Consider the following 72,089-nt stretch of genomic DNA (forward strand, 5'->3'; position numbering starts at 1 on the left):
TTCACTGTCATTCCCAGTTCTGCCATTAGAATTCTATTTGTTCTTCTCTTGCTCAGCACCCTGTCTTGAACGCCACCCGACCCACCACTAATTTGCTTAACAGATAGCAGCGTAAGCACCCAATGTGTTCTATAAGGTATGTGCTATAACTCAAGTCTGCGTTTTTTCTCAGTAAATAGTGTCTTATTCTTCCTGTGGTAGACCTTACGCAACTTGAGGACAGACATTGCGGTTATCTTTGGAACCCTAAGACTAACAGATGGTAACCCGCACATAGTAGGCTCTGTGGTATTATTTGGAATAACTGAACCAGTGCTGTCCTTGCTACTCTAAGAAGTACCAGGTTGTTGCAGGATAGCAGAGCAGGCCCTCATATTTAACAAAGGAATGAATCAGTAGGTAGATATTTGCCCATTCCCAGTTAGAAGAGCATAAAGAATTTTGTAATATTAGAAACTAATGAAAGTAATTATTAATATTGTTAATCGTGACTCTGGCCAAACTAGAGTCATTTAGGAATGAGAATGTCCTTATTATTAAAAATTTATATTTTAGTATTTACAGAGAAATTTCATGAAGCATGTGGAATTTATGTTAAAGTTTTTATTTTATTTTATTTTTTAGTTCTCGGCGGACACAACATCTTTGTTGGCATGTGGTGCTGAGGATCGAACCCGGGTCGCACGCATGCCAGGCGAGCGCGCCACCGCTCGAGCCACATCCCCAGCCCTATGTTAAAGTTTTTTACTACCATTGACAAAATAGATGAAGCAAACATAATCTTTGTTAGTAGAGTTGTATGCATATTCTAGTCTAGTCAAACACTTAAAATGTAATCAACAAATGACAGGAACAGATTAAGAACACAGAAATTAATTTGTTGCCTTTAAGAGAACCAATAACAAATAATCAACTAAAAGGAAAATACCACAGTAACCAGAAAATACAATATGGTACAATTTAAAAGTAACTGAAAATGATTCACCCGAGGATAATCAAAAGACAATATTCTAAACTACTTTTGGGAGGCAGGAAGATAATCTCTTATTGAGAAATAAAATATTCACATTTAAGAAAATAAATTTCAAATACTACATGAGACAAAAATGTGATTAATTATTTATTTCTATTTAAGGAAAATAAATTTTTCTTTACATAGCTTGTTTTCTTTGTTTACATGTGAAACCAAAATGTTCACTGACATAAATAAATATAAATAAATTAATCTTATATTACAAAAGAATAAGATTTACAATTCACTATAAACAACTTATTTCAGAAATAATAGAATCTTATGTCAATGAGATCTCCAGAGTATTTTTAAAGATATTAAATCAAAGAAGACAATTTTCACAATTCTCTTTTACTGGGGAAAACAAAACAAAACAAAATATTTGTCCTCAGGACAAAATTACAGTTTAATCATTTCACAAGTAATAGACTAAGTAGAGATGAAAATTCCGGACAGATCAGATCATTTTAGAATGTGATTCATCTCTTTTTGGCAATTCTGTTTAGAAGACACTAGATTCTGTTGTTTGTTTTTTGCTAGCCAATTAATATTTTTCACTTTTTACTTTTCATTAAATTAAAATAACACATCTAGTGAAAAAAAACCAGTTATTTCCTTTTTTCAAGTTCCCAGTCTAAATAGGAACAAACCTCTACATGTCCCTACACTTTTAGGAGTGATCACCCTCCATTCTGGGGGTTGTTCTATTCTCAAGAGGCCTTAGGTATACTGGGAACGTAATTCCAGATACACTCTTTTGTCCTTGCTTTGTTAACATTCCCAATACACCTTCAACCCAAGAATAACATGTAAAACATAGAGAACTACTGCATTTATTGTATCCACTTCTCCAGAACGTTCTAACAAACTACAAGTGTTTTGTGTACATGAGTACACTTTCTTCTTAACTCTTCTTTGGCTAAGTCAGATAGCCAATGGTTCCTAGCGTCACAAGCAAAACTGTCAAAGTTATACATGTGTGCCCTGAAAGTAAAAAAAAAAAAAAAAAAAAAAAAATTACAATCAAAATGGTTCATTCACTACTAATAAACCTTAAGGTTTAGTTTCTACGTAATAAAGCAGCAAAGAGTTGGTTAACTGGGGGTACAAAACAAATGCAAAATTAGTAAGTTAAAAAGCACGAATAACTTCTGCAGGCATAATTTAATAGCTATAGCAACAATTAAAATATGACAATTTTTAGTTTCTTAGATTAATAGTAGCCAAGCTAGAGTCATTTAAGATACATTTATACCAAAAATTAATGATTATCTCCTACAGACAACCTGTGAAGTAGAGAAAAGATTTGTTAGAATTAGACACAGAAAATTTCACAGGTACATTTACATCAAGTAATTTTTGTGTAAAGACAAATGGTGTCTTTTAAGATCCATATGCATGACTCGTAAAAAAATATCTTAACACATAAGTTTTTTTAAACACTAAAAGCCACTAAGCAACAGGAGAAACAAACATGGAACAGGCCAATCATCTCATGATGCAAATTGTCATAATGAAAACATTGTTATTAAGCCTTAATGTATCATTGTTCCCTTCCCAGGTATTTGTGGCATCATAGCATCTAATCAGTACAATAAACAGAGTGCGACTCAGGATGAGATGATGAGCATACTGCTGATGCAAGAATGGATGATGTGCGTCACAGTAAGGACAGAGTTAGTGTTAGTCATTTGTTCAACAAAGAAAACCAATTCTAGCAATAATAAAGACTTAAGACTCTATTATAGAGACTTAAGACTCTATTATCCTTTAAGAGTCTACAGAAACCCTAAGCCCACTGTCTTGAAGACACAGAAATGTGCTTTTATTAAATTATATATATATATACCTTTTATAATTTATCAGAATGTCTGACTTCTGAGGTATCATCAGTCTCACTTAAATTATGAAACATAACATTGACTGCTTTGTTGTTCTCATGTGTGTTATAAGAGCTGGATAGTAAAGAAGGAAAAAACTAATTGAATTATATAATGTAAATTTCAATCAAAGAACAAAATCAGGCGTTTGCTTACTCTCCCATCCCGACACTAAAATTTATTGTAAAAACCCAACACTTTTAAAGAAGTAAATAAACCCTCTGGTAGACAGACATAAAAATGATTAGATACAGTTACATTATCACTTTCACATTAGTTATCTGTATCCTCTGTCCTAATGAAGTTCAAATTTTTAATTAAATAAATATGAAATCTGGAGAATAACCCGCATGTATAAAGTCAGTTCTTACCCTTGACAGCTTACACTTTCAAAATAAGGTGAGTGGATTATTTTTTAAGTGTACATAAGAAAGGTCAAGTGCTATGGGGTTTGTATGACATTCCCTCTGTTTCAGAAATTAAGCAATTATGTTTACTGCAAAAATCCCCAAATATAATTCAATACAAATACTGCTTCTATATTCCAGCATTTTTCATCCTAGTAAAATATCATGGCAAATTGCTTTACCAAAGTATGTAAAGATGCTGATGAAAGCTGGTAAACTCATCCCTTGCCGCCCTCTCCTGACCCATGGAGCACCGAGGCACTAACTTTGGTAAACTGATAATGCTTTATAAATTGATAATTTATAACGTGATAAATTTATAACACTCTAAAAATAGAGCTGGAACAAATAAATACATAAGATTGGTGAATTGACTGAATTTCTTCCAAAGTAGTTGTGTTCAGGCATCTATTCTAACTTCACTCACTCTACATGCCTAAGAATCAATCTGCTGGTTTTTGCTAGGCTCTAATCATATTCTTAAAAGTTAGAAAAAGATATATCTTAATACACTTGCTATGGTAGTACCTAGACTTCTTAATTGACACTAAGCAAGTATCTGTAAAAGCTGTTAACCATCCTTGACCCTAGGACCTGCCAGCCAAATATTTTTACCAAAAGGTTGAAATACTTATTTAAAGAATGTTCATATACTTTATACTTAGATACTATTGTTAATTTAAGGAGAAAGGAAAAAGTCATAGAGGATAAAAATTAGATAGCCCACATCAACCAAAAAGGAAATTTAGTAAGAAAATTAAAATGTACTTGTTATATTAATTAATGAAAAAAGAAAGGACAGGCATTCAAGCAACTGAGAACTCAGGTCTATATGAATTTCACAATTAGATTTCTGAACAGTTAAATTCCTAAAACAAAACAGGTACATTTAAATCACTCTGTCTACAGGATACATCAGAGCCAACCATGACATTTACAGTTAAAATGTAGATTCAATGCAGATTGGATGTTTTGAATAATACTGATTTTTTTGTGTCCTGTTGCTGTTTTAACATCTGAGTGTGTATCATGTGCCAAGCAACTTGTTCTACCCTCTACAGGTGACAACTTAAGTAATCCTTTTTACAATCCCATGAGGTAGGTATGATACTTGGCACATGAAAAATTGAGGCACAGAGAGGTTAAGTTGCTCACAGTCACAGAGATCATAAGTGACAGACCAAGTGAGCAGTCACACCCAGGGCCTGCATTCTTAATTGCTGGGTTGATTTGGGTTAGATTGGTACCTAATATACACAGTACAGAAAAACGCCTCATCACAGGCAATTTAAGAATGTGAGAAGTTGAAATTTTCCTAGATTTTTTTCCTTCTGTATAATACACAGATATTATAAATTATACTGAAAAGAAAAACAGTCCATTGATTTAAGACATCACAAAGTAAGACACTGGCTTTCCATCATTTTCCTATGTAATATGGTTTCTGTCCTAGAATATACTGAAGGGGGAAAAAGACACAAAATCTATTCTCCAGGACAGTAATTACAGACAGAAGGAATGAAGAGGCTACATGTCCAAAACTACAATAAAGCTAAGCAAGTTATCCACTGATACAGTATTAAGTTTTACTGAAAAACAATAACCAAGAAAAGATTTTTTTAAAATTATCAGAATTTCTGCTCACCCTGATTTTCCATAGTCCCAGAAAATTTTGACTAGAATTAGGATACCAATTATTATAGCAGCAGCAACAAATCCTTGAGGGGAAAAAAATTGGTAACACAATTAATAACAACAATGGCATATTCATTGGAGCTTCACAATGACACACAGTAGTTATAAGACAAGTTAAAGAAAAAAAGGGAGACATGACTTGCATTTGGTATATGGATTCCTATGTCACAATTCAACAATAAACACAGCATGTTATTTCTCCTGTCTTCTTTGAAAGAGAAAGAAATAAAGTATCACAGTGCTCAAATACAATTTTTTTTAACAGGTTTTAGAGGATTCTAAAGTGTTTAACACAACCATGCTTACTTTTAAATGTTTGATCATCAGTAGTTCAAATATAAACTGAATAATGAGTTAGAAGGCACTTTGGAGTTCACTCTCATTTTGTAGGTTAATATATATTGATACCCAGAAAAGTCAAAGTTACATTAAATTTTCACATTTATAAATTTTCTCAACATTACTGCCTCTGAGCAACACGAAATGGACCCTTTATGTGTCTTGACATGATTGTTAGATTTGGTCTCTGTGGTTCTTCAAATTTTTCAGATAAAAGAAATTCACACAGTTCCTTTTCCAGATGACAAAAATCACAAAAAACTTTATTAATTATATTATCTGACTTCTTATATATTATCTGACTTTTTAACTCTGAGTAACGGATGGATAATTATTGTAGTGGAACTGAAGTATGTCAGGTGAAGAAACATGCAATAAGACAGTGGTAACTCTTGAATCAGCAAATTATTCATTTGAAATAACTTCATAAGATGTTAGAGTCTTGCAAGTACACTTAGATTTTGGCTACATTTGAATATTGGGAATACATGCCATAGTCAAGTAGATATGTAAAGGATAAGTAAATACGTATATGATAAAGTATATAGAAAAATATGTATTTCACCAAGTATTCTCTTTTTCTTTAATATTCTTTCAATTGAGCATAAAGAATTTATGAATGTCACAATATGGTATTTCCACAATGAGAGGAGAAAATATAACAATATTAGTAAAAAAGTCAAGGCTACCTTGTCTAATTTGAGTTGTGCAGGTTCTTGTCCTATTACTAGGAAGAAATGCTATCCTTCACTGGACAGTTTCCTTTTATCTCTGTGACTTTGGACAAGTTATAAATTATGTGAAACTACAGTTTTATCAGCTGAAAAATATAAAAATGCTACATTATAAAACTACTCTAAGAAGAAAATTAACACATATAAAAATCTCAGTACAGTACTGGCTACATAGCAAACATGCAAATATTACTTGAATTAAAAACTGCTCTTATTCTTCAGTGTGGCCAGAGGGAATGATAAAATTATCATGAATCATAAAATTCATAGTGTTATGATTTCTTGAAACTATATTCATTTAACTTTTGGCACTGTGCTTAGAGTTTCAAATCCATTATCACATCAAGCTTCAAAGACTTTTTTATAGAAACCATAATTTCTCTCTCATAAATGAGAAAATTGGAACTGAGAGATTAATTACTTGCTTTGAATATTTACTAAATTTAAAAAAGAGAGATTCAGACCAAGGTCTGACTGAATCCAAAGCACAAAGCACAAACTCTTTTTCTTTTTTCTATATAATATTGTCTTCAAACACAAAAACTAGTAAAACTATATGGGGGTGATATCCCAAGTAGGTTAAAAAAAAACCTTACTGTTTTTATCTGTATAAAGTATAGTTATATAGAAAAGTACATAAATAGATTTAATGAACAGTATTAAAATCTCATGGAAGATGATGATGTGGGTGTGCGTCTAAGCAGGTCCTTGGTAGAGAAAAGGAAAGAATAAATACATATTGAGAGATCCAGTAGAAGAATATTTTTAAAATTCATAGTTCCAGTGTCATTTACAAGGCAATTAGGAAATACTATGAAGATTCATTAGTGCAATTAAATAGAAAACAAAAATCAACTATTTCCCAAGTTCTATCATCTGCATCATTTACTTACACTGCAGCATAATCAAAAGCAATTTCTTTGCAACACAGTTTACTTATCTTTAAAATGATTCACAACATTAATCTGAGAAATCAAATAATTATTAGGATTATGTCTTCCAAGATATCGATCTCTCTCTCTCTCTCTCTCTCTCTCTCTCTCTCTCACACACACACACACACACACACACAAATGCTGCTATATGTCTGGGTCAAGAAAGAAGGAGCTCCTTTTTATTTTTTAACACAAGCTGGAATTCCAACCAACCTTGAATAGAGTTTCCTGGGAAATAAATCAGATTATAGACCTTGAGAACTTCAGAGAAAAAAAATAAGCTCTTCAAACTTTTACTGAATGCCCTTGGTCAAGTAAAAAAAAAAAAAAAGTCATCTATAAAACTCATCATTTTTTTGTGAACAGTGAATCATTAAATCATGAGATTGTTTTTTCATTTAGAAAACATTTATTTCTATTTCAAATATAGAATAAACAAAGAATTCCAACTGTTGGAATCTTTCAAGATAAATCGGTTAGCTTTTTAAATCTTCCAGCATTTGCAGTATAAAATAACAATACTAGTAATAACAAAATATCTGTTTTCAGGTTTATTGTCCCTTGATAATTCATGCATATATAAGACAGGGAACTTTGCTAAAAAGCACATAATATAAAAATAAATACTTTTTTAAAAATAAAAGTGTATTGTCAATTGAACATTCTTATCAGTATATAAATCTAGTTGTATTGTTTCTTAACATTTCTCTTACCATCTTTATAGTTTATTGATTTTTTTGTTAATGTATAACATCAAATATGTCTATACAAAGAAAATACTGTACCAAATGCCAGAATAAACTGCAACGCAGATGTTTTTGGCCTCATGTCTGCACAGCAACAGAACAGTTTTTAAAAGAACTTTGCTTCAAATGACAGAGAAGAGGAAAAGACAAATATGTTATCAAAGGTAGCACTTTTTGTCTCATCTGGAATAGGACAGAGATCTAGAAATGGTAAAAAAAAGTAATTTATGATCAATTGTCAAACACTTGAGGATACAAACTGATTTATAATTGTTTCCTTTCCATCTTGTAAGTTCCTAGAATGAGGCTCTGAGACAGTGGGCACGTAATACTACTTGATTGATTGGCCTTGTGATCTGAAGTTGTCTTAAAATTACCTTGGAACAAGAGCATGACTTGGAATACACAGGAACGTATCGAGTACCTAATGGTGTCCACACAACATGTTGATAAAATGCATTTACCCATTTTCTCTTAGGTACCCCTAAACACTGCATTTTGATAGTTTTTCTAAGACAGTTAAAAGGTAATATTCTCTTCCAGGAATATGGGTTGTACATCCCATAGTGTTGGCAATTTCTTTTAACTGTCTGGGAGCCAAACTTACCACATATAAGACTGACAGCACCTGAAAAGAAAGAAGAAAAAAATTTACAAAATTTAAATTTTTAAATTTTATCTGATTTGCTAGAGATTTAATATCTATACATAGCTATTAATAAAATATACTTGAAAGCTCAAAAGCAACTTCAATTTTTATAAGTAAAATAATTATAAATTATACATTATTTACTTAATCAAGTAACATAAATACCAGCACCTATATCTGTTTAACATTCAACACTATAAACATAAGTTATGATAGCTATTGAATACTAAAACAAACATCATCTAAATTTGGTTCTCTAACTTGGTGGCAAGAAACAAGTTTGAAAAGATCAAATAGTAAATAACAACTGAACCCATCTTACCATCAAGAAACTATGAGAAACCTAACTTCCTTTCAGCAGATTCTAACAAAACTCGTCATCTTATTATTTACATTTATCAATGATTATGAATGAGTCAAAAGCATTATTATGAAAAAGCCTGGCTACAATAAATTGGAAACTATTCAATCTTGCAATCTCGGTCAGCTTCACATTTCATCATAGTGCATCAGATCACATTTGAGAACAGCACCAACTGACCTGAAGGAGAAGTTTCTTTTCTTTCCGTTACTCTTGTTGTATGAAAACTCGTGGTTGCTTTGGGAACAGATGGGCGCTGTGTTGCTGTAATACGAGCAGAGGTGAATCTTTTTGTACTTTTGAGACCCTGGGTCACTGGGACATGTAAAGTAGTGGACTTTCGTGTTGCTGGAAAACGCTGTGTAAATGAAGCTTTTGTGGTGGAGACTTTTTGAGTGGTTGTTGTGATCTGTGTAGCAAAAGCATTAGCCATGAGGAGAGTCTGGGCAGCTGGTGAGGTCTTTGTAGGCAGAGTATTTGATATAGTGAATGTCTGAGCTGTTGCTGGGGTCTTTGTGGTTGAATTATTTGCTGTGGTAGGTTTCTGAGAAGTTAATGGGGCTTCTGAGACTGGGATATTTACTGTAGTGGGCTTCTGATGTGTTGGGAATCTTGTATCTGGAACATTTACTGTGGTGGGTTTCTGAGGAGTTGGTGGGACTTCTGTATCTGGAGCATTTACTGTGGTGGGCTTCTGAGGAGTTGGTGGGGTTCTTGTATCTGGAGCATTTACTGTGGTGGGCTTCTGAGGAGCTGGTGGGGCTCTTGTATCTGGAGCATTTACTGTGGTGGGCTTCTGAGGTGTTGGGGCTTTTGTATCTGGAACAGTTACGGTGGTAGGCTTCTGAGATGTTGGTGGAGTTCTTGTAGTTGGAATATTTACTGTGGTGGGTTTCTGCGGTGTTGATAGGGCTCTTGTACCTGGTACATTGACTGTGGTGGGCTTCTGAGGTGTTGGTAGGGCTCTTGTACCTGGTGCATTGACTGTGGTGGGCTTCTGAGGTGTTGGTAGGGCTCTTGTACCTGGTGCATTGATTGTGGTGGGCTTCTGAGGTGTTGGTGGGGCTCTTGTAGCTGGAATATTTACTGTGGTGGTTTTTTGAGGTGTTGGTGAGGACTTTGTACCTGGTACACTGGTTGTGGTGGGCTTCTGATGTGTTGGTGGGGCTCTTGTAGCTGGAATATTTACTGTGGTGGGTTTCTGCGGTGTTGGTGGGGCTCTTGTACCTGGTACACTGACTGTGGTGGGCTTCTGAGCTGTCGGTGAAGGCTTGGAACCTGAGGATTTTCCTGTGGAGGAAAAATGTTAAGAAAAAAAATTAGCGAAATATTGCTTTTCCAGTGAAACTTTCTCAGCCACTGCTTGTTCTGTAGGCTTTCTGTCCCCACCAAAAACCTAGACTGACTTTTGGGGGAATCTAGTCTTACTGTATATGGCAAGGAGTTAAAATAATAAATTGTTTTTGCTTCTGATATTAATTACACCTATAGGTGACTAAAACAGATTTATATTAAGGTCATATTGAGGGTCTCAAACTTTTCCGTGTGGGGAAAGAAGAAAAAGGAAACCAAATTTTGAGTCGGTGGTGATTTCATTCTCAGTTCTCTTTATTTTCTCTCCAAAACTGTCTTCCTTCCCGTGTGCCAGGACCAAGGAACAACATGATGCTATCACTGAACTGCTGTAGACAGTCATAGCACTGTTGCTTTTTCCAGTGCGTTCAGGACATGTCAGTTATCCTGGAAACCTATTTCACTTCTTTTTAAAGTAATTCATAGGTCTGAGTAAAAATAATTCCCTTTCCTCTTGTACCAGTTACCAACTCTATGTATCTGTTTAGTTCCTCTTCAGATTTCAGGCCAAAGAACAATTATTACAAAACTTCCATTAAAGACATATTCTTAGAACCACAAATAACAAAATGGCAATGTCTGGGTAGCTTATACAGACTTGCTGTGCAGACAGTGCCAGAGGCTTGTTCTACCACATGCCAAGGGTCTAATCCCTTGTTCTCTAATCCCTCTAAGCTTTGCTTTTCTCCTCTGTAAACTGAGGAGAAAAACAGAACAAATTGATGCTAATTATTTCTGATTTGATCATTGCACAGTTGTACATGTATTGAAACATCACATTGTACTCCATGTAATTGTACATTATGTCAATTTTTAAAAATCAATTAATAAAAATTAAGACAAAAACAAAAAACCTAATGTAGATTGCATGACATCATTGTAAAAATGAATGGAAATGACTTGGTAAATTGCTTCACACAGCTGTGTCCCCAAAGAAACAGGTTGTATCAGCCAGTACCACAGCCACCCCCCATCACACACCCAGTATTCTGGGTACTCAGATGATATGTTATTTTTTTGTTGTTGTTTGTTTCCTTTACCTATATCACAGGATGATATAAGGGACAAGTCAATAAAATACTTAGCAAGGAACACAGCACTTAGCAGCACTCAAATAATGTCATCATCGTTGGAGTAAATAAGGTTTTTATATGGACTTTTCATTTTAAAACCCTTGTGTATAAAAAGTACTCTTTGTTCCACTGAATTTTTATTTTTGATTCAGAGGACTTATATACTACCAAAGGAGTTATATTTCCTGAAAATTTATTTATTTTTTTGTTATTGATGTGTAATTTAATTCCACTGTGTTCATGAATGCATGCTCTGAATAACTTCAATCTTCTGAAATCCATTTAATTCCAAGCCTCGCTATATGGTCAATTTTGGTGTAGGTCTCATGTGCACTTGAAAAAAATGGGCCATCTGTCATTGAGGATCCCATATCCTTACACATAAATTTAAGCTCAACTATTGCTCAGATCTTCCATATTCTTAATGATTTTTAATGTTCATTCTATTAGCTACTGAAATAGTATGTAGAATTTTCCAACTGTGATTGTGGATTTGTCTATTTTTTTCCTGTCCATTCTTGTCCTTATCAATTGAAACTATTTTTCAGATGCATACATATTTTAGATTGTGAATTGCAGATTTCCCAAATTGATTCCTTTATTATGAACTGTCCTATCTTCAGGTACTCATTGATATTAACAGAGCTGCACCATTTTTGTTAATGTTTGTATTGTACATTTCCCATTGTTTTCAATCAATTTATTGTCTTATCATTCAACTATGTCTCCTGTAAACAGTAAATAGTTAGGTTATTTTGAGTCTGACAATCTTAGTGAAATTATAATTAATACAATTACTAATGAATTTAGGTTTCAACCACTATCTATTTTACATTTGTTTCCTTTCCTCTCATTTTCTTCAGGATTAAATAATATCCTTCCTTTATGCTTGTGATGTACACATTCTTTTAGAATTCTTTGGTGGCAACTCTAGCAATTAGCATTAGACTATAAGCCAACTAGGCAAATTAATTACGTTTCCCACTTTTTTCAGTACATCTAGAATTTTGGAGCATTTACACTGAATTTACTTCCTCTTCCTTATTTCTGTCAGAGGTTCTATTTCTATTATATTCTACATATAATTCAAATCCCACAAGACACAGTATTTTACTCCCTCATGAAGTCAGTGTTCATTACCCATTGTCAGTGTTCTTCATTTCTTCTTGCATGTTCATGTATGACATGGGATTATTTTCATCCTACTTAAAAATTTCCTTTAGTTTTCATAAGGTCTGGTATGCCGTTGACAAGTTCCCTCAGTTTTTGTCTGAATATATCTTGTTTGTAGTTTTGAAAGATAAATTCACTGGGTACAGAACTCTAGGTGAACAGTCATTTTCTTATAGTATTTTACAGTTTTCTTTTCATTGTCTTTTGGGCTGCATTCTTTTTGCTGAGAAGTGAGTAATCAGTGCCTGGTGTATTTCATTAGTTATAGAAAATTCTCAGTCATTATCTTCTTCAATGTCTTGCCTTCATCCCTTCCCTTCTCTTCCAACTTCCTCTCCTTCCCCTCTTCATTCTTTTTCTCTTTCTACCTCTCTCCTCTCTTTCTAACCTCAGTTAGAATTTTAACATATTTCAAATGTCTCTTAAGCTTTTATATTTTATATTCTTTTTGCCTGTGTGTATAGAAGTCACAGTCCCCTCTGACAATTGGATGAAAAAACTGTCCCACAGAAAAGTGAAAATATGCAATATATATACGATTTTACATTTATTTCTTAAGAGAGTTCATAGAATCTTTATAGCCCACATATAGGCCTAAGGATAAGAATAAACAAAAATATAACTATTGTGAACTGATTACCTGTGCACTGAGGTGGCGGGTCACTCCATTCTCCTTCATTTTCTTTGACAGTACAATAAATGGAGCTCTTTCCAACCAGGGTGAATCCTTTATTACATCCATATGTTATAGACTGTCTATATACGTAAACTTCGTGTTCCTCTTGAATATAGCCATTGTCAATTTGGATTGGTTCTGGACAGTAAATTTCTTAAAAAGAATTACAAATTTTTTTAAAAAATATATAACTAGCAAGGTACTTTTACAAATAAAAACTAAAACATGATTTTTTAAAAATCAAAATATATCATTTTCTCAGTTTGTAAAAGGACCATCTTTAAAATTAAAAGATCTAGAAGAAGCACCCAGCTTGTACCTTTTAAGTACAGGTTAAGTACATTTAATTGTCCCCCCCTCACCACCTTGCCAAGCTGCATATTATGCCGAGAATGGAAATTGCCCGCAGCCCCCACACTAGGGACCCAGAAGATGAGCAGGATTTACAAACCAGACTTACAACAATAGTTCTTGGCTTCTGTTCACTATACAAATTCTATACTATTTTGGCTTTGGATCAAACTGTGAATAAATTCATTTCTTTTTGCTTCATCATCATTCTCTCTTTTGACTACACATGTGGATAATATGGGCAGGAGATCAAAGGTAATCTATTGAAATCCCCATAGTCAAGTCTCTGGCTGCCTCCACCCCCCACAAGTTCAGCATTATCAACAAAAGATGCTCGTACATGTCTATTAAGTAATGGGTAGAATATCTGGAGCTCTTAATGCAAATATTATAGAACATGAATGTTAATCTTGAGATCAATTTATACAAATAATTAGATTTAGGACACATGTAAACCAAAAATTCCAGTAATGTTTGTATGTGCCACACATCAAACCAAAGCTTGAAAAAGTCAATGCTACAGGATGTTAGAGTCAAAAAATAGGGCAGTCGGAAATGACTTTAGGGAGGAAATGGAACTTGAGTTTAATCCTAAAATGTACCCTTCTTCCAAGACAGGAAAGACAGCATAGCTCTTCATTCCAGGGGAATGGCAATAAATGAAAGGAGTTGAGAATTCAGAAATATATACAGATCATTTTGAATAGAGTAAAAAATCTTAAGTGTCAGGACTATATTTTCACTTCTAGTGCAAAAATTTTTAGTATGTAGTAACTCGCAGAGACTCAAGATAAATCTTATTGAGCAGCTGAATTTGTAAAACAAATACAAGCAGAATTGCTCTAATTATGTTGTAAAAAGAGGCCTCTTCTTGCTGGCGAGGTGGCACAGGCCTATAATCCAGGTAGCAAAGGCCTGTAATCCGAGTGGTTTGGGAGGCTGAGGCAGGATGATCACAAGTTCAAACCCAAACTCAGCAAAAGGAAGGAGCTAGGCAACTCAGTGAGACCCTGTCTCTAAATAAAATACAAAATAGGGCTGGGGATGTGATTCAGTGCTAGAGTGCCCTTAAGTTCACATCCTGATATCCCCCACCCCCCCATCAAAAGAAGAGGCCTCTTCCTGGCAGCTACCCTGATTAAAAAGTTCAATGGTTCCATATATTTTTAGAGCATGAAGTTTTTTTTAAGCAGGAAAGCAATATAATTACATATGTGCAACAAATTAAATTATACGGGGTGGACTTAAGTATCCATAGAATACTGAAAAATTTATAAAGATCTTTAAGGCTATTAAGCAAAGCAAGAACAAGCTGTTTTTTAAAAAAAAAATTTAGACACAATATCTTTATTATTATTATTATTTTTAATCTAGTGCTAAGGATCAAACCCAGTGCTTCATACGTGCAAGGTAAGCACTCTACCACTGAGCTACAGCCCTAGCCCAAGAACAAGCTATTTTGATTGACACCAAATTAGGGTGCACAGGAGAGAGTCAAAGGGATAACTTCAAAATAAAATGTAAGGGTTATCACAGAAGTATGCAGGCGGTATGGAAAGAGTGAAGAAAAGTTGTTCATCAGCCTAGGAAGTCTTCCTGAAGGACTCTACAGGACAGACCTTGATTAGGAAAACAGCAGCCAAGCACAAGAGGGGCTGAAGGACATTCCAGGTGGAAGCAGCAACTTAAGGAATAAGTAGAGGCACAAAGAACTGTAAGGTATATGGAAAAGTACAAGCAGTTTGCATGGGTTGAGCATAAAATATGAGGATGAAGCATGAGTGTGGAGAAGTAGACCACGCCATACTAAGGAGTTCGGACTTTGTAAATGATGAGGTATACCAATAAGTTTAAGAAAGAGATGTATTTGTGTTCCCAATAGGTCACTCTGGTTAGACTATGGATAAAATGTTACAGGGGTACAGGAACGGAGGTGGGAGGCCATTACTATCGGTATCATCAATGGAACTTGGTCAACTGAGAGTTCTGCCCCAGGCTTCACACTTTGAAGGCTCTGTGCTAGCTCTATGGTGAATGCCTCTCTCCCACCAGTAGGGATATTTGTAGGACTGAGAAGATATGCTCAATGAAAGCCCATCACACCACTTCTTCCTCCATTCTAGAACATGATTCAGGAACTAGTACCCAGAATTCCCTATGCCAATATCCCTTCCAGGTTTCCTTCAGGGATCTCCATTTATAGTCTAGCCTGGGACTGCCCTCACTGCAATACTCCAGGCAAGGAATAATAAACTGTTAGAAGTGATAGAGATGGAGTTGAAACACAGGTTTGAAAAGTGTATAGAAGAAGTAAAGCAAGATGACCTAGTGATTACATGTGGGGAGTTGAGAGAGGGATCTGGGAAGATAGTCATTGCATGGGAAGGGCTGAGTGCATGCTAGCACATACCAGTAGTCAACTGAAACCGATTTTTAAAAAGAAAACACTGGCAGAGAGGGAAAAGAGATCCTTCTGTCAGTGAGGCTTCATTCAAAAATAAAATCGCATGTATAATTAAGGATAATTCTTCAAAGTGTTCATTGCTCTTCATTCTTCATATCTCCATATCAATATCCACCCAGGTACACCAATGTAAACTGATGTGTCTATAGACCAGGGCTGCATACTTGATGGGAAGCAGCTCCTTGTTTAAGAAGTTAATTTCCACTCAATATTTTTTAGTATTGTCAAAACAAAAAAGTAAACTATGTGCTAAATCAGTACTAGATCTTAAAAGCAGGGCCTCATAGGTAGAGAGTTGAGGTAAGGGTCATAGTGAACATGACTTGGATATGTTACTGGATTGCTTTCCTGAAGGATGTGGACACCAGAGTAGCTATCTTGGAGAGATGGAGAAGAGACAAGAAGGAAAGTACAGACATCAGGATATCTACAATAGAGACAAGGCATCAAACAGAGAGAATGGGACTGTGCCCACACATGGCAGCATGAAGAGAAAACAGGCTTGTGGTGCAAAAGCTCTTCTATGCTAGAATATATGCTTGGTGGCTACATTTCTGTGAAACTCATGATATTTGTTGCTTTTGAAAAATACTGGCCTCGGATTGGGAGACTGCTCATCCAGGCTCCGGGACTCCTTGCCTGGGTCAGCTCCTTCTTCCTTTCCATTTTAAATTTAGTGTTGTTTATAGTATCTTTACCAGACCAAGAAAATAGGAAGTATGGCAATGGGTAGTAATGATTAAAATTTTTAAATAATTCTAAGGAGAAAAAAGTAGTAGACCTTGAAATGAGAGCACATGGTGGGTAAGACTGAAATGGGTTCCTTGATGTTAAGGATTCCTTTTATTTGTTTGACTACACATCACTTACCATAGAGTGTTCAGTCAATTAATACTTGATAAATTATATTCAATATACTCAATTCCTGTTCTTAATAACTATTATACAAAAAAATGAACTAAATAATAATTTTGCAAAAGAATTTTCAGAAGTCATTTGCAGAAGAGTAAGTTAGGTGTAGAAACAGAGAAGGGTGGGAAGAATAAAGATTACGTTTAAAAGAATTGCACGCTATTGGTGTAACTGTGTTGTAGAGAGCTTGCCTAGCATGTGCAAGGCCTTTGGTTACATACCAAGTACTGAAAAATAAATAAATAAATAAATTGCAAATAATTTACTTCTCTCATTATTCAGAATGTGTGTCTCTACTGGCAAAGTATTTGCCTGGATAGATCCACTTTTTGGGGGGAATAGGATGGGTATCAGGGATTGAACTCAGGGGCACTCAACCACTGAGCTAACTCCCTACCCCCATTTTGTATTTTATTTTGAGACAGGCTCACTGAGTTGCTTAGCGCCTTGCTTTTTGCTGAGGCTGGCTTTGAACTTGTGATCCTCCTGAGCTGCTGGGACTATAGGCATGTGCCACTGCACCCAGCTATATCCACTGTTGATATTATTTCTGTGCCCCATCTTCACTCTGAGAAAGTAAGATTCTCAAGTGCAAAAACTACATTTGTTTTATTATAAAACCTACCTTCTTTAATGATTAAAACATAGAATACATTAAAATACTTCTAGGTAATTATTAGCTGATAATTATAACCCTAAGAGTACATGTAGGCAACACTGAGTCTTAGAAAAATTACAGATCTGAAGAGAGGGTTAAATGCATTCTACTGCCACTTGCTTTAGAATATGGGGTCAAGGCACACATACTCTGATTGACAGTATTTCTTTCCATAAAATTGCAGGGGGAAAATCTACTATCTTACTTGACTCTCAGAAGGAATGGTTACATAATAAATGATCAAGTACAATGCAAACCTAAGTTTATTTTAATTCCCATTCTATAGTTAAGAATACTGAGACTCAGGGAAGCTTGATAGTTTATTCCCACAGCTAACAAAGTAAGAAATATCACTAGAGAAGGTCTTTCAATTAGCAATGATACCCACTGAAAGATAAGGATACCAGAAATATACATTGTAGAAAATTCTTAACGAGCAGAAGTAATTTATCATTATTATTCAACTCTAAAAACAGACTGCTTAGATTTTTTAAAAAGATTTACCTACGCACTCTGGCAATGGTTCACTCCATTTAAGAGTTCTGTCAAAAAGAGTACAGTAACTAGAAGATGCGCCAACTAATCTATACCTAGAACAAAATGGGGAGAAAAAAATTAAGATATATCCACACATACTTAGCTTTTCTCAGATTCTCTAGAATATCATTTTAAAATTATTTATTACACCAGTAGATGGAGACAAAACAATAGTTGATAAAAGTCCATAGGGAAGTTTAAAGGAAAAGAAAAAACTAAGTTATAAGATATCACTTATAAGATATCCAAAGGGTAAAAAAAAGTGTAGGACACATAGAACATTTTTTATTTGCAAGGGGCATATATTAGAAAACACAAAATGTAGAAAACATTTTTAAATGACATAGATGACTAAACATTTTATATTTCTAAGTTCCAAAAGATCAATACAGATTTCATGAACTAATGGAAGCATTTATTGTTAAAGGGTTCAAAGTACTTCTGAGATTTTAATGACCCAACTAACATCTGTATTTAATAGACAAATAAAACTGCTATTTTTTTATTTTATAAAGACTCTTTATTTTATAAAGTGCAGTGGTTCAGGCCTGTAATACCAGCAGCTCAGGAGGCTGAGGCAGGAGGATTACAAGTTCTAAGCCAGCCTCAGCATGGTGAGGCATTAAGCAACTCAGTGAGACCCTGTCTCTAAAGAAAATTACAAAATAGGGCTGGGGATAAGGCTCAGTGGTAGAGTGCCCCTGAGTTCAATTCTCAGTACTTAAAAAAAACCCAAAAAAACAAAAACAACAACTATAGGTAGCAAGGGGGGGGGGGGGAGGGATAGAGTGTGCACATAAGAGGGAGCATAATTCAATCTGAAAATAGTAAATAAGAAAATGAATGTAAAGTTTTCAGCTGCATTCAAGGCATTGATGGTACTCAATGAGTACATTCCTTTTCCCTCCATAGAGAAAGGTAAAAGAATTTACATTAGAAGGATATTTTCAAACTAGGGATAAATGTTTTTAGCCTACGATATTTCATAAATTGGTTGCATATGGAAAAACTCAGGTGCTAATTCCTTATTAAGATCAATTAAAAAATAGCTTCATATTTAATACATGAAGGATTGCTACTTCTGACTTCTTTAAGTATTATCCACATATCTCAATTATTTTCCTTTAGCAATCACATTTAAAATTTTATTTTAAATCACATATGTAATGAAATCTAAGAATTCAGAGAAGTTTGTGGTATAAAATTTCCTTTCTTGACCTCTTTTACTAAGTTTAACTGTAATGAGCTTATAACAAAGAATCTTTGAGGACAGAGGTTGTTTTGGTTGCCACCAGTCTGTGAACAATGGTCACAAATCTAGCGATTTCCATGTCAAGTATTAATTTGTTCTTTATTTGTTAAGCATAGAGTTTCAGCATAACAAAACTTACCCTGTGTTACATGAGAAGAAGATGGGTGAACCATAAAATAGGCCAGTTGTGATATTGATATCACCATTTCGTAGTTCTCCAGGATTAGGACATGATTTTTCTAAAATAAATACAATTTTTTTTCCATTAAATTATCCAGACACACACAATAAAAAATAACCATGTGGTGGATATGTTAATTAGATTGATTGTGGTCATCATTTCATAACACATATGTATATTAAAACATCATACTGTATCCTTTGAATACATACAATTTTTATGTGTTAATTTTACTGTAGTAAAAGGTATAAAATATAAAACTAGAATTTTTTAAAATGATCAGGCACAAAATTTATCATCCAAACCACTGCTATATCTAATCCTTAGAGTTCCTGAATTCTACCTTCATTTTTTTGATAAGTTTCAAAAAAGCAACATATCTAGAAGCTCACAATAAAGAAGTGTGAAATTTGTGAGTGAATAAGTACTCCTAACACATAAATATTTAGTTTGTTTAATTTAAAATAAATGACTCTCATAGTTTTAAGAATTATTCTAAATAATAACATGTACCCAGAGTTCTAACACAAATGAAGAGCTATTTCCCCCAACACCAGATAAGTGAGAACACTTTTAAAAATTATACTCACTTTTACAAAATTCAGCTGCTTTGGACCATGTTAAATTCTGAAGGCAAGTTAGTTTTACAGACTGAGAAGGGTCCCTTATGTATCCAGGTCGGCACTCATATTCCACAGTGGAACCAACTGGGAAATAATTCTGCATATTATAATCCTTTTTGAGGGATGCAAAAAGTAGCCTGGTTGGAACATCACAGCTACCTAAAAGTATTAACAAAAGCAACAACAAGAAAGTCATATCACCTTATTTTATAATCTATGTTTAATTATTTGAGGAAATTCCTCCCCTTTCCTTTACTTCTTTATACGTACATGGTATTTGACAAAATGTCACTATAGCATTTGTGGTGTACCAAGGGTGTTTGCATAAATACATTCATTTCCTAGTTACCAGAGGCCTTTGAAATAGATCTAATATATAAATATCACTATCACCACTTTTCATAAATATAACCCATTTAAGTTTCCTGGCACAGTACTAAGACTCAATAATTATGTTACCCTGCTATGGCCCTGAGGAATTACACAGCACCACGACATGAGGTACGGGGATACATAACAAATATTCCAGACCCCTGGCTTAATGTTCTGAACAACAATAATAGCTAATATTCGTTGAACACTTAGTTTTGCACATATAAATTTGTTGAATTCTACAACAACCCCTGGGAACAAGGATCTGATGAGCCAATTGTGTACATTATGCACAAACTGTAAACAGCTGGGCAAATGTGAGCCTATAGAGAGGCTTGGTGTACAGGAAGGGACACTGGATTAGTAGTCCAAAATTCCAAGCTTGACTTTGGCTCTTTTGCATTAGAGATGCTGACTTGAGGAGGTTATTTACCTTGTGGGAGCTTGTGTTCTCAAGTGTGAGAGAGGAATAAGGGTCCCTGCTGAAGTCATGGGGATGTCTGGAGGATTAGGTGAAGCAATAGGTGTGAAGGGGTTATAAACTAAACACAAAGCACATGCAAAGGATTGGAAGCTTCATCCCACTACCTTCTATCAGGAGTAGACAGAAATATAAAGTTAGAGCCTATTTCACACATGGTTTCAAAGACTATTTGTGGCAGTTTCTGTATTTATTATAGTTTCCATTGGTCCAAGTTTTTGAAAAGCAGGAATTAAGGTGTTTGGTTTTTTTTAATCTTTGCTTGTATACAGTCATGCCCTCCATAATGATTTTTTAGTCAAGCATGGACTGCATATGTAATGGTGGTCCCATAAGATTATAATAGAGCCCCAAACTTCCTATCACTTAGTGATGTCATAGTCATCATAATGTAATATCATTCAGCATGTGTTTGCAGGGACGCGTTGGAAACAAATATCCTGTGTTGTCAGTCACATAAATTTATAGCAAATGTAATTATGCATAGTACATAAAACTTGATACTGATGAATGACTGTTGTTAGTTTATGTATTACTACATTATATTTTTATTTTCAAGTATACTCTTTCTACTTTTCTTTTTTATCACAGGATATAATAGCTCCATGCCTGTGACTGCCCCTGAAGACCTTCCACTGGAACAGGATATGAAGTAAAGATAGTGATATTGATAATTCAGACCCTGTATAGGCCTGGGCTAATATATGTGTTTGTGTCTTAGTTTTTAACATAAAAAGTTTTAAAAAGTAAAAAATTTAATAATCTTAAAAATAGAAAAAGGATAATAAGGAAAAGTAATTTTGTACAGCTGTACAAGATGTTTGTGCTTTAAGCTAAGTGCTATTATAAAAGCGTCAAAGTTAAAAAAAAAAAAAATCAAGCTGGACATAGTGGCACATGCCTGTAGTCCCAGCTACTAAAGCGTCTGAGACAAGGATCATCTGAGATCAGGAGTCTGGGGGTTAGCCTAGGCAACACATAGAGATCCTGATGTTAAAAAAATTAAAAAGTTTATAAAGAAGTTACAGTAAGCCAAGGTAAATTGATTATTGAAGGTTTTTTAAATAAATTGATCATAGTCTTAAGTGTACAGAATTTAAAAAGTCTTCAGTAGTGGGATAAAAATGTCCTAAGACTAACATTCACTCACTATTCACTCACTAACTCACCCAGAGCAACTTCCTGTCCTGCAAGTTCCATTCATGGTAAGAACCCTACACAGGTGCACCAATTTTAATTTTTACTGCAATGTTTTCTATGTTAGGATATGTCTAGACACACACAAACACTGTACTACAGTTCCCTACAGTATTCAGTATAGTAACATGCCGTACAGGTTTGTGCCTAGGACTAACAGGCTACACTACATAGCCCAGGTGTGTAGTAGGCTGTATTATTAAGGTTTGTTTAAGTTCAGTCCATGTTGTTCAGATAACAAAATCGCCCAAAGACACATTTCTCAGAACATAACTCCATCATTAAGGGACACATGACTATCTCAAGGCTAATACAGGGTTATGTATGTAATAGATTTGGAAATAAATTTAGAGAGTTTAAAATGTCACTTCAGAGCTATACTTGCTAAGTCCTACTTAACAAAATGAAATTTAAGAAAACAGACCACCTAGGTACGCATCTCAAGGTAACTGCCAAATATATTCACATATAATTTACTCCCTAAACAGTACCTATTGTTTACTTTCTCTATTAGCCCATTTGGGAGGTGCAGTGTTAGGGAAAAAAAAAAAAAAAAAACTCTTAATGAAGAAGCAGGGAAGTAATGCCTTCAATTAGCTGGTGTGTGAAATGCCAACACAGTATACACTGGGGTTTAATAATGCTAGAAAACTATCAATTACCAGTCACTCCAAAGAGATATAATAGTACACTGAACAAGACACATTCCATTCCCATAACTTTTCTAAAATGAAATGAAGAACTTACGATTACAGAATTCTATAAACTCTGACCATTGATTGTTGGAAAGACAGACCACTGAGTCTCGCGTCCCAGGAATTTTGACAAAGCCTTCGTTGCATTTATATGTTATTGTGGTTTTCTCAGGAAAACTGGTACTCCCTCCAAGAATTGGCTGGGCATTAGGCACTTCTGGCGGAAGGCCGCAGTCACCTAGAGAGGAAGAAGCAGACCTGAAGGAAATACTCCTTTTCAGTTCCCAGCAATATTCTTTTCCAAGAGTTCCTTCGAATAGGGGAAGTGTCCATGGCTTCTGAGAAACCTCTACTTCTGCCCAAAGCTGAACTGGCATACCAAGAACTTGGTAGGTCTAACGTCTTGTCAATTAATTCAAGACTAAAGTTGAGAGCAAATAACCCCTCCTTCTTACTTAAAAAAAAAAAGTGGTTTGGAATTTACTGTGAGTCCACGTTGGTGCTGCTGCCAGGCACACCCAGCAAGAGACACAAATACACAGGGCTGTGTCACAGGCGTAAGTGGACAGCTCCTTGGCCTCCCACCCTTAAAGAGCGGACTTGCTGGGGGGGTTGAAAATGCATGCTCTGAAAGTCCTTTCAGTAGCCCCAGGTTTGGCTGCTCCTGAAAGCCAGCTAGTACTTCCTCAACCCTTCACACCTGTCCCCAAAGCCAAGCCAGCCGGGAGCCGGCACCGCGGAGACGCTCTTCCCACCCGGGGATCAAGTCAGCAGGAGCCCTGAGTCTGAAGTCTGAGTCTCAAGGTGGAGGGTGACCGAACAATGAGTACACAAGGACCACAGCCTCCCTTCCGGGTCCGCAGCCCCTCGGCGCAGTCACCGGGACAGACCTAAGCGCTCCCCCATACCCGACAAGCTTAGCCTGCTCCGGCGGCTCCCGGGCCCCACTCACCCCGGACACCGGGAGGAGTCGGCAGCAGCAGGGGCAGCAGGGACAGCAGGCGCAGCACTGCGGGCAGCACGCTCGGCCGCGCTGGGCTCATGGCGCGCGGGACAGACGCCCGGTGCCGCGACTCCGCTGCGTCCGCAACCAGGAAGCCGCGTCGGCGCGAAAGTCAGGAGCCGCAGCGCGGAACGCGGCGCCCTGAGGAGTTAATTTAACACCTTGGGCGGAGCTCGGGCTCCATGACGCCAGCGGGTGAGGCGTCCCGGACGGCGACTGGGGCTGGGCGCGGCCGTGTCACCGCCCCCAAGGGGCGTAGGCGCGCGGCGGTTCCGGCGCAGGGCGGAGCTGTGGGGCCCGGACGCGAGGCCTCTCTTTCCGCTGCTGGGTGGGGCCCGCTTTGGGCTGCCACCCAGTAAATATCAGCTTCCCCAGTAAACAGAAAACCTGGGGCGACCCGGGAGAGGGGAGGGGTCCCCGTGGCGCAGGCTTCGCCCCCCTGAAATCTGAATTAATTTAAGTGGACCTTCGGCGCGCCTGAGTGCTGTCCAGCCGGGCGGTAGGTGCGGTGGAATTCAGAGGCCTTGGCAGCGGAGAAACAGTGCACGCCCAGGGCTTTGGTAGCTTCGTCTGGGAGATCTGTCAAATGCCAGCGTCAGGGTGGGAAAAATAAGGATGGGTGTCGCCACCTAGGACACCCCATGATCTGAAAACCTCAAGTAGGAAATGACCCAAGAAAATGAGTCTAGAGAGCAATATGACAGGCAGTGATCCTTGTTTCTACCGTATTTGGGTGGAAATCACTTTCTTTGTCCTGGTTCTCTTTGTTTACCAAGGACACCTCTTGAATTCCACTTTGGGATGATTCTAGTCTGAGTGTAGAGTGAAATTCACCACCCTGTGTGTGTTTGGCGTGGAGTGGGGAGAGATTATAAGCAGTAACCAGAAGGCTAAATGGTGAGATGGTGGGTTTTAAGAGGAAATTTTGTTACGTAACTTTTAAAACAGCCAATAATTTGCAGTGCTGGCTACACATGCGATTCATATGAGATTTTTAAAGATCCAGAGGGCCAAGCACCCCAGACAAGTCAAACCAGAATGGGGAGATGGTTATTAGGATTATTTTGACTGTTCCACTTGCAACCACTTTGAGATACTATAGAACCTCAGATCTGTATGATACCAAAGTAAAGATCCAGCCCAGCACGTTGCTTGCCAAAAACAGTAAGGTGCATTGATGGAAAGGTGGGTTAATTATTTTCTTGGAGAAGAACCTTGAGAACATGTTTCCTTTAATAATTTATCTAGGTATAGTTAGCTTAGATTCACTAGACTCTAAAATACCTCACCTGAAATCTCTCACTTGGAAGTGTGCCTTGGTCCCGGGACCAGTTGTGAGGGTTTTTATTACATTCTATTATGATGTTTTTTTCTGGAGTGATTTCTGATAGCTCTTTGTTGGTTTGGATATGAGGTATCTCCCCAAAGCACCTGTGTTCATACAGGAATGTTTGGAAGTGAAATGATTGTATTCTGAGAGCCATAAACTAATCAGTCCATCCTACTTTGAATGAACTAACTGGGTGGTAACTGTTGGCAGGTGGGGCATGACTGGCCCTAGAAGGGTTGATTCGTCTTGCCTGTAGCCCCTTCTCCCCTCTCTTGGGTTCCTAGCTGCCTTGAGGTCAGCAGCTTCCTTCTGCTACTTCCTTCCCAGAACAGTGGAATGGCTGACCATGGACATTATCTCTGAAATCATGAGTCAAAATAAACTTTTCCTGTTCTAAGTTGTTCTTGTCAGGTATTTTGGTCATGAAAAGCTGACTAATACAGTTAGTATGAACTTTAGAGGGAGGAGAAAACGGTTTTTCATAATAGTATTTTCTCTGACTTATGCATACTTAGTAAACCAAATCCTGTGTTCCCCAATGCAGGAAGCAGTCCTACAGAAATTCCCTAAAAGGGAGTTCCTAGAGGCTTTTCCTGAAAGTACCAGTATTTGAACATTCTGGAGTTTAGAAGTCAGGGAAGGGGAGGGGCTTTTAAATCAGCTAGTGTGACCCTCATAATTGCAGTTAAAATACATTACTATTACTCCCATATTTGATATAAAGCACAGTATATTAGAACACAGCAGTGGTTTAGAAGTGGTACCAGTCTTCATTTATTCCCTGCATCTTTGTGCCTGCTTGAGAAAGGTAAGGCAGCATCATGGAAAGAGCAAAAGGTCAAGGCCATTTAAGAAGCTGACAGGAGAATTAACACTGAGGCCTGATAAAGCTCTCTAAGTGTTTATCAAGTGAATGCCATGGTCTTTTATCCAGATAAAACAAAGAGCTCAGCAAAGTGTCAGAAAACAAAAAGAACAAACAACATCATCTCTGTTACCCTGCTTAGCTGGACCAAATGCTCTAAGCATTCACCTTCCAAAATACTCAAAATACTTTTTTTTTTAAAGAAAAGGAACTTTTACGAGAAATAATGTGGTGAACTCTTAAGTAACACAGCTGCTCAAATAATTACAACATTCTGAGAGGAAAGGAAAGAAAACTGAAATAAGTGATACATTTACTAAATTTAGAAATAGATCTATGCTAAAATCTAAGCATTATTAAGAAGAGCCAAATCTGCAAATTTATAACTTACTTAATATTATTTTAAATTGTAGCCTCAATTTCCTGTGTACTAAACACTTCATACACACATCATTTCACCAACACTGCTTTATGAAGTGGAGATAACTGTCCACATTTTGCAAATGAGGAAACAGTTCACTTTTTGCAGATGAGAAAACGGACTGAAAAACTGTTGTTTTCACCAAAATCTGTGCAGTGACCAGGCCCAAATCCAAACCTAATTTGATCTACAACCTAGACTTCTGCTGTGTTCTTTGTATTGGAATCAGCAAAGATTTCTTCTATGTATAAGACATTGAGTTCACTATTTGGGGAGGTGATTTGAAAACCCAGGGGTTTCTGGTGTGCACAGTGGTTTCTAGCCTTTGTATTCCATTTACCAAAAGCCAGTGATGTGTTCTGACTGTACACTGTCTCCTCAGCATCTCATTTTGACATTGATGAAAAAGGTTTGGGGATTAAAACCTTATTGAGCTCTCCAATTCCAAAATGGTAAGTTTATGTAATTAGGTCAAAAAGACAGAAAAATAGAAAGTTGGTCTGTGGTTTTTGGCAGGAGCAAGGAAGCACTGCTCTTACCCTTATCTCAGTGACTTAATCAAAGACTAAAGTCTAATCAGTGGAGTGGTCAGTGTTCAGAAGCACACTAGAAAAGTGTCCAAAATGTGTGTTAAGAACTCATAGTCTAGAAGGGAGGTTGTATGTGATACATGCTATGAAAATTCCATCCCAAGGTGATGTGGAATTCAGAAAGGAAAGAAAAGAGCAGGATAATTGGGGTGGGAGAGGCTAAAGGCCTGCTGATTCAGCCACAGGTGGCAAATGTGGCTAAGGCAAAGAGTATGGAAAAGGGATAAGAATGGTATGAGCAAAGGTTTGTGACCAGGAAACGGCTAGGTAATTTCCAAGAAGAGTAGGGAATTTAGGGAGAACAGAGGGCACTGAATTGGAGCAATGGAGGAGGCTGAAAAACAGGCCAGACAGAAATTTGAGAGAACCTTAAATACAAAGCCTCCAACACTGTTGGAGATTTCCAGTGGGGAAGCACAGATTAATGTGGAAGTTGTTTATAAGACACTGGAAAGGTAGTGACTCTGGTATCAAGAACCAATTTAGTTAACTATAGCATAGATAGGTGATTAAGATGAGAGAACAGAAGTGTGTTTAATTTCAGTTTTTAAAATAACAAATCTGTGGGGTGGGGGTGTAGCTTAGTGGTATGGCACTTGCCTAACATACTCAAGACTTTGGGTTTGATCGCTAGCATTGCAAAAAAGAAAATTAATAATAATAATAATAAATCAATATGAAGGAAACAGTCCTGCTACTCCTAAAACAAGGAAACAAACAAGCACTGACAAAATTATTATAAACCATTGGATTTCCATTCCTGGTCTGACTGAAGGAAGTCTCAGAGAAAGAACTGAATTAGATAAGGAACAGAATTTGGTGACTGCCTTGATAAGCAACTAGAAAAACAAGCCTAAGGATGACTTGGGGGTTTGGAGTCTGTGGGATGAGGGACCATGTTTAAAAGAACTGTCCATTCCAAGCGTCAGGTGATAATTTAGGGAAGAAATAACAAATTTGGCTTTACTCTGGCTGAGGGTAAAGGGATTGGGCAAGGTGTCTGTGTGAAGATGCACTGTAGGATTTTGAAGTGGCTAAGGGGTGGTAACCCCGGGGAGAAAGTAGTACACAGAAACCCAGAGGCCAGAGGCTGGGGGAAGCCCCACCTTAAAGTGTCTAAATGGTAAAGGGGAAGTGGAAGGTAGTTAAAAGTGAAGAACATAATGCAGTTTCCTGTAAGCCAAGGTACAAAACTATGAGCCACATACCCTCGCTATAGGAGTGGCCTGTGGTGTTTGGGGAAGTGAAGGAGCTAGCCCCAAACGATAGGGCTCTGATGGGCAGAGCTGGGGCTTAGGACCTCAAGGGCTCTATTGGGCCAGCCACTGTGCCTCACTCTTCTGGGAAATCTCCCTGCTCCTCACACCATACCCATGCTATCAGCACACACTATGTGTCAGTTCCTCGAGTCTCAGGGACGATTTCATATTTGAATTCATAACTCAGCCTAGAATTATTTTCCACTTAAAATGGCCAAGGAAAAACAAAAACTTCATAGTGAGATATTTTTGTCATACAGGCAGTTCTGCTTTACAGAATATGTGAAGTGTTATTTAAAAAAATAAAATAAATGAAAACAAGTGAACAGACCCCCATGTCTTAAAAGGAGTCTTATTTTCCAGGAGTGCAGTACCTTAAGGGCTACAGCAGACAGCTTTTGTTGTTGCTCTCATGAAGTGCAGGTTCAGCATTATTTAGTAAAAGTGGCCTGTGCCATGTGACCTTTCCACCTGACTGGGGGGGGGTCATCTTTCCCTTTGCATGTGAGGAAAGGCTTACCACCCCACTGTGGAAGTGTGATGTTGGACTCATAAGCACATGCATTTTTTGTCAAGCTCAAATTTCCTGAGACTGAAGTGAATTGTTGCTGCTCAAGTGCAGGAAAAGGAAGGAGAAAGAAAACGTGTGTGTGTGTGTGTGTGTGTGTGTGTGTGTGTGTGTGTGTAGACATAGCATAGGACTGAGTGGGCAGTTTGGATTTGGACAGATATGGACTTAAATTCTGATACCATGGCTTCCTTACTTTCTCTTTGACCCAATGCTCAACTGCTCTGTGACACAAATTCCTCATTTATAAAATAGGTGTGATCATATTACCTATTACTCAGGCTAGAATTATTTTCCACTTAAAATGGAATAAAGGAGGAATTAAGGAGGTTCTGTATATAAAGCTTTTGGTACCTTGCTTGGCCTACAACACATATTTGATATTGGTTAATTACAAAAAGAAATTATGTAAATTTGGCTGACATGAATGAACATTTCCTGTCTCAAGATTTGCCCACTTATCATCTTTTAAAAGGACATGTCATGACCTAGTGTCTGAAAAATCTATGAAAGAAATACCAGATTTTCAGAGGAGATGCTGATAGTGTTGAGATCATCCAGTTGTTCTCCTGATTCTTTCCCCACCCAGTTGAATCTGTTTTCTGGCAAAGATTATGTCATTTACCAAAAGATTTGAAATTGTTGAAATATTGGACTGCTTCCCTACATTCACTGTTGGTCCATCTGCAGTGTATTTTCCTTGATTGTCCATCTGCAGTGTATTTTCCTTGATTTTTATGATCTTGCAAATTAAGAAGCAGATTTACCAAGGGAGCTCATTGGAATTTCACAGGATGAGGGGAGAAGAAAGAAATGTGCATTTAAGGACACCTACTATGTGCTGCTCAATTTGAGGTCTTCCCTTGCTTTACCACCATAACAATATCTTCCAGGAGTAGACTCTTATTACATCCATTTTCACATGATGCACCAGAGCTGCAGAGGGGGTGTGATTGGACCAAACAGTGCTGATGGCAAAGCTAAGGTTCGAACCCAGGTCTGGATAGCATTAAAACTATGTTCCCTCCACCATGCATGTTATGTTTGTCTCTTGATGCATAATTATAGCTAAGTGTTTCCTTGATGTTTCTCAGAAGTATTCATTAGTTGCTATTTTCCTAGCACTTTTATTTCAGTTGTCAAGTAAAAGCCATTGATGAGCATGATGAGCATTTCCCCAGGGCAAATTGCACTTTCTCCTAAAGCCAAATGGCCTGCTCTAGAGAAAGCAGTTTGAAACAAACAATAATTACAGTTACTATTGAAAACACCAACAATAAAAAAAAAATAAAACTGCAAAAAAAAAAAAAAAAAAAAAGAAAGAAAACACTCCTGTTTCCTCAGGGCCCATCTAGTATAGCCTCCTCCATCACTTTTGTTAAATCCTTGCTCCCCCTCCCTGCTCCCCGTTTCCAAAACACTTGGTCTCTCCTCTCTGTCACTTAGTCCAGATCTAAAAATAATTGTATCAGAGTTCTCTCTCTCTCTCTCTCTCTCTCTCTCTCTGTGTTTATATAGAAAACAACCACTTTGGTAAATATTTTGTCAATTATAAAGTTAAACAGGTACATTTTAGGACCCAAAAAAAACATTTCTGACTGAAGCCAAGAATAATAAAAATATGTATACCAAAGACTTGCCCCTGATATTTATGGCAGCTTTATTTGAAAGAGTCACAAATTGGACATAGGTCATCAGCAGCTGAGTGGTGGAGAGTGTGGAAATTTTCATGCCATAGATCATGACTAAGCAACAAACTAATGATATTCATGGCAACATAAACAAATCTCACAAACATGCTGAGCAAAGGAAGCTAGAAACATAAGTATATACTATATTATTCCATTTTTATATCAAACTTTAGAATATGCAAAATGAATTTATGGTGATAAAAATAAAATTCATGAATTCCTGGAGTAAGGAGTGCAAAGGAATAGGAAAATTCATTGCAAAATTTTTTGGGGGGGGGCCACAAAAAGTATTCCATATATTGACTGGAATAGGGGTTAGAATGTGTATATATCTATTAAAACTTATCAAACAGAATACAGTTAGTTCTTTCTATTCCAAGGGTTCCTCACCCACAGATTAAACCAACTGTAGATTAAAAATACTGAACTGAACATGTGTAAACATTTTTCTTGCTATTATTTAAATAATACAGTGTAAAAGTATTTATATAGCATTAGTAGTTTGGGGGTTATTATAAGTAATCTAGATTCATTTAAAGTATAAGAGATGTACATAGATTATATGCAAATACTGTGCCATTTTATAGAAGGGGACTTAAGCACCCACAGATTTTGGTATCCATAAGGTGTCCTGGAATCAAATCTCCATGGATATGAAGGGACAACTGTATTTTAAATATTTACTTTTTAAAATCATTAGGTGGGTTCAAAGTTTTCAGTTGTGGGTTTGATGGGCTGTGGCAATATAGAACCAACTGGGTTTTCTGTCAAGGTTAGCATTGCCAAATATACTTTTTTTCTCTTTTTGCCCCCTAATTTAGGAGGTCAGTTTTAAATTGGGCTCAAGCTTGTCCATGGTTTGGACATGGTTTGATTGTGTCCCCCACTAAGGTTCATGTGGTTGGGGGTTTGGTCCTCAGGGAGGCAGGATTGGGAAGCGCTGTGGAACTTTTAAGGGGTGGAGCCTTGTGGGAGGTCCTTAGGACACTGGGGTATGCTCTCTGTAGTTATGTGACCTCCCTGTGCCCCTCCCACCCCGTTCTTTTGAGAGGGTGTTTATAAAAGGAGAGAGCTTGGTCCTACTCAGCTTCTCCTGGTTGAAGATGAAATCACTTGTATATTCCTGTGCATGTTCCTTCTGTTGATCTCTATGCCATGAGGTGACGCAGACAAGGGGTGGCCCTTACCAGGTATGCACTGTGCCATTTGGACTTTCAGCTTTCAAAATGTGAGCTAAATAAACCTCTTTTTTCTTCATAAGCAGCATGTGTCAGGCATTTCATTATAAGATGAAAAGCTGACAAATCCTCCTTGTATATGAAATGATCTCAGCCTATAAGGGACAACATTAGTAAATTTTGTTCACTTGCAAAACACAGAGTTGTTATATATATGAGAAAATTAGCAAAAATGACAAAAACAATTTTAAGCATATAGGATTAGCCATTTAATTTAGATAATATAATGTTGGTTGTTTACCATATTCTGAGAGGCACATTGAAAAATTAGAGTGCTCACCAATTACCAGAACATCTATAGGAACTTCTGATTCCAAAGAGAAACAAATAGGACCAAAGTATTCCATTATCCACATTGTTTTGATTTCTGCCTCCTCTCTCTGCTTTATCTGAAAAGCTGTTATTATACTCTCAGAGCTAATGAGATGGTTTTATGGCTCTCCTCTAAATGACCTCTCCCCCTCACAGTGAATTTCCACTAAAATCTTATGCCAGGACAATATATGGGTAATTCATAAAGTATGAACATTTATTCATCTCATGGTTCTGGAAGCTGAGAGCCTTCTTGCTGGTGGGGACTCTGCAGAGTCCTGAGACAGTAAAGGACATCACAGGATGAGAGGGGCATATATAAGACAGAGATCCAAAGTGGCTTCTATTACAGACCCACTCTTGAGATAACCATTCATCCACTAATCCACAAATGGACTCATCCATTTATGGGGGCAGAGATTAACTATTCATCTCCTAAAGGTCCCACCTGGTCCTACCTTTTAATAATTTACAATGGGGGCTGGGGATGTGGCTCAAGTGGTAGCGCGCTCGCCTCGCATGCGTGCGGCCCGGGTTCGATCCTCAGCACCACATACCAACAAAGATGTTGTGTCTGCCGAGAACTGAAAAATAAATATTAAAAATTCTCTCTCTCTCTCTCTCTCTCTCTCTCCCCTCTCTCGCTCTCTCTTTAAAAAAAAAAATAATTTACAATGGATGTTAAGTGTCAGCACAAATTTTGGTGGGGACATTCAAACCACAGCAACTGACTTCTCAGTCCTCAAGTCGATTCCATGAGATAGGGGTTGTTATCATTCTCTAAATGAGTTTCAAGCATTATCTAACAAGTCCAAAATCATACATCTGGTAATGACTGGGGAATGCCTGACCTCATATCATCTGTCTGCATGTTTGTGTTTAGCTCATCACACCATGCTCACTTCACAATAAACTTCAAAATAAAAATCAGAGCCCTGAAGGCAACCTGTTTGAAAGGGTGCTGTATTTGGTTTACACCAGGATTTTTACTGTGTCAACCGATACCAACTGGCTCAAATAGCTCTTTGTAACAATGCCTACAGATTCCATTGATTCAGAACATTAAAAAAGTAATGAATTGAGAGAAAATTATACACACACTTCAGGATGTACTATGTACCTTTTACTAATGAACTTGAACATGTATATATGTAAATCAATTTAAATGCAACTTAACAATATACACAAATATAACTATAGTATGTTTCTGATGTTAATTATCAACGCTAACTGTGCCTCCTTAAATGTTTTCTACACTATGGTTACTTTGCATTTGGCTTATTCCATTTTCTATTGCTATAACAAAATGCCTGAGATTGGGTAATTTATAAAATAAGAGGTTTATTTTGGTTCACTGTTCTGTAGTTAGGGAAATTCATGAGCATATTGCCAGCATCTGCTTGGCTCCTGGTGAGGTCTTTGTGCCACTTTGTACATGGTAGAAAGGTGAAAGGGCAAGAAAGTATGTACAGAAGAGAAGTATGTTTATAAGAGAGTGAGGAGAGGTGCCAAGTTCACCTTAAAGAGTCCACTCATATGATAATCCTGTGTGAATGTGAGTCCCCATGACCTAGTTACCTCTTAAAGGTCTCACCCCCTCTCAGTACTGTTCCTCTGGAGACTGAACCTCAACATGAGAACTGGTGAGGATATATCACACTCAAATAGCCCTATACGTCATTACTAGTTGCCCTTAAGAGCAGGTGTGTGGTTAAAAATGGTCTTTGTGTTGCCTCTCTGAAGTTTTATAGTTTAGCTATTTTATCCCCTCTTACAGAGAATTTTTGTTTAAATTGGTTACTTTTTAAATTAGTATTGTTTTTTTTTCTTAAAAGATTTTCATTTGGAACCAGCTATGGTGGTACAGTCCTGTAATTCCAGTGACTTGGGAGGCTGAAGCAGGAGGATCACAAGTCTGAGGCCAGCCTCAGTACTTTAGCGAGTCCCCAAGCAGCTTAGTGAGGCCCTGAGCAACTTAGTGAACCCCTGTCTTGAAATAAAAAAACTAAAGAAAGCAGAGGTGGTAAAGCATCTCTGGGGTTAATCCTCAATAAGAAAAAAAAATCTGGAAAATAGCTAAAAGAGTTAATCTACAATACAGAAAACAGATTTTAAGCAAATAGATGTTACATGTATATAAACTGAATTTCAAGTGTACTTAAGGCTGGGGTATAGCTCACGGGTAGAGCACATGCCTAGCATGTTTGAGGCCCTGAATTCCTCCCTAGCCACTCAAGAATGAGCTTACCTATGCAATTGGAGAGGAATGTTTTGAAATCTTTTGGTACATATGCTTACTTTACTTAATATTAAGCAATTGTTAGGAATTATGTATACAAATAAATTTGTAATGGAATATTAATTGTTTTATTAAAATGTTAATCATTCAAGATGAGAATAATATAGTCTACATATAATAGCTTTAACTGTGTTTGGGCATGGAACAGTTATAACATAGAAAATATTGAAAAAAAATCCAAAATATTAACTATGGATAAGGAGATAATTTCATGGATTTTTCCTCTTTCGATTTTTATTAATTTCTCATATTGAATATGTATTACTATTACATCTAGAAGTCTTCCTTTCACTTTCAAAGAAATCCTTTTGGCTGCTTCATGATCACAATCAGAAAATATTTTGTATTCTGGGTTGTATTTCTTTGAATTTAGAGACTTATTTTTTAAAAGCAGACATAAGTAGAGTTATACATTCCCTTTTGATTGTATCTGTTCTATTTTTGTAAAAAAAATCTTTCTCTTTGGTAGAGAACATAAAATGCAAGTTGCTTTTAGACGTCCTGGTGGGTGGACCTTCCCAACCAGGTCCATCCCCTTCTTCCTGCCATCACTCATCCCAGTGTCCTCTGAGATCTTGATGAATCTCATCTTGGCTGTCACAACAAGAAGCCCTTACTTGTTTTTCTCTGGTCAAGTGATTCTGAATCCAGATTAGGCTCTCACATGCTCAGCAGTTACTTCCATTTCCACTGGGTAGCTTCTTTGCCTACTGTCAAGACCCTTTATTTATTTTTTTTTTATTTTTACTTTTTTTTTTATTGGATGTTCACAACATTACAAAGCTCATGACAAATCATATTTCATAGATTAGAATCAATTGGGTTATGAACTCCCATTTTTACCCCAAATACAGATTGCAGAATCACATCAGTTACACATCACATTTTTACATACTGCCATATTAGTGACTGTTGTATTCTGCTACCTTTCCTATCCTTTACTATCCCCCCTCCCCTCCCCTCCCATCTTCTCTCTCTACCCCATCTACTGTAATTCATTTCCCTCCATGTTTGTTATCCCCTTCCCCTCGTAAACTCTTATATGTTATTTTGTATAACTATGAGGGTCTCCCTCCATTTCCATGTGATTATGTCAAGACCCTTTAAAGTTTGGTATCAGACCTTTCCTGCCTTGCTCTTCCTGATCTCATTTGTGGATGAACAAAACTTGCAAAATACCTCTGTACTCTCTGGAGTGCTGCAGGTTACCACGTGGGCATCTTGACCCACTCATAAGGAGTACCCTGTCCCCCAGTTTGGTCCAGGTAAATGCTTTCCGGGCCATCGGCCTGAGGGGTTCTCCCTATCTTCTGAGCTCCCACAGTAACAGGTGGATCTTTCCTAAAGAATGCTTGCATTTATTTACAGTATTTCTTTTTAAAAATTGAGTTGTTCCTTAAATCCTAGAAGGTCGGTCGTTTTGCTCTGTTTGTTCTTTCCTCAACTAGATTATGAAGCAATTTGAGTAGGTAACAGCACAGACTTTCAAGTCTTCTGTTAACAGTGCAATTCTGCCTCGATCTCTATGGAGCTCCATGACCCAGATAAATGATTTCATTTTAGTGGGTCTCAGTCTTCTCATTAAAAAATACAGATAATAATAGTATTTGTCTCATAGCATTAAGTAAGGTAAGATAAGGAAATAACATGGACAGAGACTGGTATGCATGTAACACCAATTAAATATTAGCTATCATAGTACGGATTAGAAATTATTTATCAGGTTGGGCACCATGGTGCCGTAATCCCATGGACTCAGAAGGCTACGGCAGGGGGATCTAGAGTTCAAGGACAGCCTGGGTAACTTAGTGAAGCCCTACCTTAATATTTTAAGGGCTGGGGATGTAATTTCAGTGGTAGAATGCTTGTTTATCACTGCACAATGCCCTGGTTTAATCCCTAGTAACACACACACACACACACACACACGTTATTTACATGTAAGAATTATATTTAGTATTTCTTTAGAAAATATTTTACAGAGAAACAGTGAGTAAAACTATCTGTATTTGTTGACTACTTTATTAATGAGACTACCTATATATCCCAAGATGGAAAATCTCGGTGAATATATTAATATTCTGTGATGTATGTGTGCTGTATATATATTATTTTGCTAAATGTATCCAATAATTTGTATTGCACATGACTTTATAAGTGGTTTTTTTTGTGTGTGTGTGCATGTGTGCATGTGAAGTGCACACAGGCAATTTAAAAATCCAATTAGGGACTGGGGATATAGCTTAGTTGGTGGAGTGCTTGCCTTGCATGCACAAGACCCTGGGTTCAATCCCCAGCACCACACATACACACAAAAAAAGCCAAGTAGGATTTAAATACATGAAACAGTAGTTCCTGACCTAGCATCTCCCCCAAAGGTAGCAATATTCAGTATTTCCACCTGTACTTTTAGTTATATACCTTAATATCTCCATTCTTTGTCCTACTATATTTTATTAATTTTAGATATTATCAGTTTACGTCCTATTATAGATTAGAATTTAACGATCTACACTGCCACCTGCCCTCCATGCTTCCTGTCTCTCTCCATGACCCCATATAGTTATATTACCCTTTACAAATTAACGTTCAGTGCCTGTGTTATTAGTACTTTGTAAACATTGTTATCAAATTGGTATGTGGTGCATTATTAAATCCCCTTTTTCTTAGCAGCTTTTTAATATTTATTGCAGATGATACTGGCCTCATTGGATTGTTTGCTCCAACTTTTCTATGGACCTTTGCTAACTTTATGTATAGAGCCACACATTTTCTTAAACTGTAGTCAAAGACATTAGACGTTTTTTTTTTTTTTTTTTTTTTCCTTCTCCCTTCTGTAAAGACCTCTAATAGTCCCCTCACCTGCCCCGAGTTCAGACTTCTCTTATCTGGGTACCTTTACCATCATCCTGATGATCATACCATGCTTGCCTCTTGTTATTGTTCAACATGGAGTCCCTTTTCTTGGATGTTTGCCTGACTTCTTTTGTTTCTCATTTTGATGGTGTATGCCCTCCAAAAAGTTCCGAAAAACGGGCATGGAAGGGAAGGTAATTTCCTTTTTTAGTTTTGCGAGTTTTTTGTTGTTGTTGTTGTTACCTGGGACAGAACCCAGGGATGCTTTACTACTGAGCTATGTTCCCAGCTTTTTTTATTTTTTATTTTGAGAAAGGGTCTCACCAAGTTGCTTAGGGCCTTGCTAAATTGCTAAGACTGGCTTCACACTTGCAATCCTCCTGCCTCAGCCTCCTGAGTCACTGGGGTTATAGGTGTGTGCCACCACGTCTGACACTTTTTAAGTAATTTTAATGTTTAATAGTCTTTATGCTGCCCACAAACTTTATTGAAAGTCTGTTTAATAAAAAGTTAACATCTTTTTCATTATAATTTTATAGGCATTTCTTCACTGTTGTCTGTTTTGAGAATTGCTTATTTTCAGAATTGGGTTTTATTCTTGTTCCAGATTCTTTATGTTTGATTAATTTTTCTTCTCCAGGTTTTAGTTTCTTCTCTTTAACCTTGGGACTCTGAACTTTTATCACATGTGCCTTGTATTCATCTTTTTTCATTCCCTGTGCTTGATCATTCAGTCTAGAGATTCATGTCTCCCATTTGGGGGAAATATTCTCCTTTTAATCTTTTGATAACTTTTTTTCAGATTATTAGTCCTGAAACTCCTATTAGTTCTCTAATCATTGTGTCTTTTCTATTGTTTTATCTCTGTCATTTATTTTTAATTGTTTCTCAACTGTGTCATCCAGTCCTATTGTACTTTTTATTGCTATGATATTTTTAATTTCCATGAGCTCTTATTCTTTGAATAATCTTTTAAAATTAGCATCCTTTTCTCATTTCACAAATATATACATGCATTGTGTGTGTGTATATGTCCATATTTGTGTGTATACACACACACACACTCACACACACACATATATATAAAATGTTATTTTGTATCTGACTCTATCAGTTATGCAGTTTTGTTAGTGGGGTGTTTTCTCCTCCCTCCTTCCCTCCCCCTTTTCCCTCCCCCCTTCTCCCTCTCCTTCTCCTCCTCTTCATCTTTTTCCTCCTCCTCCTCCTCCTGCATTATCTATTTTTTGTCTGATTTTCTTTTTGTCTGCCTTTATTTGTAAGTTTGAGCCTCTGTTTTTCATGGTGGGAGCTTCCCCAGTGTCTTACAGTCTATGCCTTTGTTTTAATATTTAGGACTGAGGCTCAAAAAGCTATTTGCAAGCTGTGAGTGTATAGTTTTCACTGCTTTCCTCGTTGGCATCAGCATAGGGTGACTGGATGGTAAACTTGACAGTGTAGGGAATGACACTGTCTGTTGTCGTCTGAGAGCATTTTCTCACAGACTCACTCATGTCTCTAGAAAGGAGTCTTCTAAAGTCATGGCGAGTGTGGAACAGAGAGGTATGATAGGTCTGGAGTCTCATGAAGAAAGGGAACCAGGTTCTCACCTTTCAGTATTTTCCCTTCTCACCTCTGCTCTTCCACTCTCTGGCATTCAGGAGTCAGGAGCTACCCCCTGCCTCCTTCAAGGTAGAGGAGGACTGTCACCTACCTGCTCTCATACAGGAAGCGTCCTTCAGATCTCTCCACTTCTTGCAGACCTTCAGCTGATCCTGCTTTCTGTTCCGTCCCCATCCTCATCTTCAGAGGCACTTGGTGACTCCAGTTTCTCAGCCTCTCTACGGTTCTGCTCCATAAATGACTGGCTGCAGCAGAAGGTTCAGCTCCCTACCCTTGGCCAAACAGGTAGCCATTGTCACACCTCCTTTGCTGTTGTCACCCTCTTGTGTTTTTAAAAATTCCTTTACTATCATTTTAGTGAAATAGCATTTTGAAAAAATAAAAATTTAAAAATAAAAATGAAAAAGCGTGTGTATGTGTGTGGAGAAAGTGAGAGTATATATATCTACACACTTACACATTAAGATATTGATATATGTATATATTCTTAATCATTTCATGTGATGTTCTCTATTACCACTTAAAGGCAGAGATTTCTTTATAAGTTAGTATTTATTCAGCATCTAGTTAGGAACTTTGAAAAACTGGACCTGTCAGTGAGAAATGGAGAACAGAGGCTTAAGTTGGAAAAAAAAATCTGTTTTGTCCTTAGGATAGCAATATGCAGCAAATAAAGCAAGTTGTGGATCCACTTTTTCCTTTTAAATGGACTGGAGAATCAGTTTTTTTTTCTGCCATCTAAAATGCAACAAAGCACAATCCTTGTCCCTCTACAAGCCAGTTCACTTGTAAGTTATAAAAGAAAATCTTCAGATTCTACCCATGGTTGTTAATTAATGAAATCCCTTGACAAAATGCTCATTTGCAATCTGAGTTCTGCTGGAGATGGCAATGTTTCTGATGATAGGCAGAACTAATTTTTATTCATTAATTTGATAACTGTTTATTAGTTACTTTATTCCAGGAACTAAGATCACTGGTCATTTGACACCAGTGCTTTCCGGTTAAGCAGTGGGCACCTTGACACTTGGGCAGGTGTCTTCCATCTGGAAAGCAGCCAGTCCAGAAGGGTTGCCAAGGATCGCAGTGCCCAATCTGTGCACGAAGCACTAACATATTAACTTCCAGTTGAGGCTCTGTTTGTCAAAGAAAGTTTTCACCATTTCAGATATGTGATTGGAATCTAACTTTCCACAAGGAGCTCCCAAAGTAGGATTTTTTTTTCCTGAGTTGATATTAGCATGCAATTAGCAGAAAAATCAGATTGAGAGATGTCAGTGGCTTTAATCTAGTTGCTGAAATGATGAAGCTACACATTTCTCATGGACTAACACCAAAATATTTTTAAAAATATACGTAGCTCTATTGTGAACTCACTAGGCACAGTTTAAAAGCAGTTAAGACTTGTCTTTATTTCTTCATTCCCAATGCACACATTTCCAGCACATATGATTTTTTCAAAGTCATCATGGAGAGCATCTTTTAATTTGCAAGTTTACACTAAAGAAAATGTGAACACTGGTCATGTTTCAGAGTTTCTAAATGAAGCCTTTTCTGCTGTAGAGGAGCCACAACATTCAGTGTCTTTTCAGGATGAGCAAAGGCCTCGTGCAGAGGTTCAAAGGAGCCATGTTCCTGCTGCAGCCAGCACATGTGTGGGTAATTGTCTGGGATCCAGCCTCTCTGCTCCAGCGCTGGGTCCCCTCCCGCTACTCCAGGACATTTTTCCAAAAATTCTCTCCTCTCATCTGCATCATGAAGTTTTTTCTTTTCATGGGATTTTTTTTCTTGCAAACACACACGTACATCTTTCTCTGATCTTTAAAGAAGCAAGATTCCTCTTTTTGGACCACTTCTCCCGTCAGCCACTGCCGCATTTCTTACTTCCTAAGAACTCTTCAGCAGATTTAAGAATACTTCCTGGGCCTAATTTTTCTGCTTCTTCTTGAACCTCTTGAAGCTGTGATTCTTGGGAACCCTTCTGCCCATTACTGCACTAAAACGCTTTCATCCGGGTCACTAATGATCCTCACATTGCTAAGTGCTCATTTCTTGGGACCGACAGCAGCGTATGTCCCAGTTGACCACTTCCTTCTCTTTTAAGCACTTTCTTCTCTTGAAGACATCATTTTCTTGGGGTTTCTCCTATTTCACTGGCTGCGACTTCTCAGTAGGCTTTGCTGCCTCCTCTTCTCCCTCAATTCCAAATAGAGGTCCTTCATCTTTCTCTTGTTGCCACTCACTTCCCTGATTATATCCAATCTATGGCATTAGATGCTATGATGTCTCAAATTTGATGTCTAGTCTGGATCACCCCCGTGGAATTCCAAACATATAGATCTAGTTGCCCAGTGGACGAGTCCACCGGGAGATCTAATAGACATTTAGAACCCAGCAGGTTAAAAAAAGAAAAAAAAAAGCTCTGATTTTTTTATACTTCCCTCAACATCACAGTTTTTCCTATATCTATGAATGATAACCCAGTTACATCTTTGATCCAGTTCAAGCCAAAATCCTTAGAGTTGTTGATGTCTCATTTTTCTCTTACTCTCCTCAACACAGCTGTTGTCTCTGTCTTCAAAAATGGACCACAGTTGACCTTTTCTCTGCCCTGTTCCTATAGCCAACCAGTCTTATCCAAGCAGCCAGTATTTCTAGACTGAGTTACTTCAGTAGAGTCTTCTTCTGGTGTCTCTGTCCCTTGCCTTATTCTGCATGCTTACAGCACAGCAAGCCCAGACTCACTCCTCTGCCCCAAATGTGAGAGGCTTCCTATTCATCTAGAATACAAGCTCCAACCCTCACAATGCTGACAAGACCTGTAGAATTCTGATCTCCATTATTTCTTTTTCTTTTTTATTTATTTACATTAGGTATACATGACAGCAGAATGCATTTTGATTCATTGTACAGAATCGCAGCACAACTTTTCATTTCTCTGGTTGTATATGATGTAGCGTCTTACCATGTATGCAGTCATACATGTAGCTAGGGTAATGATTTCCATCTCATTCCACTGACCTCCCTTATTTCTATGACTCCACCTCCCCAGACTCTTCTTCTGAGTCTCACTATTTTGACTACACTGGCTTTTTGAGCTCCTTGGGCAAGAGACTTTGACCCAGAGACTTTGACTTTCCTGTCTTCTCTTTATATGGATATGAAAAAAATTGTCAGTGTGGTTCATGTCTTTGCTTCCATGTTTTGACAAGGGCTTTCTTTCCCATTATTTTTCATGGAACAGCCCACTCCAACATTATCTGTCCCACACCCCCCTTGATATTTCTTCAATGCTTTCCTCTCCACCCAAACAGACTGTATGTTTTACCCATTTGGTTTATTGTATGTGTTTCCACAACTGATTCTAGGCTTCACTCAGGGAAAGGACATTTGTCTCTTGTTCACTGCAAAATCTCCAGATCCTGCAGATCTGGGTCACTAATGACCTCAAGATCTCCAGATCTTGTTCACTGCAAAATCTCCAGATTTAATTGCACAATAAATTTTATTGAATAAATGAATTTATACACAGTTTTTTTTGATTACATGAAAATTTCCTGTAAAACAACATGTTTATAGTTTCTCTTGAAATATCAGAGTTGGTTACACTTGGGGTGTGTTTTCCCTAGTTCACAACCTGGGAAGGAGTTGCTTTCTTCAGATACGGGTGGCGCATGTTTTCAACCCTTCCTGTTTTCTCTCATCCCTGTTGATTGTACAATATCTGACTCTCTACAGTGTAACTCATTTTGTGTTGGTAGGGAAACCATACATTTTCTTTCCACAGAGATCATTTTTAAAGGACCAGGATAGAATTTAAAGGAAAAAATAATATCATTTGTGACTGCTTTGGGGATGCTATAAATCTCATCTTTTTTTTTTTGAGTCTTTCAGACTGAATACCTGTGCTCCGTACCTTCTCTTTAGGTAATCATCTACTGTTGTGGCCTTGGCGAACCTCTAGACACTGACTTCCAAACTTTCAGCTGAGCTGTCTGCTGAGGTCCAGACTTGCATAACCAACTACTTAACTGAGACCACCACTGGGAGTCCTCAGATCCATCTCAAATCCATCCTGTAAGAATGCTATTTTCATCTTCCTCCCTAACCAGCTACTTAGACCTCTTCTTCGTCCCCCAACCAGAATTCTGTTTTCTCCACTGTGTCTTATAATCGATATAAAACAACACACCATGTAAATGTGGGCAGTCTCTGTAGCCATTATAGAATTGCTGTACTTTTCCCTCATTCCCAGCTTATCTTTCATTCACCAACTTCCATGAATTGTATCTTCTAAACGTTTTGTATTTTCTCTCTTTTTTTTTTCAACATCAGCTCGTTTTTTCTTGGTCTTTTGTGATAAACTCTTACTTAACCTTCTGGCCTCGAATTCCCCCTGCCCTCACACAAGTTCGTTCCCAGTCCAGATTCTTAACAATACCATCCAAAAAGATTTATTTTCACTCCTATATAGTCTTGACTTTCTATATAGAACTAAACCCTTTAACCATGGCATCTAAGACCCTCAGGATCTTCTTCCTGAGTATCACCAGTTTTTTCTCTCTATGCACCCCATGCTAAAGCCTGGCTGGACTATTTCCTCTTTTCTGTATTCTGTGCTCTATTTACACCCACCACTTTGTCCTTTTCCTGTGATGCCTTTCCCCTACATATGCTTCTAATGCCTGTTATTTCAGAAAGCAGGTTAACTCTTGTCAGCCTCAGGAAGCCTGCAGTGACCTTTCCCCAGGCACTGCACTGTATGCAATTGTAGCACTTAACAAAGATTGGCAATTATTTGCTCATATGGCTAGACTACGGCCTCTCAAGGACAATGATAAGGGATTAATCATTTTTATATTCCTAGCAACTAATGCAGTGTATGACATATAAGATATGCTCAATAAAACAGGAAAGAGTGGTTAAAAAGCTGCTGAGGATAGATATTTTGTTCAATTTTATTTCCTTTTACTAGCAATCTCGGTTGCAGGGATTGCATACATAACATGGGCTTATGATAATAAAAGAATAAATAACAGATCCCTTAACTTTACATGAATGATAAAGTATCTATCAGTCTTTCCCGGGAATTGTAAAACACAAGATCTGGGTGTGGCACCTTATGTGCTCCGTCATAATATTAAATATATGATAGCACTATGCAAACAAGCGAATTGCTCAACATGGAAAGCCCAGAATTAACATCAACTCAAGGAGCAGGACATGTGACTTAGAGAAATTTTGCAAGCATGAGAACAAACTACTTGCCACTTAGAAGGTGCTAATTCATTTTCTATTTAAAATTTTCTAAAAGAAAAAAATAATTCCAAGCCCACCTCTCCAATCCATTGCTTTCTATTAGGAAATAAAAACGCTACATTTTTTCCATATGGTCAACTTCAAATCATTTCTCCTCCACCCTGTTGTAAAGAATGTCCCCATCTGGAGCCAGTTCCCTGAGCAGTGCTAGCCCTGGCCTGCGACCTCCCTTCATCACTGCTCTTGATTCACTGACAGCATTGGCACCCTCCTGGCCTTCCTTTCCACAGCATCCACCCATTCTTCAGAATGACGTCATACCCACGTCTGACACTGAGCACACTTCCTCGTCTTACTCATTTCCAGTGACCTCCTCTACTCCAGCTGCTCATTCTCAGACACACCCTGGCACTTGTCCTTGCCTGGAATCACTCCAACTCTGAAAATGCGTTTCAGACATCAGACTCCTTGAGCATCACCCTTCACCGTTACTCTTAGTCTGCCATCCCCCAGTCTGCTGTTCCTCAGTGTCCCCATGGAGACCTGTAATTCATGGAGTCCTCACTATTTCCCTCAGTGGTTGTCTTCATTCCTTCTCCTGATGGATAGCTATGACCTGTCTCTTCTCCTTCCTATTGCCAGTGCCCTTCACTCTCTTGTCTTCTTGTTCTTCGTTCTACCTGCCTGACAAAATACCAAAGCTGGACAAACCGAACCTACTCTTTTCTTCTTAGACCATCTGCTGGAGAAAGCAGGACGAGCAAATGCTTATGAACCCATCTCAGCTGAACACTCACTGCTTATGCTTCTTCATCAGCTCTGTTGCACCCTCCACCCCACCTGACTCCCACCCTTCTCAAGTCTCCGCCCCCCCCACCTTTCCCTGACCCTCAGTGGTAGATTTTCTTCTTTCATTAACACATGTAGGGCCAGCATCAGCCCTCTTCACAAACCCTCTTCAAGGTTCCCTTTGTTGACTGGGCATGGTGAATGCATGCCTGTAATCCCAACAGCTGGGGAGGCTGAGGCAAGAGGATGGCATATTTAAGGCCAGCATCAGAAGCTTAGTGAGGCCCTGAGCAACTTAGCAAGAGACTGTCTTAAAATAAAAAATAGAAAGGGCTGGGGATGTGGCTCAGTGGTTGAACACCCCTGGGTTCAATCCCCAGTACCCCCCACAAAAAAAAAAAGGTTCCCTTTGCTGCTGTTGCAAGGGAAGGAAGGGTTTGTCCCTTAGGCTCTTGAAAGTTATTTCTCTGCATCAGTTGCTTTTCCTCACCTTTCCCAACTCCACCAAGACAAACTCGCTGCACCACTGGCCACCCCCTGAAATGCATGCTCATTCATTTTCTATTTAAATTTCTCTAAAAGAAAAAAAAGTGTATTAAGAATTGTAATGTAAAAAAATGAGAGCTCATGTATAATGGCATAATTTGGTGTGAACATATTTTATATACAGAGTTACGAAGAATTGTGCTGTGAATGGATAATTATGATTGTAATGCATTCCACTATTGTCATGTATGTAAGAAATAAAAAAAATTAAAAACCAAAGAACAACCCAACGTCAGCAGTTCCATGTTTTTTACTAGGAAATAAAAACTCCATATTTGTTCCCCATTTTCAACTTCAAATCACTCCTCAAAGTCATGCATTATTTTAGCAGAGGAGTGAATGTGGGGCACCAATTTTTATTTGCAACTTCTCCATTCATTTATTCCTTGTCATCTTATCACATAAAACTATCCTGATGGATCAGAGTTTTCTGCAGACTTGGTGGTAGAGATCCTCTTGTATCAGTGGAAACTAAAACAAACTAAATAACAATAAAATAATAACAAAAACTCTTGGCTACATATAATTGTAACCATTTTTCAAGAGAAAAGAAAAACGTTAAATTATCCTCAAGAGGTGACCATAGGGACAGATCCCATTCAAGAGCATTGGTCCCTGTCCTGTAGGGACATCCTACCTAGGGGCTGCCTTGGCTTCCTCAAACCTTTGACATGTGAATATCCACATCACCATTTTAACATCCACCCCACCTTTGAGGTTTGGTCTGGCCATGGACTTCAGTTCCCAGTCCCCAGGCTATGAATGTGTGGAAATGGCTAGAAGGTACAGTCAAGTTATGGAGGGAAGAGGTCACATCTGTCTTGCTCTGTTAGTCTAAGACGTAGAACAAAGTTTGAAAGCTGTTAAGATTTTACTAAGTGTTTGAGCAACAGAAAAAGAAGATCTAAACTGAGACAGTCTCAACCTTGATTTTGCCTTAGCTGTGTATTAGGTATGTTTTGTATTTTCTTCTGACAAATGCAGGCAATCCTTGTCTTCATCTCCTTTTCTTTAGCCTCTCAGTTGGTCCCTTTGGAGTTCAAGTGAGACTCCTTCAATGCCCATTTATTCTTGGTCTTGAAATTTTTGGTCTGCTCGTGACTCACAGAATAATGTCATGCATCTCTCATTCCTGTAGAATGCTGCATTCCTGTCACTTACTGCAAATTCTATATGTAATAGCAAATTAATATGTATTTTAACAACAGGAGCCAAACTAATGTTAACATAATTAATGTTGCTGTAATCTATGCAGACTAACCCCTCCCTGCTAGTGTATGAACACACCCTGTTCAAGAAGCTTACAATTTTAGAAGGCAGTAATTCATTTCAATGACTAACTAATAAGAACAGAGAGAAGGAGTAATAGCACTCCACATGATAATAGAGCCCAGAGCTGTTGGCTGCTCTAACTATAAGACAAGAAATTCCCACTGTGGCTCCAAGGACCTGTGCAAAACAAGAAAGCAACTTTTTAATCTCAGAAGAACTAGCTAAGCCCATCTCTGGAAGAGAGACAGAGAACCATCCTCACTGAAGAGGGATTTCTCTTCAAAGCTATGCACTTTTTAACATCTCTATTTTGTTAATGTTTTACTCTGTCAATTTACAGTTCATCTGAAGTTTCAGAAAAGGATGATTTTTGGCCTCAATTCCACATGTGGCCCTATATGCAGTTGCTTTTTTTAAAAAATAATAATTGATGTGACATCATGGCTATGGGAGAATTAAAATGTTCATATGCAAATTTGTAAATTAGAATACAATTTGTACATGCTATTATGAAAATGTGTTATTGGATTTACTGGGAAACAGACTGTCATAACCCTACTCAAGGAATTTTTTGAGTCACCATACTAGATCTTACTCTAGGTCAGGCACCCAGTCCCTCAGTTGCCATTAATCTGAACCAGTGGTTTCCAACCTAAGTATCATAACCCTTTCTGAATGTCCAAACCTGGATCCTAATATAAATGGTAGTTTTATTTTTTAGTATCTGTAGGTTAAAAAATATGTAATGATGCCAGTAAATGGATAAAACTGGAGAATATCATGCTAAATGAAATAAGCCAGTCCCCAAAAACCAAAGGCCGAATGTTTTCTCTGATATGTGGATGGTAATCTATAATAAGGGAGAGTAGGGAGGGGAAGAATAGAAGTTTAATGGATTAGAGAAAGGAGAATGAAGGGAAATGTGGGGGGATGGGAATAGGAAAGACAAAATAATCTACTTAACTTTCCTTTGCTCATAAATCAATATATAACCAGTAACTCCACATTATATAGAACCACAAGAATGGCATCCTAATTGGATTGGGTTATACTCTATGTATATATTATATGTCAAAATACATTCTATTGTCATGTATAGCTAAAAACAAATTTAAATTTTTTAACTTTGTGGAAATAAATCAATCTTTTTGCTATAAGATTAAATTCTGACTTTTTATTCTTTAAACCAAAGCATATAAATGACAACTAATCATTGAAAAAATATGTAATGAGAAGTTATCATGAAGTCAAAATACTTTTAAATTCATTTGAGTTTATTAATCACAGTAGCACCCACATGCTTTTATAAATATCAGTTTATTAATTTGTTCTATCAAAAATGGTTTCACCAAATCTGAAGATTCACAGACCCCTTAAAATCCCTTATTGGAACTCACTTTCCTCTACTCTCTTCTTCCAGGTTTCTCCTAAGTTTCTTTCAGTTGTTCTTCGGTACCTTTATCATCCAAGAAATGTCTCATGCTTGTCTTTCAGTATATTAAGTTCAGTAAGGCCAGATTTCATAAACTTTGACACACTGAGCACTATTAAGTGGCAAGTACTGTATGTGGTGTATTCACACATAGATTCACCTGACCCTAGCCATAATCATACAATAATTCAGAATAACACATTGAAGATGTTATGATTTTTACCACTTGAATTAGGAAGAAGCTAATTATTTGGTTAGGTCACAGATTTTTTAATTAAAAAGAATCTAAATCCCAAACACATACTCAAAACTTCTGATTTTTTTCAGTATATAGTATATGTTAGGATCCATCATAGTATTTGCAGCATCCACGTGAAGATCATGCATCGTGTAACATTCCTTCCTTACCAATTTATATTCTCAGTGCTCAGTAAAGGCCATAAGAATAGGTGGTAAATATAATAAAATATAACAAAGTAGTGAATTTTTAAAAGATGGCTTGATACGTCCCCAAACAACTATTTTACCTTTAATGCAGATGTAATTTATCCAATGTTTAAAAAGTAGGTGAAATATATTTTCTTTTATCCATATAATCAGGATTTCCTATCTGTATCCAGATTCATTAAGTAAAAGCATTCCGAATCAAATCATAGAGATGTTGTGGTTATTTCAGTGCTTGCTAAAAACCTTGCCAGGAATATGCTGGCCTCTGTGGAAGTCCTTGTAACCAGGCAAACATGACATTGCTATGGCATTGTCTCTTGGAACAAAATAAGGCCGCCAGGTCTTTGGGGAGCTGAGGCCACTTTGGACTTCAGATCAAACCAGAGCCTAAAGAAGTCAACCAGAAAGTCCACAGTGGCACACCCATGAATAAAAACACTTGGCTTTCCCCTTGAATATTCTACGTGTGTAATTTGTTCTTTGCTCGGGTGTCTTGTTTGTGACAGAAGAGTGGAGCTTCAAGTTTAAATATTTATTTTGGAAAGCAATATTAATTTATTTTAATAGAATAGACAAATAAAAAGAAAGAAGTGGAAAGCTGTGTTTCCTCTGGCATGAGGAAGAGCTTGAGTAGGAAGCAGTCTGGAAGAGATGTAAACAGACTCCAGCGAGCACATTGGAGCTGGGTACAGGCAAAGAGTGAAGGACTCAGGTGTATGAGGCTGGGAATCAACCTTCAGTGTGAGCACACTTAAACAGGCATCACTAAAGCCATCTGCTGAGACATTAAGCCCATATTAAAATGCTACCTGTAGTAGAGGCAGAAAGGAGGACATTTTTGCACAGCTGGATGCTGCAAACATTGCTTCCTTAGAAGCAATAGTCTCCTACTTCCCCAGCATCTTCTGGCCCAGCACAAAGTCCTGGACTGAGAATGAAGAAATGTGAGTTGTAGAACCAAATCTCACATTATCTCCTAGGCTTACTGTAGGAAAGTCAAAGAATAATACAATCACAGCCCTGAAAGGAACTTCGGGATTTTCTTAATCCCATCACTTCGTTCTACAGCTGCTGAAATGGAGCTGGACGCCATCTGTGCTTTGGTTTTTCCAGTTCGTTGAATGTGTTGATTACTTTTGTCTCCATCACAGAACTTCTATGAGAATTAAAGGAAATAGGAAGTTTGAGAGGGTCTCACCCCTGTGGCCTGTTTCTTCCTTGGCCTCTGGTGCTATTTATTGTTATTCCTGTTGTTTGATCTTGTTTTTATTCAATCTTAGGTTTGCTCATTATACTGTATTCCCAACTTTGGGGGCTTACCTACCTAAATTGTAAAGATAAGTATAAAATAAAGAGCCTATATTAAGGATCAAATAAAGACCTGAAACATACTGTTTGCTGAACAGAAAACAACATCTAAATTGCACCTTGAGATTACTGTACACCAGCTACGAGGCTACTGTGTACAACAGTTCTTAGAAGTGGGTAGCACTGATCCACAGACAGAAGCTCAGGGTCAGAGGTTAAGCAGCTGCCTCTAAGCACACAATTAGGAAGTCGTAGAGTAGAGACCACACTCAAATTTCTTGGGCACTGAAGCCTTGTTTTTCCATGCAATCATGCTTGATGTAGTTAAAAGTGCTTTTGAAATGTTAGACATAATTACAACCACCATTGCATTCTCTAAGGACCTCGGGGATGGGTGCAGGAAAACTCAGAAGCAGCAATGGAAGAAAGGGCCTCTGGTACTACTGACACCCACTGTGAGCCCTGAAAAACTATCATACATCTCATACTCTAAGGATACTGCAAGAGAAATTTCATCCAACTGTATCTTATATCCCCTTTCTCAAACTTGTTACTGGCCTTAAAATACCATTTCAGGTTGAAAGCCCGCTTCCTGGCCTTTAAATATATTCTTGGAATGAATTAAAAAAAAAAAAAGGCCCACCCCTTAAATGCAATCATCATCCAAGTGTCTTCCAATTTATACTCTGCAGATTCTCTCTCCCTCTCTGTGGTGGGGCACTGCAATCAGTTCAGACAGGAGACTGGCTCTCAACACTTGATTCCATAATAAGTGGAAAGCTATGAGCCACGCCCTCAGGGAGCACTTGAACCCTACTCTCTGCAGCTTCTGCGCTTTCACAGGCGCTGGCCACCAAGGATACCTGGCATTAAAAGCAGTTGTGGTTTTAAATGGCAAATCCTCCAGGAAAAGACTGTGTTTGTATCTTTCTCAGGTTTTTCTACAATTAGCTCCTTTTCAACCAGTACTTCTTAAATTGCTGCTTGTTAGAAAAGGCATGATCCTGAAGAAAAATCCTGAAAGCCAAATAGTCTAAGTAGGTAAAATATGAACTCTATGCTTTTTAATTCATTCAGCTTGTCTTGATTATCTGCTGTGTATAGTGAAGTGTGCACTTACTCCAATTCCGATTTTAAATCACACTGTCCGAGAGCTGCATTACCTACACAACCATATCTGGACTTTTCCAACTTTCCACTTTCTCCCACTTGCTGTTTCTTTTTTCTTATCTTCCACATCCAACACGAATACTGACCACTTTTTAAATCTGCTGATCAGAAAAACAATCAGAGTTTTTCAAAGGGAGGCATGATGATAACAACTTATACAGGAGTATATTCCACATAATAATATAAATAAACCCATCCCTGATCCCATTATTGATACTGGTGATAGTTTTCCTAAGAGAGCTAGTATGGATTCTTTTGCAAAACACATATTTTTAGAATCAATACATATAAAAATTGAGATACTTTTATATGAGTATTTTTGGCTTTTTCATATCAGAACTGACCCCTGATCAGTCCTCACTTATGCAGCCATAAAAATCTTGGATTTCAGCCTATTCAGCCAAAACAAGATATTGGATTGGTAAGTGGTCATGCATGTTGGAGTGGCCAACTACCTCCTACTCCCCCCACCCCCCACACACAAAATAAAAAAGAAAGAAAAATAGAATAAAAAACAAAAGCTGGGTGATCTCATGAAAATCAAAGGGATGTCAGTAAAGCAAAAGGACAAATGGGAGGGAGGAGGGAAGAGGAAGGGGAAAATAGTGGGGAATTACATTGACCAGATGATCTTGTTAGATTGTGTTTATGTATGAATATGTAACAATCCCACCATTGTGTACAACTATAATGCACCAGTTAAAAAGGTGGAAAAAACCCAAAAATGTCATCTAGGAGTGTCTAGCTTTCTAGAATTTTGAGCTTTCCTGTAAGTCTTGGTTAGAATTACCTTTAAAATGAAGAAACAATGTCAAAATTACATATCACATGCTAATATGGATTTCATAATACTGACATTAAGTAAACTTGAAAAATATAAAGGATTAAAAAAAGGGAAAAAACTTACTTTTTACCCTCATGTTCCCCCTTTTGTTCAGTGTTTCTGTAGTAGAGATTTGATAATAAAATTCAAGAAAAGCTTAAGCAATAATAAAAAAGTCACTTTTAATTGAATCATCAAAAGTGACCCCTCAAAATCTGTGTTTCCTTTCTATTACTGTGACAAAATACCTGAGACAAAAAACTTAAAAAAGGAAAGATTTATTGGGGCTCATGGGTTCAGAGGTTTTAGTCCATGGTCACTTTGCTCCCTTGTTTTGGGACTGTGATGAGGCAGCAAATGATAGTGGGGTGTATGTGAGCAAGAAGGAAAGAGAACCGGCAAGAGAAAGGAGCTGGGAACAAGATATAGCCTTTAGGGGCATGCCCCCAGTGACCTAATTTCTCCAGCTAGGTCCCACCTCCTAAAGTTTCCAAAAGCCCATTAAGTTGTGAATTCATCAAAGGACTAACTCATTGATGAGGCCAGAGCCCTCAAGATCCAATCACTTCCCCAAATTTCCACCTATGAATTGTTGCTTGGGGGACTGATCTTCAACACACAAGCTTTTAAACATTTCAGATCCAAACCATAACAGTGTCTTGCTGTATTCCCTTCTGACCTTTTTTCTTATAATTTTTTTACTTATTATTATGTTGTGAACATTCTTACATCAATATTAATTACTAAAATAAGCATACAATAGTCTATTTCTATTTGGCCAATGATTTATTAATAATTCTCTTATTATTGGATGCTTAGGTTTTACCCAGTTTACTATAAATTAAGCAGAGATGAACCTCAAACATGCATTCTCCATAAATTTAAATTATTTCACTGGTGGACCTTTATCTTACACACAAAAGTAACTCATAATGGATTAGAGACGTACATGAAAATCTGAAACCATGAAACCTTGAATAAAACACTGTAGGAGAAACTCCACAACATTGGTCTTGGTAATGATTTCTCAGACACGAGACTGAAAAGCACAGGCAACAAAAACATCACTGGTCAGGTCCCAACTGGTACTTTTCCTATCATACCTTCTCTGATCTTGCCCATCAAAATTGATTTTTCTCTCCTCCCAACCTCCAGGTACTTTTCAAACAATAAACTATTATTATTATATCAGTCTGAAAAACAAAAGCAAGCAAACGACCAAAAAATAGATGAGTTGGACTAGAGCAACCTAACGTCTTCTGCAAAGCCAAACCATCAACATGCAAAGGTAATCTATGGATTGGATTATATGTACTAAACAAAGGGTTAATATCCAAAACATAGAAGGAATTCCTGAAACTCCATAGCAATAAAACAAAACCCCCAAATAACCTGATTAAAAATTGGGCAAAGGAACTGAATAGAGATATGAAAGCAGCCTAAATACATATTAACAAATGAAGAGATAAACAAAATGGTGTATGCAGACATTAGAATATTACTCAGCCTTTGGGGGAAAAAAGGAAATCTTGCCATTTGCAATAACATGGATGAACTTGGAGAACATCATGCTAAGTGAAATAAGCTAGACACAGAAGACAAATACTACATGGTACCACTTAAATGAGAAATCTAATCTAATCCCATAAAAGCACAGAACAGAATGGCAGTAGCCAAGGGGTAGGGTTAAGGGGAATAGGGAGGTATTAGGCAAAGGGTACAAAGTTTCAGGTGCACTGGTTGGTGGAAATGTAAATACAAGATGAATAAGTCTTACAGATCTATTGCACAACACAGTGCCTGTAGTTAACAATATATGCTTAAGAACTTGCTCAGTGGGTCTTATGTTAAGTGATCTTATCCCTCCCCTGTCCCCTGTCACTCACTCCACACATGTACACACACGCAATGATAAAGAGGTGGGAGGAAAGTTTTGGAGGCAATAGTATGTTTATGGCAATGATTGTGGTGATGGTTTCACAGGTGTGAACTTCTCTTCAAACATATCAAGTTATATATATATTGAATATGTACAGCTTTCATATGTGAATCATGCTTTAATAGTTACAAATAATAGGGATTAAGTGTCCAGTATAGTAATATTACATCAAAAACTTTTGCTATCAGTTTCCATATTGCTTTCCAAAAGAATTATGCCAGATTGCAATCCTAGGAGAAAAGAAATGGTCTTAGCACCCCCTCAAATTTATGATCAGTTATTATATCCGCAGTACTGATCTATGAGGAATATAACTGGGAGGCACTCTTGAATTCCTACAACTCTTCTGATAGCAGGCTTTCTGTAAAAGAATTTACCTTATCCCATTTCCTGTTCTAGCAGCTTAATTTTTACAGAAGTGGTTAACTCTACAATACATTTCCAAATAAACAAAAATTTCTTGAGCAACTACTGTGTGCAAAGAACTATAAGAACTATATCTGATGGTGTGGAAAATAAGGTCCTTGTCCTCAAAATACCAGTAGGAGATGGAAGATATACCTGTTCTCCTTGGTACTCACTTCTTGCTCTTTACTACTATTTACACAGGTAATACAAAGCAGAAAGTAATAAGGGACATTGAAGAGATACAGAAAGTTTAATGCCAGGATAGAACAGAAGGAAACATTTGATGAGGTGGGAATTCTAGCGTAAATTGTTTCATGTCTTATCCATTTTGCATTATGAGGAATAAAATGCTGGAGATACAGCTTTGGGGCCGTAAGATCCCTTTATGGGCCTGGTGTGATGGTGCACACCTCTAATCCCAACAGCTGGGGAGGTTTGTGGAAGGAGGATTGCAAGTTCAAAGCCAGCCTCAGCAATTTAGTGAGGCCCTGACTCACAATAAAAAAACACAAAGGTGGGCTGGGGATGTGGCTCAAGCGGTAGCGCGCTCACCTGGCATGCGTGCGGTACAGGTTCGATCCTCAGCACCACAAAGATGTTGTGCCCGCCGAAAACTAAAAAAAAAAAAAAAAAAAAAAAATTAAAAAAAATTCTCTCTCTCACTCTCTCTTAAAAAAAAAAAACAAAACACAAAGGTCTGGGGATGTGACTCTGTGGTTGAGTATCATTGGGTTCAATTCCTGATACAAAAAAAAAAAAAAAAAAAAAAACCTTTGTAGAAGCCTCTGGCAGAAATAAGACTTACTTTAAAATTTTTGAATTTCTTTAAAGCATGTGTATGAAGAACACCTGAATGAAGAAGTCCTGCAATTGCATCATAAATGTGTTAGTATACATGCTTTCCCTAGTGTTTCAAGGAGAATTGCAGGGTTCTCCTTTGCAAATACTATTGATACCTGTATATTTATGGTCCTTCCTTTCCCTAAATTTAATAGGGATAAAACTGTTTCCTGAGTTGGAGTAAAATAAAAAGAAAGGCTGAGACCTTGGCCTACTGGGAAAACAAAAGATTGTTCTGTCTCATGTCGCCCTTTTTACTTGGTCTTCTATAGATACATTGCTCAGTATGCTAATTGGCTGGCTATTTTTAGCTATTTAAATGTACTTTTAAATTAATGAAAATTAAATAAAGGTTAGATTTTACTTCCTTGGTCATAGGAGTCATGTTTCAAATCCTCAATAATCCATGTGGTTAGTGGCTACTACATAGAGTGGGGCATATATAGAACATTCCATCCCTGCAGAAAGGTCTGTTAGAGGATGCTGATCTAGTTAGTGTTAGGCATTTAAGCTCACCCAAAGTGTGAGGTAGTTACGAAGGCTCATGAAAATTGTTCCCAGAATTTAGAAATTTCATGATGATTGCTGTGATGCCCAAGTTCTAGGGAAGTGGTTCTCCTGTTTTCTAGGGTATAGTTAACAACAGTCTCCAAACATCTACTATTTGTAGAGTACCTTCTCTGCAAAAAGTGATCTGGAATAGAGAAAAAGAAACGAAGAACCCTGAACATTAAAGTGTCTAAGTCTGTGAAAGCTCTTTAGTTATGTAGAATGGGTATGTTTCCCAACCTACCTGAGTGGTACCAGTTTACACCTGTTTTCTCAGCATAATTATGAACAGTTTTCTCTTTTATTGTCACAGTGTGCCATTTAGGATGGTAAATTACATGGTCACCCTATTTTTAGTTGCATTTCTTCCTTCCTCATTGAAACTTTGTAGATGAGCAAATCAAAAGTCTTCTAAATGCTGGTTCCCTAAGGCTAACTTTGTCCAAGTCAGACGAGGATGTATGTGTTCACAGACTATGAAATTGCTCCTCACATATTGAGAGCCAACTTACTGTGGAAAAGTCCCAGGAGTCACTCTTGGGCTTCTGTTTTTTCTTACTAAAGAATGAACAATCAGAGGTAATTGTTGAACTAGAACATGGAATAAATATATGAATGATGAAGGGAGACACTGAGTACATCAAATACTTGTATATGTTTATGTTCTGCACCAATAGGTTTCCTTGTAAAAGAGAAGCTTGATATTGAAAGAAGACAGAGATAGAAATATTTACTGGGAAGAGAGCTAATCTGGGGGGCAGAATACACGAGTCCCTTGCTAGCTTAGCCATATATATGATCTTGGGGTTTCCCAATTTTATATGTTATAGATTTAAGTTTATATGAAGTTTATAGATTTCAGTTTATATGAGTTTATATTTCCATAGATTTCAGTTTTCTAGAGGGAATAATAGGATTAAATTTAAAGCATTCTTCACTTGAGCCAGTTTGAACTTCTGAACTTCTGGTTCCTTTACTTTATCAAGGTCTTTCCTACTTCCTGGCCTTTGAGCATGCATGTCCTTCATTCTGTAGATCTGAGCACGTCACGACCTCATGCAGGTCTTCGCTGATTCCTTGAATCTGGTCCAGTGAGATCATGGTCTATATAGCTCCTGATCAAAGCACTGAGCTGTAATTTCCTATTTATTTGTTCAAACTCCCCCTGAGGCTTTAAAGCACAAAGAGAATAAAAGTCATGTTTATTTCATTTGCTTTATATCACCAGTTCCAAAATAGAATATTTACATCAGATGATGCTCACTTATATATGTGGGATAAATGAAGGAGAAAGAAAAATCTTTTTTAATTAATTTTTTAAATTTATATATGATAGTGGAATGCATTACAATTATTATTACATATACAGAGTGCAATTTTTCATATCTCTGGTTATATACAAGTATTTCACACCAATTTGTGTCTTCATACATGTACTTTGTGGAGGTTTCTTAGAAAATTGGGAATGGAACCACTATTTGACCCAGTTCTTTCTCTCCTCAATCTATACCCAAAGGACTTAAAAACAGCATACTACAAGGACACAGCCACATCCATGTTTATAGCAGCACAATTCACAATAGCTAAACTCTGGAACCAACCTAGATGCCCTTCAATAGATGAATGGATTAAAAATGTGGCTTATATACACAATGGAATATTACTCAGCAATTGAGAGAATAAAATCATGGCATTTGCAGGTAAATGGATGGAATTAGAGAGGATAATGCTAAGTGAAGTTAGCCAATCCCCAAAAAACCAAATGCTGAATGTTTTCTCTGATATAAGGAGACTGATTCATAGTGGGATAGGGAGGGGTGGAGCATGGGAGGAATAGACAAACTCTAGATAGGGCAGAGGGGTGGGAGGGGAAGGGAGGGGGCATGGGGTTAGAAATGATGGTGGAAAATCTTTTTTGATCCAGAGCCAAGTAAGACCTGTTTCCTATCCTGAACAAGCACATGGTTAAGGTCAAACTATAGTGGCCACCCTCCAGTGCAAAATAAATGTCACAAAAGAGGTACACAAGTTTCTGTAGGGATTCAGAGGAAAATGAGAGCACCTCAGAGATAAGAAAAGCCTTCTTAAAAGAGAGAGCATTTGAGATAGGTCTTAAAGGAAGGTCAGAACATCACTGGGCAGAGATCATTAATTTGAAGTTAGCCTTCAATTCACGGTCAACCTAGCATTTATAGGAAGAGATTGTTTTCAGCACTAAATTGATAAAAAGACGAATAAAACCTACCTTGAAAAAGGCCAGTGATTTAATTGGGAAATATGTAGATATTCTAAAAGCCAAATGCATTCCATGCTAAAGTTAACACTGTGAACAGAGTCAGTGGAGGGAGGGTGGAGTACAGGACTAGAGAGAAAAGAGGGGTCAGTTCTGACCGGGTGTCTTTTCCACTGGGGTGGAGAACATTAGAGTAAAGCCTTGCAGCTGTAGATTTTAATGAACTTCTTGGAACTTGCCTTTTGTTTCCTTTCATTGCTTAGCAACCCTCAACCTGGCTCATGAGATGGTCACCACTGGGAACAATTGTTTTAAAGGCCAAACTTTCAATCCCCCATTAACTCAGACCACACCTGTAAAACTTTCCTCTAGAAGATTGCCTATTTGGGCAACAATTTTGGTTATGTTAAGAGCATTTCAGTCAAATTTTACCCCTATGTTTGCTGTACCCTTATGGGGTGACTTCTGAATTCTGAACTTCAGTAATTCCCAGGGACATTTTGAGCTGGTTTCTTCCAAAGGGAGATATGACTGGTTAGCATGTACTTTAAGTGAGGTCTATTTATTTCCCCTTTCCCTCTTGGACTTCCACTTGGGGAATTATAGGCTGGGCTGCTTTGCAGAGTCCCATGGTGTATATGCCAAATGGCGTACCTACCCCAGCTGGCTGCTCCAGCCCTTGGGATCCTCAAAGGTTGCTCAGCAGCAGCCTGATTAGAAGATTTAAGGGAGATAGAAGCAAGGGTGTTTTTTTTTTTTTTTTTTGTCATCAATTAACCTGAAGTTGATATATGGATTTGAACTCTTGCAATGGACTCAAATGTGCCATATGTGTGCTTGAGTGTTTAGGGGAGTATCAATTTCAAGTGTGACTGCTAACAGCACAAATTTGATGATTCCCTGAATCATCAGCATCATCACATTTAGTTAAAGACCTTTACTACAGAGTGCAGAAAGGCATAATACCAGTATTCACCAGCAGTTTCTTAAAAAAAAAAAACTTTAGATATATCAAGATCCATAAACTGTTCTGTGGTTTAAAGAAATTTTTTTGCGTAGGCATTGTGGTATATACATCGGTAATCCCAGCAACTAGGGAGGCTGAGACAAAAGGATCATAAATTTGAGGCCAACCTGGGCAACTTAAAGAGATTCTGTCTTAAGATAGAAAGGGCTATGGAATGTGGCTCAGTGCTAAAGCACCCCTGGATTCAATCTCCAATACCAAACAACAAAAAATAATTTTCCCCAAAAAATGGTCTTGGATGGTATTGAACATATTTTTTAGCACCAACTTGCTAAATGATAAATAATCTGTTGCTCCAGGACTGTAGGAAGGATTGTATAATGTAATGCTGAGACCATCTCTAAATGCCCCAGTCCATCCAGTCCTTAGCAATGAGCATAATACAATTCACAAACACCAGGTAACAACTATTCATCTGTGCTAACAGCACAAAAATGACTTTGGAATCTCTTCCTATCCTACAACGAAGTGGCTACTTTGCACATGAATTTTGTTGAAAGTCTACAAGCATTATTAGGTAAGAGCCAGAAGGCAGCTACATTCACTAATGATACTAAAACTTCCCCTTTATTATTAATTTAAGCATAGCAGGTGCAAAGTCAAGATATAATCATTTCAGAGCAGAAATACCAACCTCCTTCCATCTCTGGTGTCCTCAAATATTACCAGTCCACCCAAAGACAATTATTGCTAAGCATGTCCCTTTTAAGTTGTAAATCAGATGAAAATCTGTGGGGGAAAAAACAACTTTCTCATAAATAAGGATCTGTGACATTTATGGCAAGTGCATAGAGAAGGTTTGTTTTTTATTTATGATCCTTTAAAACGAATATACCAAAATCCAAAAGGGATGAGTAAGGAGAAGAAATGAGTAAGGGAATTTAGGGAGAGACACACCCATTTTGTGCGTGTATAAATACTTTACGAAGATTTATTTTGGAAAATGAACTCTTACTGCCAGAAATGGAAAGCTGTTTACTATTGCCTCTGAGCCAAAAAGAAATTACTGGCCAACCACCACATCCTTCCATTTCTCTGATTCAGTTAAGATTTTTCAGTCTAGTGGAAACTTCTTGCTGCCTGCCTGAGAAATCCCTTACCACACTACTTAAGGTGAAAAGCTTTAGGGGAGGACAGATCCTGGCCAAAACCAGCCATGCCTATTTATTTATTTATTTATTTATTTATTTATTTATTTACTGTGTGAGATTTTTAAAAATTTGTTCTTTTTGGTTTTACATGTATTTTGACATATTATACCTACATGGAGTACAATTTCCCATTCTTCTGGTTGTCTATGATGGGGAATTACACTGATTGTGTATTCGTATATGAACATAGGAAAGTATGTCCAATTCATTCTGCTATCTTTCCTATTCCCATTCCCCCTCCCTTCCCTTCATTCTCCTTTGTCTAATCCAAACTACTTATATTCTTCCCTATCCCACCCGCTTATTGTGATTTAGCATCCACATATCAGAGAGAACATTCAGCCTTTGGTTTTCTGGGATTGGTTTGGTTTACTTACAATGATATTTTCCAGTTCCATCCATTTACTGGCAAATGCCATAATTTCAATTCTCTTTGAGGCTGAGTAATATTCCATTGTATACATATACCACATTTTCTTTATCCATTATCTATTTAAGGGCACCGAGGCTGGTTTTATAGTTTAGCTATCGTGAGTTGAGCTGCTATAAACATTTATGTGGCTGTGTCACTATAGTGTGCTAATTTTAAGTCATTTGGATACAAACCGAGGAGTGGGATAACTGGGTCAACTGGTAGTTCTATCCAAGTTTTCTGAGGTATCTCCATACTGCTTTCCAGAGTGCTTGCACCAATTTGCAGCCATGCCCTTTAAACCAGGCATCTCACAGTAGCTCAGTTGATGCGGGCAGACTTTCATCTCTGGGGTTTGCCAACAGTATTACAGAAAGGCAATGGGAGTTGCTGGTGAAAGTGGAGAGAGAAGCACAGGGTCTACTGTTGCTTAAGGAAAAGTGCTTATAAAATGGTCCTGCTGGATGCTTATTACACACATGTGAATAACTCAGACTCCTACATGTATTTCTTATAACTACAGAGAAGGCAACATGGGAAGATAAAAGACAGGTGCACAGCTAAGAACTGAGTTACTACTGAGACCATTGCCTCCCATATAGCAATTGCTGTTCTAGGGGAAAGGGAAAGTTCACAGGCATTCTGTCAGGCAAGCCATTGTTCTATTTCTTTCGTATTTTATTTTCATCCTTTACATCCTTAGAATTCCCATTTCTTGGGCCTACTACACTTTGAAATCTCAAGACGTTGATGTGTTCCTTTTCTGCGTATTTATTCCCAACATCTGGAAAGCATTCTTTTGGCAGGCTCAAGTTCATGCAGTTTCACATGGGAAAAACTGAGGAATGGAGAGAAGTGTCTGGTGTTCACTCCCAGCTATGGGAAGAGACACCACAAAATGCCTTTGGCTGAGCTCAATGCATAGCTGGACGAAGCTGAGATGGGAAATCTGCAGCTGGATCTAATCACAATCCCAGTCACAAAGACAGATTTTTGCTTTGTTCTATCTAAACACCCCTCAAAACACACAAAATATTTTTCTCTGACATGAGCATTCGTAGAACTCAGTAAAGGTAAAATAATCATATCAGGAGTAATGTTCTTCCTCCAATCCCATTGACCCTCCATAGCCACAGGAGAACCATGAGGCTTCTGTTCTGTCTATAGTAGAATTAATGGGAAGGGGGCTCAAAAAGTTGCTATATTCAAAATTCTTTGGCACACCTATGGGGAAGAGGCAATTATTAAGTTTAAGATTCAATGACAAAATTCTACCTTTTCCACATGCAGCCTTATATCTAAAATAGTCTCTCCTGGTCCCAAACTGGCCCAACGCACTGCACTGACATTTAACCAAAAAGTTCTAATTGTCCACTTTGTTATTCTGTTATTGATGTCTTGTCTTTCCAAATTGTTCTGGTTGTTAGAGGGTGGAGGCCTTGTCTTAGCTTTTTATTTATGTCGTGATGACACCTGCTTCAATAAGCCCATAATAAGCATTCATTAAATGCTGGTTTAATTAATGAACAACTTTTCCTCCCTTCTCCTCTGTCAGTCCCATCAGACTAAACCAAGTCCCTCCACAGTTTACCTCCAGAATCCAACTCGTAAACTGTTTTTTGTTGTTGTTTGTTTCTGGGTTTTAATCTCCACAAGACTCACTGTAGTAAGATCAAGCAGGTGTTGCCTAGGGAGAGTGACCATCCTGGCCTTGGCAAGAAACACTGCTGGCTCCTGACACCCTCATTCTGCAACCTGCCAACAACCTTCAGGGGAAGTTTCCCAACTTCACATGACATTGAAAACAAAGCAAAACAGATAATACAGTGAAGTATCATGAATTATGATAAAACTTGGCATGGAAAGATTGTTAAATGATACTGTTCCTATGTCATTCTGATTGTAGTCCTAAAGGTCATTCTCCTTTATAAACTGAAAAAAAAAATCTAGTAAAAAAAAAAAAAAAAACAACTCAACCATGACCAGTTCCAGGTAGACAGGACTAGGTCAAGTTTGTCCTAAGTGTCTCTTACATACCCCCATTGCTTTCTCCACCATAAATTGACCAATTTTTTAATACTATTCCTGACTTCAAAAACAAAACAAAAAGCATTTTGTTTCTAGAAACAAATATGACTTGATAAGTTTCCCCATGAGGAAAAATAATTTTAAAGATGATGCAGAAAAAGAGTGATGATTAACACAAATATATTATTAATGGCAGAAATTCAAGCATTAGCCCATTCCAGATGCACAATAATACTGTTCTTATTTGACAGTAAATGACTATAAACCATGAATATTTATGAGGCCAGTTCTCATTTCTTGAAGAAATAAGAGGGCAAATATTGAGGCCCAAATCACTCAGGGCTGCTTTATTTTAAAAGGGAGAGGTCCTCTCACCCAGCTGTTTGGTGATCTAAGATTCTGGGATGAAAACAGCTAACGGTCAGCAATGAGCCTCAGTCCTGAGACCAGGATTTCTGGCTGGAAAGGGAAAATCAGACCTCTGGTAAAAGGAAATGCCCCACCACTGGGATTTTATTTTGTAAAAGAATCTTCAAATGGAGCCCAACATCCAGGCTTGCCTCTCTCCCTCCTGCCATCCACCTTCTGCTTGAGGCTTAATTATTTTTCCATCCTATATTGACCCCTCATTGAAATCTTCATCCTTTAATTTTAGCCAAAGTGTGAACACCAACTCATTTCTTTGTTTCCTCCCCTTAGCATAGCTAAACCAGATCAGAACTTTCAGAATAGTTTATCTAAACACCAAGCAAAACAAAGAGAAAAATCTTGCATATAAACCATAATTTCCTGATTTTATGCATGCTGCTATATACCTTGGCCTATCGTACACTACCTCTGTGATGGTTTTACTTCATCTTAAATGGCTGACATGAATGTATAGCTTTCTACCTGTGTTCTTACTTCCAAAGTTCTGGTTCAGTTTCCTAAAGAAGGAGTCAGCTCAACATCCTAACAATTCAACTCCTAGATATCTTGACCACATTAAGGTCAAGGTGAGAAGACACAAAAGTTCCTGCAACCAAGAGGGCCTCCTCTCCATCCCCAGCTAGCACCAGCAGGACCTCCTTCTACATTCTGCCTGGAGAAATATGTATTTTAGCCAAGCAATTGATGCTAAGGATGATCCTACTCTTCAGGTGAGATTCCTCTAAACCCCTCAGCAGAAGATACCTTCATTCTGTAGAGGTTCAATATCATAAAATGTCATAAATGATTGATTATATAACATCTCCATGTTTATATAGTGAGAGTGAGTGAGGAGATAGCTACAACTCCAGATCTGTACCTGGCCCTGTTTTAAACAGGATAAGCTGTCCCTTGCCTGCAAATTAACATTGGGAATTACCTAGCTTTTCCTTTCCCAGAAACTCATCGGTGAACTGATGTCATTAGAGGGTTGATTAAAGCAAAGAGGCTTGATGACTTTTCCACTACTGTAATTTTCATATAAAATGATTCCCACTGATTTATTTGTTTAAGATTTCCACCCCTCAAGTTTTTCTTTTGATCTCTGAGATCAGCATGCCCAAACTTACACAGAGCCCTGAATTTGCCTGATAATGTTATATGAGTCCTGGGGAAACTGGGCTTGCAATGGCCAGACTCAAGGCACTAAGACAGAGGATTGAACAATTTGGTCATAGCTGAGTGTGGATATCTTTGTCATTCTAAGTTCAGTCATTCCAACTGCATGACAAATGTCAGGAAGCTAACAGGCTGGAAAAGGAGCATGACAAGAGCTTGCTCCTCCTTAAGAACCGAGGTGAATGCCTATGGTTCTCTGGTGAACCTCTAAAGCTGAGAAAAGCAGGATGTGGTCCCCTGGCCTGTTGACCCAACAGGGAAAAGCAGGATATGGTCTTTTGATCTGTTGACCCTGCAGAGTTCATGAACATGAGTTCAGACAAGAACAAAGTATTTTCTATTCACTGAAAAAGGAACACTCCTAGAAAACATGTGTTGCCTAGCCAAATATCTAATCAAATGGGAGGAGTGTATATTTGGAAAAAGCTATACCTACGCGGGCAAATCCATCAAATTGTCACTTCCCTGCCACCCACCTGAATCTCCTGGAATCAGCAGGCTTTGTTCCAATTGCCTCTTTTCTTCCTTTGTGCTGGGCTTTGCTCCCAGACTACTTACTGCTCAAGCCTTCGGTTCCCTTCCTCCCTGTTCACGACTCCTACAGCCTGAAGGACAAGACCCCAAACAACCAACTGAAAGTATCTCCCTGCTTTCCCTTCATGAGGATCTGAGGGACTCCAACTCTGCTCTCTGCCTGGTTTGCTGGCAGGACCACACCCGGGTCAAACATTTGGCTTTTATTCCCTCTTATCTTACAGACAAGACAGGAACCCGGTATCTTGATGCTTCATGCCTGGCTGACCTCTTGGGATCCCTGCCTCTTGCTCCCACTTGTTTCCTGGTGCAGGGGAAACTGACATCTTCTTCTGCCTCTCAGCCCAGTTCTTCCTAAAACTCCCTCCAACCCTTGAGCCCTACATTTACTGATCTACTGACTATAAATCCATGATCTTGATGAGGTTTAGCATTGACATTTCCTCTCCCATCTTTTTCTCCATCCAGATTCCTGCTGTTGTTATTTGTTTCATGGAATAACTTTATAAAGCACTCTGGACCTTCTCCATACCTTTATGTCAAATTCCTGTTTCTTAACTTACTTGATCATCCTCTGCTCTGCATTTCTCACCAGCACATCTCCACTGAACCCAATCTCTCAAATCCCTGAAACTCCACCTCCACATTCCCTCTTGAGCCGGCCCCTCATTTCTTTGTATCTTTGTACCTGCAGGAGATGCCTCCTGAACCATTTTCCCACAATCACTGAACCAGCTTTTGACTATTACCTGGATCTCCAATGGCTTAGTCAATTTTTCCACTCAAGCTTTCATAGTTACACAGTTCCCTATTAACCCCAACTTCACGTTTTCCAGTATTTCCCTGTTATCCACACATCCATTCATTCTTTAGACAGCAAAATTTTGAGCATTCACTATGTACCAGGTATTGTGCTAAGAGCTGGGTTCTGGCTCAGGAAGAAAACAGACGTGATCTCTGCCTTCCGGAAATTTTCAGCTTAACTAATGAGACATATTAAACAAGTAATGTACAAATGAGTCTAAAATTATAAAAAATACCTAATTATAAATGAAGATCTATAGCTCTAGATGCTTTCTAAGGAGAGAATAATGGGGGATCCACTTTAGACTGAGAGAGTCATGAAGTATTCTGAGGAAGTGGCATTTAAGCTATGTTGTGAGGGATGGGTAGGTAGTATTCAGTTGTTGTTGTTTTTTTTTAAATAGAGAATTATCCAAATAATGAAAGGTAAATGACTACAAGGCAGGATCAAAAAGGCCTATGATAGGAAATAGCTAGGAGGCCTTGCAGACAGAAGAAGCCATTGTGATAGGAGCAAGCACAAAAGAGGCTCTGGATAAGGTTGGAAAGTTGGAGAGGATTCTGAGCCTATGAAATCCAGGAGTCCATGCTATGAGGTTTAGAATTTGTTCTAGACACAAGGAAAGGTTACTTGGGATTTCAAGCAGCAGATTAATGTGATAAAATTTACATTTTAGAAAAATCTCCTGGTCTGTTCTGTATAAAATAAATGAAAGGGGACAAGAGTAGAAGGGAGAACTACTGGGAGGCTATTGTAGATCAGAGATGATTGTGGCTCAGAATGGAGAAATGGCAGGAGAGAAGGAGAAGTGGGGGTATTGCAAATGTATTTTGGAAGCAGAATCAATAACATTTGAGAATAGAGTAAATTGAGAATCCAAAAGAGAAGAAGAAATCAAAACTGGTCCCCAGGATTCTTAGTATGGGTAGTTGATGGTGCTATCGGTAGTTGAACTATGGTAATTGATGATGCTACTTATGATCATGGTCATGACAGGGAGAAGAGAGAATTGGTGGGTACAGGCTGGACATGGCAGACAGAAGACAAAGGGCTCCTTTGGTAACATGTTAAGTTGAGATGCCTATGAAATTTCCCAATAGGCAGTTCTACCCACCAACTGCCATAGGATCACCCTAGTGTGAATCTATATTCTCTGCACTTGGGCCCAGACTACTCTACTCCTGAGAAAAGATCCAGAATCACAAAATTCTGACTCACTAGATGTTCTGCAGAGAGAGAGAGAGCTGCCCATCAAAGGCCTGTCATTCCATCTTTAGAAAGCATCTAGAGCTATGAAACAACGGCTCTGAGAGCTTCACAGAAAAGTGAACAGGAGGATAGATGAGGGGTGCTACGTCCAAGGAGAGGTGGCTAAAAAATAGCTCAGCCTTCTCTATATCCACTCTTTCCCTTTCTGGCCCTATGAAGATAAATACTGTGACTTTGAATGTCGTGTGCTGAAAACAGCGGAAACACAAGAACAGGAACCTGAGGGTTCAAATCACTGCCTGGAAGAGAACTAACTGATCAGGAACAACCATTTCAGACTTTACAAAAGAAAGACAAGCCCCTTCACATTATGCCTTTGAAATATAAGGACTTAATTTTTATAGCACCTACCATACTTTAACATCCAATTAACATCCATTTCCCACTAGAGTTTTGTTGTTGCTTAAAAATCAAAAGGTATAGTGTGATATGATTTATGTATTTTGGTTGGACTCTGGGACATCAAGACAGACCATTTAGTCCCTTGGAGTAATGTTAGTGACTGCAACTGAGAGTAAGTTTCCCAGAGGCCTGTGTTTAAATCCTACACAGGAAGATGATGGCTGCCCTTGACTTTGCTCAAGTTGTGTCTCAGGATGGTTTAAAACTAATATCCCTCACTCACACTCATTCTCTAGGGGAATTTATCTTCACTAGATAGAAGGAGCTGGATCTTTTTAAAAAGCAAAGCAACTTTTTAGGGATCAAAAGAGAGATGACCACTGAGTGTTTGGATTACCTAAACTGGATTTAAAGGATGTGACACTTTGTAAAGAAGGAAATGTTCATCCCCTGGGACTGCAGAGAACTGGGGATCTCACTGGAGGGGATGGCTAAGCAAATGTATGGAACAGAAGCCTCCAGCAGGGTGGGAACTGTGGCTGCTGAGACCAGGGCAGCTGTGTAGTAGAGGCCACCCAAGAGCGACACCAGAGGCAGCACTTTTAGGTGGTGGTCAGTGTCTAAAATAGGAAAGAGCCAAGGAAAACAACAGCAGGGAAGCCGCCCTTAGTTCCAGGGTGTCTCCTCTCCTCTGTTCTGACTGCTGAATCATAGGATCCCTTATAAGGGAGGGTTGGGACCTTGGTAAGAAGGGAGAAGATCCAGGTTCTGAGATAAACAGCTTTCATGGAGACAGAGCCCAGGCAATGGCAAGAAAATATATGATTGATCATTCCCCCCCCCCCAGGATTGTAACATAAATCCCCTGTTTTTTTTTTTCTCTTTTCTTTTCCCTGTAGTTCATGCATTTCTCAAGACAAAAGGTTGCTGGTTTTTCTGGAGTCATCTGTTGAAATCCAAAGATCCTTCCCACAGCAGCCACTTCATGACTTCTGGCTATAGTTCAGCTACAAAATGCCCCCGGCCCTGCTTGGGCCATCTCACCTGACAGGCAGATGCCCCGGATTTTCCTGGGGTTATTTCGGTCTGTGGCCATGCCCCAGGGCCTCACTCTTAGCTCACAAAATGCGCCCCCTCTTATTTCCTTTCTTTGACTTCCTTGTCCCTCCATTATTACCAACTATCAACTGCCTTTCCTTGACTTTAAAACATTCCACAACCCAAAGTAGGTTGTGTTTGACCCTAACTCTAACTTCTATATCATCCTATTTTTCTTCTTCCTTTAAAATTATTTTTTTCTATTTAATTGATTTTATTTTTTTAAATGCATGACAGCGGAATGCATTACAATTCTTATTACACACATAGAGCACAGTTTTTCATATCTTTGTATATAAAGTGTGTTCACACCAATTCATGTCTTTATACATGTACTTTTTTTTGCATCACAATTCTTATTGCACATATATACCACAATTTTTCATATCTCTGTTTGTATATAAAGTAGGTTGACACCCAATTCGTGTCTTCACACATGTACTTTGGATAACGATGTCCATCACATTCCACCCTCCTTGCTAATCCCCTGCCCCCTCCCTTTCCCTCCCACCCCTCTTCCCTATCTATAATTCATCTATTCCTCCCATGCTCCCCCTCCCTACCTCACTATGAGTCAGCCTCCTTATATCAGAGAAAACATTCAGCATTTGTTTTTTGGGGATTGGCTAACTTCACTTAGCATTATCTTCTCCAGTGTCATCCATTTACCTGAAAATGCCACGATTTTATTCTCTTTTATTGCTGAGTAAAATTCCATTGTGTATATATGTCACGTTTTTTTTATCCATTCATCTACTGAAGGGCATCTAGATTGGCTCCACAGTTTAGTTATTGTGAATTGTGCTGCTATAAACATTGATGTGGCTGTGTCCCTGCAGTATGCTGTTCTTTTTAGTTTAATTTTTTTTAATTTTTTTTTTTTTTTAGTTCTGTGTCTGTTTCTGGAACTGACCTGTGTATACTCCCTAATGAGGTGTCTATTCTGATAATGAGACATTTTCAGGAAGAGTTGAAGTCCTTCTTTTTTTTGTTGTTCCTTTAAATCCTCTTTCCCCATCGCTTAACCCACAATTTAGAGAGTTACTGAGTTTGTTTATAATTTGTGTTTATTTTAATAAAATTCTAGTTATTAGAATAACCAGAATCAATCCTTTCTTTTCTTTAGGTCTTTCTTTTTTATTTTCTTTCTTTTCCCCCTGGATTGAACCCAGGGCTGCTCTATCACTCAGGTTCATTCCCATCCCTTTTTATTTTTTTATTTTGAGGCAAGGTCTTGCTAAATTGCCCAGGCTGGTCTCCAACTTATGATCCTCCTGCCTCAGCCTCCCAAGTAGCTGGGCTTACAGGTATGTGCCAGGTACCTGGCTTCATCGATTCTTTCATATAACTATTTTTATATATTTTATTCTAATTTATTGTACATTTTTACATAACTGTTATAAAAATTTTGTAACTAATTTTCTTCTTCTTGTCCTATCTCAAAGAATCCATCCTTTAGGCAGGACTTGGAAGAAAAATCTTTCTAAATTGTATATCTGATTTACTGTTTCCTCCCTTTTAAGTTGTTTAATGACTTCCAGGAAACTATAGGGCGAATTGCAAACCTCTCACACTTGTAGACAGTCTACGATGGCGTCTGTTCAACTCTATCCTCTGAATGCCTCTTGCTGCCCAGTTTCACATCTCTAGCCTTGCCTCACTACCTACACATCCGCAGGCAGACAGGACACCCTTTCTTGTCTTATCCCTGTCTCTTGTGGGGAAGCTGACTCTGTCCACCCCCTTCCAGAGCTGTGGACATATCTCTGCATATCCAGAGATATATCAGGGAAGGCAGCCTATCACTTTTTTGAACGTATTAGCTATTTGCTACTGTTGTGAGTCATGCCACAACAAACATCCACTATAACTGGCAAGACTGACACACATTTGGGGCCAGCCAGCTGCTGTACCTCCTTTCTCCTGCATTAGGTATGCGATCTGGCTGGAGTAGTGATAAGACCTGTCATAGAGCAATCAGGTCTCTGAGCAAACTGGTCCAAAATGAGATATGTGGGGGATTGAATAACTGGTGCCACCTTAAGTTGTTATATAAATTGTGGTCCAATACTTATTTATGGCAATAGCATATTTGGCCATTTAGTTTATTTAGTATTTTTATTTAGAAAATGGGAGAGAATTTAACTTCTAATAACAGAAATATATGTCAGAATATTGTTACAATTTATAAGATTAATATCCCTTACGTTCTCACCATCATCATCATAGCCAATAGTTATTATTTATGTGTGTCTGAAGTACATCATATTTGTTATCCTGCTTAATCCATACACTGTTTAGTTCTACTCTTACCATTTTTTTAAAATCACACTCTCACAAACTCCTGCCATTTCCCATTGCTTCTTAACCTGCTAAACCTTTTCTTCTTTTTAAGGCAATTTGCACCTTCTAATATAATATACCGTTTACTTTTAATGGTGTCTTCTGTTCATTCCTGGATATAAATTCTACCGAGAAACAACCTTTGTCTTTTTTTTTCTCACACCTCACTATAGAAATATGTAATAATAAGTAGTCAATAAATGTTTGTTTCATGACTAGCCACAATCTTATGAACTAGATAATATTTTTAAATCCTTATTTTATGAATAAGGAGATGGAGACACAAAGGGATCAGGATGCACAGCAAGTAGGTGGGGAAACCAGGGGTTGTATTAACAACAGATCACAGAGTCTGAATGCAGAACATCACACTGAAATGTACTAATATATTTGGAATTATCTTTCATTTTATTTTCATCAGTCATGTTCATAAAGGGTAGTGGTCACTTTTATGGGTGTAGTTATCAAATATTGTTTGAAATACTTTTAGGAGATCTTCTATTTCTGGCTTTCATGTTCCAAAAAGGATTTCCTGATTCTACAATGTTTGGGTTCTCTCTTTAGATTTTATTAAGATTTATTTATTTTTATTGGTGTTATTTTCCAAACCAGGGAATATCTTTGGAAGTATATTTGGCATGTTTAAGTTTAGATAATACTTTAAATCACTTGTCCCCAGCAACAGTGTTCCATAGTGTTGATATGGTTTCAGAATTCTCACTGCCAAATAAAAGGGTTTGTCATCTGGATAGTGTCCCATGTCCAGCAACACAGGTTCATATCACCCAGAAATCTCCATGGAGTCAAAGGGTGGTGGATTCATTTCTTATAGATGATGACATATCCTGAGCATTTGTTCTTTTCATCTTTTTAAATACTAGCTAGTGTTTATTATTTTGAATTACTTAGAGAATGAGTTTGATCTGCTTGTACTTTCACTTTTAGGAATGAGAAAAATGACATGTGTTGTGGGCTGGATCTCGGAGGGACAAGAAATCCGTGTCTGCACTAGTGGAGCTTATATTCTGCTGGTGCAGGCTGAGGTTGGAGACACATAAAAGTATAGAGAAATAAATACATATAAATCATAAGAGCTATGAAGGGAAAACCAAGGTGTTATAGGAGAATAATGGGAGGGTTTACTTTGCACTTTTCTTATATAGGCATTCATTATGACTTTTTGCCAATGATTTAATTTTTAAAAATACTGCATTAACCGGGCGCAGTGGTGCACACCTGTAATCCCAGTGGCTCCAGAGGCTGAGGCAGGAGGATTGCAGGTTCAAAGCCAGCTTCAGTGAAAGCAAGGTGCTAAGCAACTAGGTGAGACCCTGTCTCTATATAAAATACAAAATAGGGCTGGGGATGTGGCTCAGTGGTGGAGTGTCCCTGAGTTCAATCCCCAATACCGCCCCTCCCCCCAAAATACTGCTTTAAAATATTATCTTCATTACTGAAATTTGGATTCCCCCTTTAAGTTTTATGCCCCAGGTGAGTGTCTTGCTTGCTGTACTCTGGTTTCAGTGTGTTATAAGAACAGATGCAGAGTGAACTCTCTGGGTTTCCCAGAGTTGCAGTCTGCCTATGTATGAAGAGAAGAGTCTGTGAGCCTTCTAACTGGTTCCTCCCCTCCAGTTCTCAGTGGATAAACGAATGTGTTTTATATTATT

The 72,089-nt window shown here is 37.9% G+C and overlaps 1 protein-coding gene across 12 annotated transcripts; it reads right to left on the bottom strand.

The window, feature by feature from the left end:
• Positions 1-1,608: 1,608 nt before the first annotated feature.
• On the bottom strand, positions 1,609-24,248 carry CD55 (CD55 molecule (Cromer blood group)). 12 transcript variants are annotated; one of them, XM_081297844.1, is made up of 13 exons: positions 23,709-24,245; positions 22,809-22,994; positions 19,979-20,170; positions 19,347-19,446; positions 17,923-18,008; positions 12,998-13,186; positions 9,986-10,048; positions 8,939-9,022; positions 8,356-8,376; positions 4,945-5,017; positions 2,862-2,967; positions 2,268-2,298; positions 1,894-1,996 (listed from the first exon to the last, which is right to left on the bottom strand). In XM_081297844.1, the coding sequence occupies exons 1-11, from the start codon at positions 23,797-23,799 to the stop codon at positions 2,865-2,867; spliced, it is 1,188 nt and encodes a 395-aa protein (XP_081153970.1). In that variant the 5' UTR covers positions 23,800-24,245; the 3' UTR covers positions 1,894-1,996; positions 2,268-2,298; positions 2,862-2,864. The 12 variants fall into 12 exon arrangements, 8 of the variants coding, with proteins under 8 accessions (XP_081153971.1, XP_081153973.1, XP_081153968.1 ...); XM_081297845.1 differs by having other exon boundaries at positions 1,609-2,298; positions 23,709-24,246; XM_081297846.1 differs by lacking the exon at positions 2,268-2,298 and having other exon boundaries at positions 1,861-1,996; positions 23,709-24,246.
• Between the last annotated feature and the right edge of the window lie 47,841 nt (positions 24,249-72,089).

The sequence above is a fragment of the Spermophilus citellus genome (assembly GCF_964194105.1).
Source record: "Spermophilus citellus genome assembly, chromosome: 6".
NCBI lineage: Eukaryota > Metazoa > Chordata > Mammalia > Rodentia > Sciuridae > Spermophilus > Spermophilus citellus.

Bases quoted from the DNA above. Each gene is read 5' to 3' on its own strand.
- CD55 (XM_081297840.1), bottom strand. From the start codon at position 23,799: ATGAGCCCAGCGCGGCCGAGCGTGCTGCCCGCAGTGCTGCGCCTGCTG. The intron at 10,049-12,997 runs GTAATCAGTTCA...TTTCCTCCACAG, and splicing joins CCCGCCACCTCAGTGCACAG to GAAAATCCTCAGGTTCCAAG. The intron at 9,023-9,985 runs GTACAAGAGCCC...CTCGTATTACAG, and splicing joins CACCACAGTCAGTGTACCAG to CAACACAGCGCCCATCTGTT.